General features: G+C 38.0%; 1 protein-coding gene across 1 annotated transcript; it reads left to right on the top strand.

The window, feature by feature from the left end:
* The first annotated feature begins 44,224 nt into the window (after nucleotides 1-44,224).
* Nucleotides 44,225-59,329, top strand: LOC124613685 (paramyosin-like). The gene is made up of 5 exons (XM_047142402.1): nucleotides 44,225-44,235; nucleotides 44,543-44,594; nucleotides 44,833-45,000; nucleotides 45,800-45,905; nucleotides 59,106-59,329. Exons 1-5 carry the CDS (start codon nucleotides 44,225-44,227, stop codon nucleotides 59,327-59,329), a joined length of 561 nt encoding a protein of 186 aa, XP_046998358.1.
* Nucleotides 59,330-72,089: the final 12,760 nt, after the last annotated feature.

The following is a 72,089-nucleotide window of genomic DNA, read 5'->3' as shown; positions in this document are numbered from 1 at the left end:
ATGGCTGGTTTCACAGGTAGCCCTATCTTTGAAGGGATAGGTGATGCTTCTGACGATACTGGAGTAAGTGCTGGTGGGAGGATGTAAGGGACAGGTCTAGCAGCTCGAGCTATTACAGGCATATGAGCCATGAGGGAAGGGGTTGGGAGAGACATTGAGTAGGGACAGACAACGATATTGTGTCGGTTTGGTGGTTGGTGAAATACCACTGTAGAGGGAAGGTAATGCATAGGACATTCCACTCTTCAGAGTGCAGTGAGAGGTAGTTGATGCCTGGTGGAGAATGTGATTCAGTTGCTTCAGTCCTGAGTGGTACTGATTAATGAGGGGCATGCTCCTCTGTGGCCAGAAGGTGAGACTTTGAGAGGTGGTGGGTGACTGGAGAGATAAGGCATGGTAGATCAGTTGCTGTGAAAAGTTGGGATGGTAATTATGGTCTGTGAAATTCCCTGAAAGCAGAGATTCTGTCAGTGGGGCCACAGTAACTGGCCACAATGGATTGTCCTAGGTAGTTGGGTTTAAAACATTAGGAAGCATGTACAAGCTGGGAGCGCACAGAGTTGTAGTGCTGAGGAAAGAGATGTACTCCAGATAGCAGTTCTGTGATGTGACTAAGGACTTGTGGAGAGACTGGAGATCCTGCTGGACTTCTAGAATGGGGACACTGTTGCAGGATTTGTAGAGGTGGACCAATCTGGCAGCTGGTAGAGTCTTTCTGCCAGATAATCCTTCATCTCTTCTGATTGTGCCAGACCTTAGCTCTCATCAACATAGTCCTGAAAAAATCATGTACATCAATCCCAAACATCCTTGCAATCTCTCCTCTCCAACTGTAAAATTCTCCAGTTGTGCAGTCCCAAATTCCTGTATCCATTGGAACTGTTGTTCTCCAGGAACTAGAGAACCATGCACAATGTCACCTCATAAAACTTCCCAACCTGTTCACCTCCTATTTCCACCTTGGTACCTACCACTATCCACCACCTCTACAATAGCGTCCAAACCTACCCCACATCCCCTCCCAGCTGACAAACCCGTTGAGGGAGTAGGCTGAAATGTGGGTTGCAGGTCAAGGGGCAGATGTCTGAAGTAGTGGAATAGCAGTTGTGATTAGAATATATCAGGTTAGTATGTGTGAGAGGAGCAAGACTGTGGGTTGAGGTGGGTTTAGTAAGATGAGGTAGAAGGTCATGTGGCACAGGAAAGTATGGAAAATAACACAAAAATTTGCAGGAGTGATCCAGGAAGAGTGATAAATTTCAAGGATGAATGATGTTGGCAGGAGTAATGGGCATTTGAGATGCTGCACCAGCAATTAGCATGCTCATGTAGCCATGTGTTGTGCATGGACGAGACAGCTGGAACAGTGTGCTTTGCAAGTCACAGCATATGGTGCAGTTTGGAAGGCGAAAGGTAAAACACAGGAAATAAAACAAAGAAAAAAGATGGAAACAGAGTAAAATAATGCATTAGGAAACTGATACAAGTGAAAACAAAACTCGGTCAGGATGGAAGAAAAGATGTTAGCCAAAATTGAACAATGGAAAATCCAGGATGAAATGATGACGATATTATGAAAAGGATAGATGCTACTTACCTTATAGTGAAGGTGCTGAGTTGCAACAGGAACAACAAAAAGACTGCTAGACAAGTAAGCTTTTGATCAAAAGGCCTTCTTCTGAATTAGAGAACACACACACACACACACACACACACACACACACACACAGGATGGGATAGGTGAAGGGGGGGGGGGCGATAGTAGGATATGGGTGGGAACTTACTAGGACAAGTAAGGTGGGGAGATGGTAGGGCAGCTACGTGGAGTCAGGAGGTTAGACAGAGGGGACAGAGGGGAGGGGTGAGTGGGAGGTATTATATCTCTTAAAAAAAATAATGTAACTATTTATTTAGAGGAAACACTCTCCTAGTAAATTTGTTTGTCCTTTGATTTATCGTGATCTGTTACTGATTTTAGGTGGAGCTAGTTTTTACTTTTAGCTTTCAAAAAAATACAAAAGAGATATAATAAGCAAAATAATGAATTTCGTAGGTTGCCAATTACGTATTATATCTGGTTTTATTGAGCGCCAGGCACCCTACAAATTACTGTAAATGCAATAGCGTAGTATTACTCAGCTCCAGTTCACTATCATAGAAAATAGACAAGTTTTAATAAAATTATTTCACTGGATTACTTCCATTAATCTCACTGAATATTTTTACATAATTTCTTCTGCTCCGGCAATCAGACATTGTGCTGTGAAAAAATATTTTTAAATGTACCGCGTAATGGTGGCTAATTGTTAACAATCAGAGATCACTGTTACTCGCTTCGTAGCAGCTGGAAATATGCTAAATAATTTTCATTAAATATTCTTTTCATAAGATAAATGTGACGTAGGTTCTTGAAATAACACACGGAGATCACTTTATACTAATATATTCTTACTAGGACACAGTTTACACCATTAAATATTTGCAATTACGTTACGACAGAAACAAATGCTAGTGCAGCACAATAGCTTGCGTACCTTATTCCAGCTAACACCAGAGTGAACAGAACAAAACAGACTAGACAGAAGAATGAGCATTGCATTGTATTTTATACTCTTACAAAGATAATCACATTATAATCTCATACAATAAAAATAATGTCCTTTCTGCATTTATCGATCTATATTGTATATTTTTACGGTTAGTGTTATTACCTTTCGCAGATAAATCGATGTTTGTAATTCATTTTGAGTCACATACAGTCATTTTTATTTATGTTTCACCTCGATAATGGTGAATATTGCAAAAGGGACACTACACGGCCCCCTGGGCTACAAGGAACAAACTACTTAATGTTTGGTCCTTGTAGACCACGAGTGTCACTTTTCTTTCGTTCCTTGGTCACTTTCAGTTCACTTTACCGTGTATTAGGTCATGGGTACGTTTCACCTCGATAATGGTGAATATTGCGAAAGGGACACTACACGGCCCCCTGGGCTACAAGGAACACACTACTTAATGTTTGGTCCTTGTAGACCACGAGTGTCACTTTTCTTTCGTTCGTTGGTCACTTTCAGTTCACTTTACCGTGTATTAGGTCATGGGTACATATTCATTTTGAGTCTTTTTACATAACATGGCTGGGGACAGTTGTATTATAACAAGCTCTTCCATTTGGACGAGGGCCGCAGGGAAACCCCCGAAAAACCTCGGCAGAGCTGATAGATTTAACGCTTTGTGTTACTTACTTAAGTTGGTTCTACATGTTTTGGTATTACAAGAATTTACATCAAATATAAAATTTTCTGAAAAAGAAACAAACATATAGTTTTTATATGAAAGTGTTCATCAAATTTTTTATATTGTGTTGGTAATATTGTGAGGGTTTTTTTTTTTTTTTGTATTTTGGTCGGCACTTTTCTCGTCGTGTGGTGTGGTTGGCGCTGTATGTCGCTACCGCGATGCCTCGTGCCCGTTGCCATGGAGCGTCTGCTGGAAACTGTTGTCTTCTATCTTGTCCGTAGCCAGCAGTCAGGATGTGGAGTACGGATCGACGTTATTTTGTCTGCGTGGTGCGTCTGCATTGTTGCGCACCGCTCATTAAAGTTTTCAGGACGGGAGAGGATGTTGACTCGTGCAAATCATGAAACAAATGCACATATGTTATAGAACGGATATTGTAAGATGTTATGGCTGTGGGTAAGAACTGATTAGTGAACATTATTGCATCATCAACGCACAAGCTCAGTTACTTGGTATTTTCGTGTTTGTTTGCACATACTGGTGCTGAATGATGCAGGAGATTTGATGCTGAAGTAAGCACTGCACATCTCTGTTGTCATCACTTCGTATGGAATATTTATGTTTCACAGTTTTTGTTTGACAGCGTTCCACCGTAGTTGCTGTTGCAGTAACATCTTACTACGTGGTCCGTGATGTTATATTAATTGTTGGTGCACAGGAGGTAGCGTTCAAACTAAAAATGTTGTCTGTACAGTTTCGAACACACACTGATCACAGTTTTGTGTTTTCGATCACTGCACACAGATATGTTTTGTTAATGTTTGTACCTCGCATTTTTTCAGTTGTACAGCACATAAGTGTTCACTGTCCAAGTTGATCACTAATACAGTTCTCAAAGTTCACCCTTCCTCCGCGAATACCAACACACTCTTATAGTTCCTGTTAGTATTGCTTACAGCATGACTTTGATACAATTGTATTACATGATTACTGTTTTTTTTATATAACACATAGTGACACAGATGTCTGTTCATTTACACAATATGTTACAATGAAATTTCACAGATCAAAAGCACTTTTGTTCTGTTATTGCATACAATTAAGTGTTACATCATACATGCAACGGATTCTGGCCTGACTTGCAATACTTTTATATTTGAGCATTAATAAATTTGTCATAGAGTATATTCATTTGGGGATTAGGACCGCTGCGCATGTGCTTGCTCCATAAGCTGTTAGCGTAATCGCGTATCCTATAAAAGGTTTGCAACTGTCAAAAACAGGCTCTAAAGTGGAGCTCTCATTTAATCTCAAATATTGTGGCTAGATGCTTATACTTTCTCTTTTAAGGTCAAAGCACAGCATCACAGATGTCACAGTGTATGTGCACAGTCTTTTGCATACACCTTTCTGTTCATTTTACATGTGACAGATTAGAATATTTAGTGCATTCTTTAAATAAACATTTATCACACAGCATGATAAAATTTATAGTTACTAACTCTAATAACCACTGAAAAACATCTTACACTTACTGATTATGTTTCTAAACAAATACTATCATTGGACTGATGGTCCTTTAGCTTCTTTTTACTCATTTTTGAAGGCTGATGTATAAATCATTCCTTGACATAAAGACCAAACATCTTACATACTATGCACAAACAAAACATCAAATTCTTACAACTACACAAAATTATATATTGAAGTCTGTGCAAAACCTACATATTACACAAAAATACAGTAAACCATTCATATCCTATTGTCAGGTACCACAAATTTCTTTAAGTCCTTATAGGGATATAATCCTTTGATCTTCCCGCTCATCACATCAGCTATAAGGTAGCTACAACCATGTGGTATTTGTATAATTTTAAAAGGTCCATTATACAGCATTTGCCATTTCTTGTTCTTCTTTGTTATGAGTGACGACTTAGGATGGTTTCTTATCAAAACTAAGTCGTTTATCTGATATGGGACTGTCCGTTTTATTGACTTGTCATATCAGCTCTTTCGTTGACTAGCGCAGCTCGTCATGTTGCTGATGGCGTCCTTTATTTTATCCTCTTGCCTTTTATCTGTGCGCAGCAATTTTGGTAGCGGCGTGATCCATTCATTTAGTTCTGCAGTACTAAATAATAACTCACTGGGAGTGTATCCGGTAGCTGGATGAGGTAGATTGTTGTGTATATTTTCAAAGACGGGTAACAATTCCGGCCACTTTGTATGTTGCTGATGAGTATATGTTCGGATAAATCTGTTGAGTTCCCGAAAAATTCTCTCTACGGGACTTGCTTCTGGGTGGAAATGTGCAACTAATATATGCTTTATGTTTTGGTCACGTAGAAACTCCTTCCACAGTTGACCAGTGAAATATCTAGCATTGTCTGTTAGAACGTTTAGTGGTTTTCCTGTTTTCGGTATGAATTCTTTTGATATGTGTTGTATCATCTGTTTGGCAGTAGTGGTTTTCATTGGAAACAATTTCACATACTTAGTAAAGGTATTGTAAACAGCTAATATATATTTCATTCCACTGCAAGCCGTAGGTAATGGTCCTGTGATGTCCATTGACACAATTTGAAGTGGTTGTATCAGAATAATTGGATGCAGTTCTGTTTTGTTGCTTCTATTGTTGGCTTTAGCTTCCTGACAAACATCACACGTTTGTAATATCTTTTGGACCACACGTTTACTATTCGGGATGTGACAATATCTTTGTATTATTGCTACACACTTCTGTATTCCTACATGTCGCCACGCGTAATGCGTGTACCAGATCAAATTTTGCATGTATTTGTTCTTCTAAATTCACCGGTCTCATCCTAACAGGTACTATAATTTTATTAATGTCCCTGGCGTCTAGGACAAGCCTGATTTTTCCATCTGGCTTGGCTACAACTACCAGCGGACTGCTGTACGGTGAAAGCGATGGTTCTATTATACCCCATTGCAGCATTTTTTGTATTTCTTTGTTAACTGCCTCCCTTTTCGTCCACGGTACTGAATATGATGCTTGGCAGAATATCACGTGGGGAAACACATCTATATTATACATATACCCTTTGATGATTCCAGGTTTTTCAGAGAAAACATCATTGTAGTTATTCAATAACTGTGCGAGCTGCTTTCGTTGGGATTCAGTTAGATAACTTGATTCTTGTCCTTTATTGTTAAGGGTTTCAGTCCAGCGAAGCGTTTTGTTGTGAGCTACATCAGAATAATATTCTCCCTGGCCCCTTAAATCGCTGCTTAATTGAAATATGGGCATCTCTTCACTTTTTACTCGTACGCTCGGGTAATCTTTACCGGCTGTACTTACTGGTCGTGTTAAATCCAGTACAATCTGCTTATTTTCATTCAGTAGGGAGATCTTCCCGCTGCAGAAATCACTTTTTGCTTTCTTCTTGCTCAGGAAACCTCCCCACAGGATGCAGGTTACTCTCAATCCTTTGACTACGAGAAAGATACATTTTACGTTATCTTCCCCTAGGCAAAAATCTACCAGCACCTGATACTGAACGTTTTGTGCTTGTGCTCCCATGGTTCCAATGGCACAGCAGTTTTGTACAGGAAATGTCGGTAAGTTGCGGTTTAGGCTCAAGGTTTTGAATAGATCATAGCTCATAACATTAGTAGTGGCACCTGTATCTATGTATATTTCTACTGGCAATTCATTACTCCTAGCTTTTATGATGGTTTGTACTTCAGTTATTTCTTTTTTGTTACATTGGTTTGATTCCATAAGTAAATCCTGTTGTGTGCTGTTTCCATCTTGGTACCTCAGTAATAATATATTATCTTGCGTATTGTTTATAGGTGTGCCCCCTGTTTTTTCGTCGACCATCAGTTGGGAGCTTATTGTGGCCGTTGTTTGTTTGACGGTCTTGAACTATGGTGGTTTCCATCAGTGGGCATTTCTACTATCCTTACACTGCTATTTGAGTCTGTCCATGTTTGTGGTACTGCATTAGTATTCTGCATAGAATTCCTATTGTCACACTGGTACTGGTTACCGCTAGGAGGCGGTGGTGGTGGCATAGAAGTTTGCATCCACTGCACCGGGTAAGTGTGGTTGTTGGTACTACAGCTTTGTTGCGGCCATTGACCTTCATTTTGATGTTTGTTATTGTAATTATTATTAGTGTTACTGTAGCCGGGATGTCCTCTATCTTCCCACCTACGTTTTTGATTGTAAGATGGTTGACCGTTTCCGTTCTTCCTGTTTTGTTCTGCGGATTGATCTTCCTTTCCATTTTCGTGGCTTCCAAAATTGGAATTGTTGTTGCCATTTTTACACTTGCGTGGTGAACCATTACTGTTCTCCCGGTCTTTATTTATCCTATTTTCTTCCTGGGAGAGATCGATTTCGTCCAGCACAGACAAGTTCCGTTCCAGGTCATTTTCGGGTACATTTATTAATTTGTCTCGTATATAACCGGGCAATCGTAATTTTAAGATTCTGATCACATCACAGGCTGATATAGGGTCATCCCAATATCTAGTTTTGTTGATATATTTTTCAAAATATTTACGGAGTGTACCCTGTTTGTGATTGTACATTTGCGGGCAGTCCTCAGGCGTTCTTGAATAGCCTTAGACTAGTATCTGTCTAGAAAAGATTTTTCAAATTGTGCCAGGCTATGGCAATTTTCTATACTTCATTTGCCCATAAGGCAGCGTCGCCTTGTATATGTGCGATTATGAATTGATTTTTTTGGCGTTCATTCCAGGCACTCGGTAATACATTTCGGAATCCTTTTATGAAGATTACTGGATGCACTGTCTTCTTTTCCGCATTAAATACTTGGAATTGTCTGTGTTTTATTAAGCTTTCATCAATGTTATTGCTTGTGGAAGTAGAAGCTGCCCCCATGGGGTTAAGAATAGGAATGCTTCCTGTAAATTGTGTTTTTTCTCTTTCCGAATTGCTTTTTTGATGGTATGAACTGTACGTAATGTTCTCATTATCGTACACATTCCTAACAGGCATACCACAGTTGTTGTTAAGCATTTGCAAATGTGCAGGCTCGAGTTCAGCAATTCTGTGTGACATTTCTTCCTTCCACAGCAGTACTGGCAATTTGTATCTCGCTTCCCTTTTTTCACCTGCGAGTGGTAGCGTGTCTACTGTGGGTTGTTTACATACAGCTGCTCCGTTAGTTACTTTTTGCAGAGCAGACTGTATTTTGCTTTCTACACGTTCTGTGATCTGGCTTTCTTTTTCAGTGAGCCAGTCATGGAACACTTTTTCTACTTTCTGGGCTTGATCATTTAAATGTGTTTCTATGGTTTCTTTTTGTGTCATTTCTAAATTATCCATTTGGTTCGCAAGCTGTTCTACTTCGTCCCGGATGACTGTGTGTGCCGTCTGAAGCGTTTGCACATCTTGTCCTATGTTGCTTACAATGTTCGGCAGTTCGACTTGGGCTTTCTTTATTTCTGTCATTTCTGAATGTATCTTTTCGAACATTGTACCTATACTTTATATTAAGACCTTTTCTCTTTCTTCATTTCATTCCCTTATCTGATTGACTAGCTGGTGATTCCTCTCTTCCCTCAATCTCTCTCTTTCTTCGTTTTGTTCCTTATCTGATTGACTAGCTGTTGATTCCTCTCTTCCCTCAATCTCTCTCTTTCTTCGTTTTGTTCCCTTTTATGTACATAATTTTTAAATTGTATTCCTGTAGTACTAATGCCCAACGGGTTAGTCTGACATGTAATAGTTTGCAGGTTAATAGGAAGCTTAAGGCTTGGTGATCACAGAACATAATTTCTTCCGCTCCAGCTATCAGACATTGTGCTGTGAAAAAATATTTTTAAATGTACTGTGTAATGGCAGCTAATTGTTAACAGTCAGAGATCACTGTTACTCGCTCCACAGCAGCTGGAAACATGCTAAATAATTTTCATTAAATATTCTTTTCATAAGATAAATGTGACATAGGTTCTTGAAATGACACACAGAGATCACTTTATACTAATATATTCTTACTAGGACACAGTTTACACCATTAAATATTTGCAATTACGTTACGACAGAAACAAATGCTAGCGCAGCACAATAGCTTGCGTACCTTATTCCAGCTAACACCAGAACGAACAGAACAAAACAGACTAGACAGAAGAATGAGCATTGCATTGTATTTTATACTCTTACAAAGATAATCACATTATAATCTCATACAATAAAAATAATGTCTTTTCTGCATTTATCGATCTATATTGTATATTTTTACGGTTAGTGTTATTACCTATCGCAGATAAATCGATGTTTGTAATTCATTTTGAGTCACATACAGTCATTTTTATTTATGTTTCACCTCGATAATGGTGAATATTGCAAAAGGGATACTACACGGCCCCCTGGGCTACAAGGAACAAACTACTTAATGTTTGATCCTTGTAGACCACGAGTGTCACTTTTCTTTCGTTCGTTGGTCACTTTCAGTTCACTTTACTGTGTATTAGGTCATGGGTACGTTTCACCTCGATAATGGTGAATATTGCAAAAGGGACACTACACGGCCCCCTGGGCTACAAGGAACACACTACTTAATGTTTGGTCCTTGTAGACCACGAGTGTCACTTTTCTTTCGTTCGTTGGTCACTTTCAGTTCACTTTACCGTGTATTAGGTCATGTGTACGTTTCACCTCGATAATGGTGAATATTGCAAAAGGGACACTACACGGCCCCCCTGGGCTACAAGGAACACACTACTTAATGTTTACCGAGCGAGGTGGCGCAGTGGTTAGCACACTGGACTCGCATTCGGGAGGACGACGGTTCAATCCCGTCTCCAGCCATCCTGATTTAGGTTTTCCGTGATTTTCCTAAATCGTTTCAGGCAAATGCCGGGATGGTTCCTTTGAAAGGGCACGGCCGATTTCCTTCCCAATCCTTCCCTAACCCGAGCTTGCGCTCCGTCTCTAATGACCTCGTTGTCGACGGGACGTTAAACACTCACCACCACCACCACCACTTAATGTTTGGTCCTTGTAGACCACGAGTGTCACTTTTCTTTCGTTCGTTGGTCACTTTCAGTTCACTTTACCATGTATTAGGTCATGGGTACGTTTCACCTCGATAATGGTGAATATTGCAAAAGGGACACTACAGAGGGCATAAGGAGAGAAGTAAAAACAGTGCGGGGGCACTGGTGGAACAGAAGCTGTATAGTGCTTGTAATCTTACCCTCCCACACATCACCATTTAAGTCCTCATTCTTTGCAAAAATTTTGAAAACTTCAAGCAGAGTAAGATTACAAAAGAAGAACTTCTTTACTTATCTAGATTAACTTGTTGTTGCTGGCTCAAAATATTGTCTAGGGGTACATTTTTACTGCTGAAAATTTTGATTTAACATTGTGGGTTCTTGTTGCACTAAATAACTGATGAAGAATTGCTTTTGCTATAAATATATTTTTATTTTGTCCCATTCTTCTAAATCACACTGACTTTATAATTTCCACATTCAAAAAGCCAATAATTACATTGTAGTTGATAAACTTATGAAAACGTATACTTCCATCTGAGGCATGCCCACTACTACTTACATTCTGCAGTACTCAAATTATTCCAAAGAGTCTACAAAGCAAAAGAGTTCAGAAACATTCTTTATGAAAGAAGAATCTTCACCACATTATATCATTATTTTATAAATAAATGCCAGAATAAATTTAATAAATAGACTTAGATTGTGAAATGAATAATATGAATCATAAGTATTTGTATTTTGTATTTGTATTTATTTATTTATACCAGAAACTTTGAAATTGCAATTATTTTTGAAAGAAGAGTAATTTTAATTGTTAGTACTTATCAATTGTAACTCATTATTTTCTTTTTTATACGTTTTAGCCTGAAATATAATAATTCATATACAAAATCATATGAATTCTTTTAGTGAAACAGCTGAGATAATTTTAACCTACGTAAGAATTGATAGTATATATGATATTGGTTATTTCCATACAAAAAGTTAATGTTAGAGGAGGGTGACTCATTATAATATTGGAAACAGAGTGAATTGTGGTTTATTAGTCTCATCCATCCATCGTCCATCATCATTCAACAGTTTCAGTTTTCCGGGTACTGGTAATGAGCCTCTTCCACTTGTCCTGTCCAGATACACCTGTTCATGGAGAACATCATCCACTGTCCATCCTCCAGTCACTAGATCAGTCTTGATCAAGTCCATCCATCAGGTTCAATGTCTCTCTTGAGGTCTTTTCTCATCCACCTGTCTTTCCAAATTTATTTTGGCTGTTCTAGTTGACTCCATTCTCATCACATGCCCGTACCATCGAAGTCTAGATCTGCCAGTTCAGTCTGATAGTCTCACTAGTCTCATAACATACATAATCAAAAGCATTTGAGTCAGGTACAGGAGACATATCAAAAGTTTGGTAAAATTTATTGTAAACATAGAAAGCTGATCATTAGATGTTGTTGTTGTTGTTGTGGTCTTCAGTCCTGAGACTGGTTTGATGCAGCTCTCCATGCTACTCTAACCTGTGCAAGCTTCGTCATCTCCCAGTACTTACTGCAACCTACATCCTTCTGAATCTGCTTAGTGTATTCATCTCTTGGTCTCCCTCTATGATTTTTACCCTCCACTCTGCCCTCCAATGCTAAATTTGTGATCCCTTGATGCCTCAGAACATGTCCTACCAACTGGTCCCTTCTTCTTGTTAAGTGCCACAAACTCCTCTTCTCCCCAATTCTATTCAATACCTCATCATTAGTTATGTGATCTACCCATCTAATCTTCAGCATTCTTCTGTAGCACCACATTTCGAAAGCTTCTATTCTCTTCTTGTCCAAACTATTTCTCGTCCATGTTTCACTTCCATACATGGCTACACTCCATACAAATACTTTCAGAAATGACGTCCTGACACTTAAATCTATACTCGATGTTAACAAATTTCTCTTCTTTAGAAACGCTTTCCTTGCCATTGCCAGTCTACATTTTATATCCGATCTTTAGATATCACATAATAATAATAATAATAATACAATTTTGTTTTATATGCACAAAAGGCAGAGATAATAATAATAAAAATAATTAAAATAGTATCTAAAAACCTAACACTAAATTATCCTAGCTCAAATTATCATGTCATCCTCTATAAATTCTTCATGATTGAATATAATAGAGGGAAACATTCCACGTGGGAAAAATATATCTAAAAACACAGATGATGTGACTTACCGAACGAAAGTACTGGCAGGTCGATAGACACACAAACAAACACAAAACATACACACGAAATTCAAGCTTTCACAACAAACTGTTGCCTCATCAGGAAAGAGGGAAGGAGAGGGAAAGACGAAAGGATGTGGGTTTTAAGGGAGAGGGTAAGGAGTCATTCCAATCCCGGGAGCGGAAAGACGTACCTTAGGGGGAAAAAAGGACAGGTATACACTCGCACACACACACATATCCATCCGCACATACACAGACACAAGCAGACATTTGTAAAGGCAAAGAGTTTGGGCAGAGATGTCAGTCGGGCGGAAGTAAAGAGGCAAAGATGTTGAAAGACAGGTGAGGTATGAGCAGCGGCAAATTGAAATTAGCGGAGATTGAGGCCTGGCAGATAACGAGAAGAGAGGATATACTGAAGGGCCAGTTCCCATCTCTGGAGTTCTGACAGGTTGGTGTTAGTGGGAAGTATCCAGATAACCCGGACGGTGTAACACTGTGCCAAAATGTGCTGACCGTGCACCAAGGCATGTTTAGCCACAGGGTGTTCCTCATTACCAACAAACACTGTCTGCCTGTGTCCATTCATGCGAATGGACAGTTTGTTGCTGGTCATTCCCACATAGAAAGCTTCACAGTGTAGGCAGGTCAGTTGGTAAATCACGTGGGTGCTTTCACACGTGGCTCTGCCTTTGATCGTGTACACCTTCCGGGTTACAGGACTGGAGTAGGTGGTGGTGGGAGGGTGCGTGGGACAGGTTTTACATCGGGGGCGGTTACAAGGGTAGGAGCCAGAGGGTAGGGAAGGTGGTTTGGGGATTTCACAGGGATGAACTAAGAGGTTACTCAGGTTAGGTGGACGGCGGAAAGACACTCTTGGTGGAATGGGGAGGATTTCATGAAGGATGGATCTCATTTCAGGGCAGGATTTGAGGAAGTTGTATCCCTGCTGGAGAGCCACATTCAGAGTCTGATCCAGTCCCGGAAAGTATCCTGTCACAAGTGGGGCACTTTTGGGGTTCTTCTGTGCGAGGTTCTGGGTTTGGGGAGATGAGGAAGTGGCTCTGGTTATTTGCTTCTGTACCAGGTCGGGAGGGTAGTTGCGGGATGCGAAAGCTGTTTTCAGGTTGTTGGTGTAATGGTTCAGGGATTCCGGACCGGAGCAGATTCGTTTGCCACGAAGACCTAGGCAGTAGGGAAGGGACCGTTTGATGTGGAATGGGTGGCAGCTGTCATAATGGAGGTACTGTTGCTTGTTGGTGGGTTTGATGTGGACAGACGTGTGAAGCTGGCCATTGGACAGGTGGGGGTCAACGTCAAGGAAAGTGGCATGAGATTTTGAGTAGGACCAGGTGAATCTGATGGAACCAAAGGAGTTGAGGTTGGAGAGGAAATTCTGGAGTTCTTCTTCACTGTGAGTCCAGATCATGAAGATGTCATCAATAAATCTGTACCAAACTTTGGGTTGGCAGGCTGGGTAACCAAGAGGGCTTCCTCTAAGTGACCCATGAATAGGTTGGCGTACGAGGGGGCCATCCTGGTGCCCATGGCTGTTCCCTTTAATTGTTGGTATGTCTGGCCTTCGAAAGTGAAGAAGTTGTGGGTCAGGATGAAGCTGGCTAAGGTGATGAGGAAAGAGGTTTTAGGTAGGGTGGCAGGTGATCGGCATGAAAGGAAATGCTCCACTGCAGCGAGGCCCTGGACGTGCGGAATATTTGTGTATAAGGAAGTGGCATCAATGGTTACAAGGATGGTTTCCGGGGGTAAGGCCAGACATACCAACAATTAAAGGGAACAGCCATGGGCACCAGGATGGCCCCCTCGTACGCCAACCTATTCATGGGTCGCTTAGAGGAAGCCTTCTTGGTTACCCAGGCCTGCCAACCCAAAGTTTGGTACAGATTTATTGATGACGTCTTCATGATCTGGACTCACAGTGAAGAAGAACTCCAGAATTTCCTCTCCAACCTCAACTCCTTTGGTTCCATCAGATTCACCTGGTCCTACTCAAAATCCCATGCCACTTTCCTTGACACTGACCCCCACCTGTCCAATGGCCAGCTTCACACGTCCGTCCACATCAAACCCACCAACAAGCAACAGTACCTCCATTATGACAACTGCCACCCAATCCACAGCTAACGGTCCCTTCCCTACAGCCTAGGTCTTCATGACAAATGAATCTGCTCCAGTCCGGAATCCCTGAACCATTACACCAACAACCTGAAAACAGCTTTCGCATCCCGCAACTACCCTCCCGACCTGGTACAGAAGCAAATAACCAGAGCCACTTCCTCACCTCCCCAAACCCAGAACCTCGCACAGAAGAACCCCAAAAGTGCCCCACTTGTGACAGGATACTTTCTGGGACTGGATCAGACTCTGAATGTGGCTCTCCAGCAGGGATACAACTTCCTCAAATCCTGCCCTGAAATGAGATCCATCCTTCATGAAATCCTCCCCACTCCACCAAGAGTGTCTTTCCGCCATCCACCTAACCTGCGTGACCTCTTAGTTCATCCCTGTGAAATCCCCAAACCACCTTCCCTACCCTCTGGCTCCTACCCTCGTAACCGCCCCCGATTAAAACCTGTCCCATGCACCCTCCCACCACCACCTACTCCAGTCCTGTAACCCGGAAGGTGTACACGATCAAAGGCAGAGCCACGTGTGAAAGCACCCACGTGATTTACCAACTGACCTGCCTACACTGTGAAGCTTTCTATGTGGGAATGACCAGCAACAAACTGTCCATATGCATGAATGGACACAGGCAGACAGTGTTTGTTGGAAATGAGGATCACCCTGTGGCTAAACATGCCTTGGTGCACGGCCAGCACATCTTGGCACAGTGTTACACCGTCCGGGTTATCTGGATACTTCCCACTAACACCAACCTGTCAGAACTCCGGAGATGGGAACTGGCCCTTCAGTATATCCTCTCTTCTCATTATCTGACAGGCCTCAATCTCCGCTAATTTCAATTTGCCGCTGCTCATACCTCACCTGTCTTTCAACATATTTGCCTCTTTACTTCCGCCCGACTGACATCTCTGCCCAAACTCTTTGCCTTTACAAATGTCTGCTTGTGTCTGTGTATGTGCGGATGGATATGTGTGTGTGTGTGTGCGAGTGCACACCTGTCCTTTTTTCCCCCTGAGGTACGTCTTTCCGCTCCCGGGATTGGAATGACTCCTTACCCTCTCCCTTAAAACCCACATCCTTTCGTCTTTCGCTCTCCTTCCCTCTTTCCTGATGAGGCAACAGTTTGTTGCGAAAGCTTGAATTTTGTGTGTATGTTTGTGTTTGTTTGTGTGTCTATCGACCTGCCAGCACTTTCGTTCGGTAAGTCACATCATCTGTGGTTTTAGATATATCTATAAATTCTCCTATTGAATAGTAGCATTTCTCCTCCAGAATCTTATTTTTAGGATCTGTGGCTTAACATTAAATATGTTTTTGCCCATTAATTTGTTATATATTGTCTTCCCAATATACTGTGGAGCTCGGTCATATAATTCAATTTGTGTGTGACAAGCATAAAATTATTTTTATTTCTTGTGTTTTATGTGGGGTTAAAATGATTTTCCTCTAATAATTTTTGTCTGCTGTATAGGAAGATAATAATTTCGTAAATGTATGTGAAGGGTATAGTTAGGATTTGCAGTTGTCGAATAATGGGCAACAAGATTCTGTTTTCTGTGTGCTGTACATGTATCTGATAATTTTTTTTCTGAAGTTTCTGTATACCAGATACTCTACTTGAACTTCCCCAGAAAATTATACCATACCTAATGACAGATTAAAAATAACTATGGTATGCTATTTTTATGTGTACATATCAGTAGAATTTGCAAGTATTTGCATTGCAAATGTAAAACTGCTTAGTGTATTTGATAAGGAGTCAATATGTGTGTTTCAGTTCAAGTTCCTGTCCACATTTAGTCATAGGAATCTGACAGAGTCAAATTCTTCTTCTTGATTATTGTGTTGTATTTAAAGCTCTGCACATTTTGTGTGTTTGGTTTGGAAATGTACCACACGATTTTTTTGCAATGTTCAGTTTCAAACCATTTAACTGGAACCAATTTTTTAGGGTATCCAGTGTGCTCACAATGAAGCTCTGAATTTTTTCTGCATCACCACCTTTAATTAAAACAGAAGTATCATCTGCAAACAGGACTGATGGGGAATTGATGTTTGTGGATAAGTTGTTTATATAGAATAGGAACAAGATTGGCCCCAAAATGTAGCCTTAAGACACACCTTTTGATACAGTACTCCACCACCATATTTGAAGTGATAGTTACACTTTGTTTTCTGTTCTGCAGGTATGATGAAAGCCATTTGAGAGTATTGCCCTTAATCCCATATTTATCTAATTTGTGGATAAGCAAGGCATGGTTTACAGAGTCAAAAGCTTTAGTACGATCACAGAAAATACCAGAAACTTTACTCCTATGGTCCAGTGCTTTGCATATCTTTTCAATTAAGTTATTTACTGCATGCAGGGTGTTTTTTCCTGGTTGGAATCCAAATTGATTATTTATAATAATATCATTTTTTACATAAAATTTTGTATCTGGTTTGCAGCTACTTTCTCAAACACTTTCGACGAGATTGGAAGAATAGAAATAGGATGATAGTTTCTCATGTCTTCCCTCGAACTTTTCTTGAACAGAGGTCTGACTTTGGCATACTTCAACACATCAGGAAAGCTTTCCTGTTCAAAAGATTGATTAATTATTTTAGTTAGTTGTGGTGCTATTATGTGATACACTGCTTTAATCACTTTAGTCAGTATCCCACCCCACCCAGCTGAATTTTTATTTTTTAATGATAATATAATAGTTTCCACATACTTTACTGAGACTTTTTTAAAATCTGTGAGATATTCAGCTACCTGCTGAAGTCCAAAGAGGTTTACTTTACTCTGATACTCTACTATATCAACATCTGACTTTGGCACACTAATGAAGAATTCATTTAAACACTCAGATATTTGAGCTAGGTTTACAATAAGGCTCTCATTTACTTTAATCCTAGATATTTCATTTCTATTAATTCTAACACCTAAATCTGATTTGACAACAGACCACACAGCCTTTGTTTTACTTTTATGTTGTGAAATGAACATATTATTTGCCATTTGTTTGGTTGCTTTCACAACTTTTTTGGAGGTAGCATTATAACATTTGACATATTCAGTAATATATGTGTTTTTATTATATTTCAGTTCATTGTGTAGTTGCCTCTTCCTAGCACCAGAAATTTTTATACCCAGACTTATCCATTTCATTTTACCAGTGATTTTGTTACATGTGGTTCTAAGTGGAAAAGTTTCATTAGATACTCCAAGAAAACTGCTTAAAATTTGCCAAAGTTACTACTACTTGAAATACAGCTGTCATAAAGCCATTCAACCTCTCTTAACTTATTTCTAAATACAGTTAAATTTTTTTCATTAAAGTTCCTTTTCATAGAGCTCCTATTACGTGGAATTTCTTTATTAATTTTTGGTAGTTCAACGAATAATGCAGAGTACTCAGAGATTCGTAGATCTAAGCAAAATTTATGGACATTTTCAAATACATAGTTGATTAGGATATTATCAATGCAGGGGGCTGACTGTGCATTTACCCAAGTGGCTTGCTTAAAGTTTACTTTGAAGCCAAAACTTTTTTCTATGTCAGTGAATTTGGACACATCATTGATTTCACCTAGGATATTAATGTTGAAGTCAGCAGCTATTACAACATTTTTTCCTTTTTCTTTGTTCAGATTTTCAAGGAAGTGCTGAAATTTGGCCAGAAAAACTTCAATTGCAGCTTTCTCTGGTACTCTGTAAATAGAAACTACTATGATATTTAGGTCCCTTAACTTGATACAGCAGCTCTCAAATATGCTATCTTCATTCAAATGATTAAAATCATTTCTTATTACATATTTTATAGCAGAATGAGAAAGTATAGAAGAGCCTCCACGTGATTTCTCATGTCTACAAAAGCTGTTTGCTACTTCAAAATTTTCGATTTTGTTAAGAATTTTAATATTATCGCATGTAAGCCAATGTTCATTTGGCAAATAACTGATATTTTTACACTTTGAAAGAATAATTTGTTTTGTCCATTTTGACTTTTGTTTTGAAAGTCAGCAGTTAGACTGTTTATATTCCAGTGCATTATGTAGGAACATTCTTTCTTATGTATGGTTTCAAGCAATATTTTCTTTCTTGGGTACCATTTTGGTCTTGCCATTTTTGCTACCAAACACCGTTTCTCATCCCCATAATTCCTTATAAGTTTCCCCCATTATTAATAATTTTACAAGTATCAGTGAACATTTTACTAAAAATTTTTGATCCTAATCTGTTTTAATGAAGACCATCTCTACCCAAGCATTTATTGCTTAAGAACTTATTTGGATTTACCTACTTGGTAAATCATTACCGCTTTTGTTTATATCATTTTTTATTCTCACTATGTAACTATCACTCATGGATCTTCTGTAGACAATACCACTCACTACAGTTCTAAACATCTTGTAGACATTTCTGGCAGATAAAATTAGATTTTTTGTTTCATTTACGATTTCTTCTTCAGTGTTGCTTCTAAGGAAATTTGTACTTATGTGGATGAAGATCCCCTTGTAATTCTTCCAAGATGCCTATGCTGAACCATCCTGTGAGTTATATATGTTGTTAAAATGTTTCTTCTATTGATGGGTCTCGATACCTAGGCAAATGTCTAATGTGGAATTTGCCACTGCCAAATTTTTGAGCAGAGAATCACCTATAACAAGGAATTCACTGCTTTTGTACTGTTTTATGTTATTGAGGCACTTTGAGTTCTTTTTTCTGTACATTACACTTGCCACTTATATTTATTTGGAGTTTTAGTGATTTCTGCACTAGTTTCTTCTGTAGGTGTTGCAGGTGCATTGTTTTGAACAGATATATCAATCCGCATGTTTTTGATGTTATTTTCGTCAACCACCTTGGCTATTTCACAGAAACATTTTCTTCTGCTTTTCAGATCACAGTTTGTTTGCTTCTTCACTGATAGTTCATCTTTTAAAGTGCGAATGTCACTATATAGAATTTTGATAACAATGTTTACAATATTTTGTGACAGACTATTAGATTTGCCAAATGGTGTACAAAATGATGCCTAGGATAGCAGATAGATGTATAGAAGTATCTATCTATAACATATTACAGAGGACACAAGAAAAATATTTACTATAAAAATCATAATCTATACATATACCAGAATATGGCATTCAGATTTTTAAATCTGTGGAACATACTGTCACAAGACAAATAATACAAGGTCAAAACTACAACATTACACCACCAAACTATTGAAATAATTACAGAGATAATGTAAATTACTAGAATTTATAAATTTTAAGTTAAGATCTACTCAATCAAACCTTCAGAATCTTCTAAAGACAATAGAAAAAAAATTCAGAGCCTTAGCGTACGATGAGTGAGCCACTCAAAAAACTCACATTGACTGGTATAGACCAGAAGAATATACTCCATCACGAGTAGCCACATTGTACAAAATCAATCAACGACATAAACCAGAGTATTTATGGATATGTTGACTCACAAAAGAACAAAATAATGGAAAAATATTAGAGCCTAAGTTTATGATGTAGGGATCGACCCATGAATCCAAATCATCCTGGGTACAAACCAGCAAAATGTGTTCCAACACAACAAAAAGAAAAGTTCATAATCGTATCAGTAAGTTCAATCATATGCAAAGAGTAATTGTGAGAAGCATTTAGCTTCAATCAATGGTTGTACATTTTCCTTGGGTACATACACACACACACACACACACACACACACACACAGTCATGATGACTAGGGGTAGCCAAACCAGAGCTAAGCATGAATCCGTCCACAACTCAAGATCCAGTCAGATACAATATTGCAATATTCAGGATAAATTCAGGTAAACAGTTATAATTAGATTAGAATGATGACACATTCCAGTAGCTTGAAAACCGCATCAGAGTATGAAAGCAAACATGTACATATCTTCTTGTACTGTCTACACTAACAAATGTTTTCCACACTATTTTCTAATTGTCCATGCAACTGATCTATGCACATAAAGACCTAGAAGATTCATTTACAAATGATAAAAAGTAATAATATATACTGATTTAAAGTTACATAATGATTGGAAAGTCAATCCCCCAATAAAAAAAAAAACATGTATTTATGCTGAATAACACTGTCTTTAGCAGTATTGGTTAACAATTCACAAATATCAGACACAACAATTTACATTCCAGTGGACAGATGCTTGAGTACGTTACCCAGCACCCACAATCTCTTGCAAGATGGCTGTTTCAGCAGGTTATAGCCATACAGCAGTGGGGGAGTGGATCTGCCCACATCTTTCAGCTTCCTCCTTAGAGTTATCATCTCATGCTCCAAAGAATAGGTAATGTCCTGTCTAGCATTCACATAAGATAATTAAACATTGTTATGTGTACTAAATATTCTGTTCAATACCTCCTTCACATCACACGAGATATGTTCTCTTTAGTAACTTTCTAAAGTCAATTATATGGGATTTATGTCAGGTGAAATCAAAAAATGTTCACATATTCAGAGTTAAAGCAATTCAGAGTTAAAAGCAATAAAAAAGAAATGAACTCACTAGGTAATACACACAGATATACTAAGATATGATTCCTAATTTTTGCAGAACAAATTATGATTATTGTCCCATTTCAAAACTACAAAAAGATCTACTCATTTAGTCTCCCCCCATGAACCACGGACCTTGCCGTTGGTGGGGAGGCTTGTGTGCCTCAGCGACACAGATAGCCGTACCGTAAGTGCAACCACAATGGAGGGGTATCTGTTGAGAGGCCAGACAAACGTGCAGTTCCTGAAGAGGGGTAGCAGCCTTTTCAGTAGTTGCAGGGGCAACAGTCTGGATGATTGACTGATCTGGCCTTGTAACACCAACCAAAACAGCCTTGCTGTGCTAGTACTGTGAACGGCTGAAAGCAAGGGGAAACTACAGCCGCAATTTTTCCTGGGGGCATGCAGCATTACTGTATGGTTAAACGATGATGGCGTCCTATTGGGTAAAATATTCCGGAGGTAAAATAGCCCTCCATTTGGATCTCTGGGTGGGGACTACTCAAAAGAATGTCATTATCAGGAGAAAGAAAATTGATGTTCTACGGATCGTAGTGTGGAATGTCAGATCCCTTAATCGGGCAGGTAGGTTAGAAAATTTAAAAAGGGAAATGGATAGGTTAAAGTTAGATATAGTGGGAATTAGTGACGTTCAGTGGCAGGAGGATTAAGACTTGTGATCAGGTGAATACCGGGTTATAAATACAAAATCAAATAGGGGTAATGCAGGAGTAGGTTTAATAATGAATAAAAAAATAGGATTGCTACTACAAACAGCATAGTGAATTTAATAGTCTTGGGTGACTAGAATTCGATAGTAGGAAAAGACAGAGAAGGAAATGTAGTAGGTGAATATGGATTGGGAATAAGAAATGAAAGAGGAAGCCACCTGGTAGAATTTTGCACAGAGCATAACTTAATCATAGCTAACACTTGGTTCAAGAATCATGAAAGAAGGTTGTATACATGGAAGAAGCCTGGAGATACTAGAAGGTATCAGATAGATTATATAATGGTAAGACAGAGATTTAGGAACCAGGTTTTAAATAGTAAGACATTTCAGGGGCAGATGTGGACTCTGAACACAATCAATTGCTTATGAACTGTAGATTAAAACTGAAGAAACTGCAAAAAGGTGGGAATTTAAGGAGGTGGGACCTGGATAAACTGACTAAACCAGAGGTTGTACAGAGTTTCAGGGAGAGCATAATGGAACAATTGACAGGAATGGGGGAAAGAAATACAGTAGAAGAAGAATGGATAGCTTTGAGGGATGAAGTAGTGAAGGCAGCAGAGGATCAAGTAGCTAAAAAGACGAGGGCTAGTAGAAATCCTTGTGCAACAGAAGAAATATTGAATTTAATTGATGAAAGAAGAAAATATAAAAATGCAGTAAATGAAGCAGGCAAAAAGTAATACAGGCGTCTCAAGAAAGAGATCGACAGGAAGTGCAAAATGGCTAAGCAGGGATGGCTAGAGGACAAATGTAAGGATGTAGAGGCTTATCTCACTAGGGGTAAGATAGATACTGCCTACAGAAAAATTTAAGAGATCTTTCGAGAGAAGAGAACCACTTGTATGAATATCAAGAGCTCAGATGGAAACCCAGCTCCAAGCAAAGAAGGGAAAGCAGGACGGTGGAAGGAGTATATAGAGGGTCTATACAAGGGCGATGTACCTGAGGACAATATTATGGAAATGGAAGAGGATGTAGATGAATATGAAATGGGAAATACGATACTGCGTGAAGAGTTTGACAGAGCACTGAAAGACCTGAGTTGAAACAAGGCCCCGGGAGCAGACAACATCCCATTAGAACTACTGACAGCCTTGGGAGAGCCAGTCCTGACAAAACTCTTCCATCTGGTGAGCAAGATGTATGAGACAGGCGAAATACCCTCAGACTTCAAGACAAGTATAATAATTCCAATCCCAAAGAAAGCAGGTGTTGAGAGATGTGAAAATTACCAAACCATCAGTTTAATAAGTCACAGCTGCAAAATACTAATGTGAATTCTTTACAGAGAAATGGAAAAACTGGTAGAAGCTGACACTGGCGAAGATCAGTTTGGATTCCATAGAAATATTGGGACACATGGGGCAATGCTGACCATACAACTTATCTTAGAAAATAGTTTAAGGAAAGGCAAACCAACATTTCTAGCATTTGTAGACTTGGAGAAAGCTTTTGACAATGTTGACTGGAATACTCTCTTTCAAATTCTAAAGGTGGCAGGGGTAAAATACAGGGATCGAAAGGCTATTTGCAATGTACAGAAACCAGATGGTAGTTATAAGAGTCGAAGGCATGAAGGGGAAGCAGTGGTTGGGAAGGGAGTGAGACAGGGTTGTAGCCTCTCCCCGATGTTATTCAATCTGTATATTGAGCAAGCAGTAAAGGAAACAAAAGAAAAATTTGGAGTAGGTATTAAAATCCATGGAGAAGAAATAAAAACTTTGAGGTTCGCCAATGACATTGTAATTCTGTCAGAGACAGCACAGGACTTGGAAGAGCAGTCGAATGGAATGGACAGTCTCTTTAAAGGAGGATATAAGATGAACATCAACAAAAGCAAAATGAGGATAATGGAATGTAGTTGAATTAAGTCAGGTGATGCAGAGGGAATTAGATTAGTAAATGAGACTCTTAAAGCAGTAAAGGAGTTTTGCTATCTGGGGAGCAAAATAACTGATTTTGATTGAAGTAGAGAGGATATAAAATGTTGACTGGCAATGGCAAGGAAAACGTTTCTGAAGAGGACAAATTTGTTAACACTGAGTATAGATTTAAGTGACTGGAAGTCGTTTCTGAAAATATTTGTATGGAGTGTAGCCATATATGGAAGTGAAACATGGACGGTAAATGGTTTGGACAAGAAGAGAATAAAAGCTTTCAAAATGTGGTGCTACAGAAGAATGCTGAAGATTAGATGGGTAGATCACATAACTAATGAGGAGGTGCTGAATACATTGGGGAGAAGAGGTGTTTGTGGCACAACTTGCCTAGAAGAAGTGATTGGTTGGTAGGACATGTTCTGAGGCATCAAGGGATCACCAATTTAGTATTGTAGGACAGCATGGAGGGTAAAAAATCATAGAGGGAGACCAAGAGATGAATACACTAAGCAGATTCAGAAGGATGTAGGCTGCAGTAGGTTCTGGGAGATGAAGAAGCTTGCAGAGGACAGAGTAGCATGTAGAGCTTCATCAAACCAGTCTCAGGATATATATGTATAAAACTTACCAAACGAAAGAGGAGAGGGAAAGACGAAAGGATATGGGTTTTAAGGAAGAGGGTAAGGAGTCATTCCAATCCCTGGAGCGGAAAGACTTACCTTAGGGGGAAAAAGGGTCACATATACACTCTCGCACACACACACATATCCATCCGCACATGTACAGACACAAGCAAAAAAATTGTTCAAATGGCTCTGAGCACTATGGGACTCAACTGCTGAGGTCATTAGTCCCCTAGAACTTAGAACTAGTTAAACCTAACTAACCTAAGGACATCACACACATCCATGCCCAAGGCAGGATTCGAACCTGCGACAGTAGCGGTCTCGCGGTTACAGACTGCAGCGCCAGAACCGCGCGGCCACTTCGGCCGGCAGACACAAGCAGACAGTCCCTTCTTCCCCCTAAGGTAAGTCTTTCCGCTCCGGGGATTGGAATGACTCCTTACCCTCTCCCTTAAAACCCATATCCTTTCATCTTTCCCTCTCCTTTCCTCTTTCCTGATGAAGCAATCATGGGTTGTGAAAGCTTGAATTTTGTGTGTGTGTTTGTGTTTGTTAGTGTCTCTATCAACATACTAATGGTTTCATTTGGTAAGTTACATCATATCATGAGTGAACTTTAACTGGCATTAATATCAACAGACCATCAGTATTCAATACATATATTCAGCACTTAAATTTACGTACTTTTTTTTCTTGTTACCGCCGTTGTGTGTAGAGCTTGGTATCACAATACTGGTTCCAGTTTGCTCCTCTTCTTCTTATGTAAATTAATCTTGTCTCCTTTAATCCTCTTGATGCATGATTCTTTGCATGTCACAGAATGATGAACAGTCGGTAATGCTCATTCTATCTCCATCAGTTTCTGTTACACCTTTTAATGTACAATTGGAATACACATTTTTTTGACAATATTAACTCAGTGAAACTCATTATACATCCACCCACTATCACTTATAGAGACAGACAGATTTTTTTAACAATATTAACTCGGCGGAACTTGTAATACGTCAGTCCGCTATCACTTATAGAGACTGATAGATGAATATATAGAGATAAAAAAACTGAAGAGCATATCTCTACTTGTTTTGTTTGTGACCCAACCAGTGAAGGTATCTAACTTCTCTGAAAGCATAGGTTTGTTTTTTGTCATATGTTGTTTTGGAATGTCAGTAGTTTTAGCAACACTGCCACATATCCTTTCCTCTGCGTCCTTTAAATCCGAGTATATTTTAGCTAGGAATTGACTTTTTTTCTCTTTTAGAGCTTCTGCTACAATATCTACATAAATTTTGCATTCTGACACTACCTTTTCAACAAGGGTGCTGCCCTTATCCAGGATCCTTGCTCAGCTTTTTCAGTTATTTCCTTCACATCTGCACATAAGTTATCTCTCTGTTTTTTGGCAAATTCTGTCTCTAAACTTAACTGATCTACTCTTAGACATAATTTGTGTGTTTCTGTAGGTAGGTTTTTGCGTACGTCTTGTAGCTCGCTGACTGCGTTCATCACATTTTTAATGACATATCCACTTGGGATGCATCTCCTTAATTTGAGAATATGCTTCACTGAGGTTTTGCAACTCTCCTGCAAGTTGTTCCTGTTTACAGTCTACAGATGTTACCTTTTCTGTTAACATATTTATATTGTGAGACATGTTGGTAATTATTTCTTGTTTTAGTTGTTTACCAAGCTCTGTCAGCTTCTCAGGTAGTACATCAGATAACTCAGTGCATATAGTTTCGCTCACCTCACTGAACTGTTGACTAATCCTATTTTTGAAATCATTAAATGCCTGAATTTACTGTGTAAGCTGTTGCCCTATATTTTCCTGATGTTTTGTAAACTGCTGTTGAAACTGTTGTCCTATATTTTTGTGATATCTTGTGAACTGCTGTCTTACACTCTTAAGCTGTTGTGTTAACACTTTCTTGAAATTCCTGTTGTTGTGTAAGCTGTTGTGTTGTTAGTTGCATGAGTTGTGTCAAATGGTGGGTGTCATTAGTATTTACATTCCTTTTTCGAACTTTTTCTGCTCTGGCATTCGCAACATAGGGAGCAAATAGTCAGAGGAAGTTTCGCTGTTGCACACTTCAGTTTCATTATTTGGAAAAATGCTTCCCAGTGAGAACTGAGAAACTGTCTCATGAAGCATTGTAAAAGTTACATCATGATTGGTTATGTTACCAGTTTCATCAATTTTTAATAGTGGGATGCCAACGTGGTTGCTTTAGTAGCTGTCAGCCAGTTCATGAGTTGTCACATTACTTTCAACTGTTCCCAAGCTCGAATTTCTGACATCTTGGCATATTGCATTTCAACAATGGTCATTTCCTATGATTCCATTGTGAACAGTGTTTAACAGAATTATGGGGGGGAGAAAAAAAAAAAAAAAAAAATATTGCTTGTATCGGTACTTTTCAATTAAAGCAGATTTATATGCATATTCATTAATGATCCTGATTATTGTCTGATACAGCCTTACAGGATTTGAATGAATTATTTTGCACCCCAATGTTCACTTGATAGAAACGTTCAGCACACACCATAGCAGCTTCCTACCTTAACTGCTGAAATCCACATTCCTACCAGGTCTCATTTGTAGGCAGTATTTAATTTTTAATATGCTTGTTCAAGTTGTTAATAGTTCCAATCTCATGGCCATGTAACAAATGCAACAAAGGCCTCATTGGTTACTTGTAATGATAAAGTGGCTCGTTTATCTCCAAAAAAAAAAAAAAAATCTCGTCAATTGAAAGGTGTGTTCATATTCTGCTTGGCGCCGTCCTTTGAACAGTCACTACTGAATAGTGGTGGGGGGACTAAAATTTTATATATATAATGGAAACTGATTAAAAATTGCTGCTTAAATAATTAAAAGGGAAATTTTGAAACAATAATTGGAAGAAATTGGAAGGTGCACATATGCTGAGTGAACGTTAATTGGCATTAATATCAACAGACCCTCAATATTCAATACATATATTCAGCATTTAAATTTACGTACTTCTTTTTCTTATTGTTGCCATTGTGCATAGAGCTTGGAGTTGCCCCTCTTCTGTTCACATAAATTATTCTTGTCTGCTTCAACCCTCTTCATGCAGGGTTCTCAGCACATTGCAGACTGATGAACAGTTGGGTATGTTCATCATGAATGTACGAATAAACTTTTCTATCTTGATCAGTTTCTATTACACCTTTTAATGTACAGTTAGAATACACATTTTTTTAACAATATTAACTCGGCAGAATGAGGGAGATAAGGGAAAAAATTAATAATAATAATAATAATAATACATTACATTACGAACACAACTATTTACCGTATCATAGATTTTAACTCAGTCAAGAGATAAGACAAATCTTTAAAAATTACAGTGTTGTCATAACTGCCATCTGCTTCACATCTCCTGTGCAGCAAGCTACATAAATTTAAGTATTAACTGTGTTCTTTTTACTTGTCACTTCTTTTTCATGTGCTTTAGCTTTTAGGAAGCTTTAATTTTTGAGTACTAGTAATAGTGTTTCATAGATTTTGTGTTTGTTTTGAATACAGTCCAGAGACTGTTAGTACTTATTTTCATTGTTTCCAACAAGAAGTGTCTAGTAGCCACAGTTTAGTCAGCTATCAGCCACCTTTAGTGAGTTAGCAGTCTAGTTAAAAGATCATTACTTAACTCTCTACAGTAAATTGTTGATTTCTTAGAATGGATAGGATGTGTGACTGCTGTGTACAGACACAGGAGGAGCTGGCCACTGTTCATGAACAGCTGAACATGCTGATGGCCACGGTCAGCCATCTTCAGGCTGCTGCCTCAGACTGTAGCGGCAGTGCGAAATCTGATGCGTCGCATGGTACACCCCAGGTGCTACATGCTTCGCCCGCAGTCCCTGCTGTCAAGACATCTTCGCAAGTACCGGGTGCAGTTGGGCCACCCTCTCCCCAAGGGGAGTGGCGGTTTCAATGGCATTCATGTCGCATGAGGCGGAGGGTCAATGTGGAGGCTGCCTGCGTGGCATCGCCCGCTCTGTCTGTGAGTGGACATCTGGCCGCTCCTTCAGCAAGGTTGGAGCAGGCACATGGGGGGAGGGGTTTATTAATGATTGGGAGCTCCAATGTTAGGCGGATGATGGAGCCCCTTAGGGAAATAGTGGAAAGGTCAGCGAAGAAGGCCAGTGTTCTCTCTGTCTGCTTGTCGGGGGGGTCTCATCCGAGATCTGGAGGAGGCCCTGCCAGCGGGGATTGAGTGCACTGGGTGTACCCGACTGCATTTTGTTGTTCATATCGGCAACAATGACTCCTGCCATCTGGGTTCAGAGGTCATCCTCAGTTCATACAGGTGGTTGGCAGAGTTGGTGAAGATGGAAAGCCTTGCTCGCGGTGTGGAATCTGAGATAACTATTTGTAGTGTCGTTCCCAGAACCGATCGCGGTCCTCTGGTTTGGAGCCGAGTGGAAGTCTTAAACCAGAGGCTCAGACAATTCTGTGGAGATCTGGGGTGCAAATTTCTCAATCTCTGCTATCAGGTGGAGAAATTTAGGGTTCCCCTGAATAGGTCAGGCGTGCACTACGTGCAGGAAACGGATACAAGCGTAGCAGAGCAAGTGTGGAGTGCACATGTGGGTTTTTTAGGTTAGAGAATTCCCTCCCTAGGCCCGACAAGACATCTCCTGAGATGCAACAAGGTAGCAGTAGGCAAAACACAACAGGGAATGACAATATTAATGTGGTAATAGTAAACTGCATGAGCTTCTATGAAAAGGTCCCAGAACTGCTCTCATTAGTAAATGGTCACAATGCCCACTTTGTACTAGGGACAGAAAGTTGGCTGAAACCAGATGCAAACAGTAATGAAATTCTAGTCTCAGACTGGAATGTATACCTCAGAGACAGGCTGGGCAGTGAAGGGGGAGGCATGTTTACAGTGATAAAAAGTGCAATAGATCTGAAGGAAATTGACGGAGCTGCGAAATGCGAAATAATTTGGGTGAAGGTCACAGTTAAAGCAGGCTCAAACATGGTAATTGGATGTCTCTATAGGCCCTCTGGGTCAGCAGCTGTTGTGGCAGAACACCTGAAGGAAAATTTGGAAAATATTTTCAATAGATTTCCTGACCATGTTATAGTTTTGGGTGGAGATTTTAATTTACCAGATATAGACTGGGAGACTCAAACGTTTATAACGGGTGGCAGGGACAAAGAATCCAGGGAAATTTTTTTAAGTCTTTTATCTGAAAACTACCTTGAGCAGTTAAACTTACTAAGAAGGTTTTGAGCTTTTGTTTGAAAGTGAGGGGCGCAGTTATATCTTTAATTTCCTGTGGTAATTAGTTATACAGTTTTATCCCATTATAAAATATACTTTTTTGCATCTTTGCCTTGTTCTTCCTATCTAGATGGAGGTGGTGACAAGATCTTGTTTCATGGTCATGTATTAGGCTGTTTGTCTTATAAAGGTTGAGATTTTTCTTAATGAACATTATGTTCTGAAAGATATACTCACAAGAAACAGTTAGAATGCCTAGCTTTCTAAATAATTCTAGACAGTGGGCCCTGTTGTTGCTGTTTGTTATTATCCTTATGGCTCTTTTTTGTACTTTGAACACAGTTTGTATGTTACTGGCACTTGTTCCCCAAAACGTGATCCCATAGCTGAGGACTGAGTGTAGATATCCGTAATATGTTATTTTAAGACAGGTATTATTGCATACTGGTGCAAGTATTCTAAGAGCATAGCATGCTGTGGATAATTTCTTTGCCAAAATGTTGACATGGTTTGTCCATTTCAGTTGGCTGTCTACATTCATCCCTAAGAATTTGGTACTTGTTACACATTCTAATTCATTATTATTAACTTTTATTCGAGTGGCATTGTGTTTTTTGTTCCTTGGAAGTTAATATAGTTAGTTTTCTTTACATTTAGGGTTACTTTATTTTTTAATGACCAGTTGTGGACATCATTGAGAGCCTCGTTTGCTCTTTCTGACAGTTGTGTTGGATTTTCACCTGTTATTACTATGTTGCTGTCATCAGCAAAAAGTATTTTTTCTCCATGTCTGATATTTTGTGAGAAGTCATTAATGTATATAAGAAACAATATTGGGCCTAATACCCTTCCCTGTGGGACGACTTTATTCACATGTTCTGGGTCAGACAGGTGTTTTACAAGGGAATTGTTTGAAACTTGTGATATCTCAACTTGTTGAACTCTGTTTTCCAAGTATGATTTGAACCACTTCTTATTCCTATTTGCCCTAATTTATGAAGTATGATTTTGTGGTCAACTGTATCAAAGACCTTTGACAAGTCTAAAAAGATTCCACTTACATTTTCACCTTTAACTCTTTAAGACTAGTATTTCTATTATTTTAGAAATGATAGACAGTATAGAAATCGGCCTGTAGTTCTCTACATTTTCCACATCTCCATTTTTAAAGATAGATATAACTTTTGCTTGTTTTAGGTATTCTGGAAAGTATCCAGATTCGAAAGAATAATTAATTATGTCTGTTAATGGGCCCTTTATGGAGTCTATACATTCTTTAATTATGCAGACTGGGATTTCATCAAGTCCTAGTGAAGTTTTATTTTTTAGTTGGTGTACTACTAGTGCCACTTCCCTTTCTGTAGTTGGCAAGAGCACCTTTGAGTTTGATGGCTGGTTCTGAGTAGGTAAATCATATGTATCGGGAATTTATGCTGTAATTTTTTTGCAATACTACTGAAATATGAGTTTACAAAATCAGCTAATTTTTTAGGGTTACCTACTGGTACATCTTTGTTTTTAACATGTGAATTGAGGTCCTTTTTAGCAGAGTTAGATGTTTCCTGTTTTACAATGTTCCAGGCTGCTTTGGTCCTTTTTTCAGCTTGAAGTAATATTTTGTTGTTTGAAAGTTTTTTTGTGGCTGGCAGCACCTTTCTGTATATTTTCCTGTACTTTTTGTAGAATTGCAGAACTTCTGGGTTAGATTGATTATTTTTTATGGAGTTGAGATATCTAAGAGTTTCTGAAGATTTTTTGATACCTGTAGTCACCCATTAATTTCTCTTTGTAGTTTTAATTTGATAAAGAGTTTTGGGAAACATCTCTTCACTAATGAGTGGGAAAATCAATGCGAACCCTTTAGAGTGAGTCCATACTTTTAACAGATATTATATTACTGTAGCAGATAAATTAATAATACAAAATAAAACAAATGCAGTAAGTAAATTGTTAAACCCCCCCACATACAAATCATACTATGGTTTTCATACCTACAACAGATACAGAAGTGACAAACCTAATAAAACAACTTAAAATTAAACATTCATCTGGCTTGGATGGTGTCACATCACATCTCATAAAGGAATGCAGAGAATGTATATTAAAACCATTGACGCATATGCTGAATGCTGTGATAGAAGAAGGTATATTTCCAGATTCACTAAAAGTAAGTAAAGTGAAGCCAGTATTTAAGAAAGGGAACATGGATGAATTAGAAAATTACAGGCCAATATCATTGATCTCAACATTTGCTAAAATCTATGAAATGATAATAAAGAATAGAATTGTAAGTTTTATAACAAAGTACAGTATACTGCATTCATCACAGCATGTTTTCAGAGAAGGGAGGTCAACAAAAACAGCATCAACAGTTATAATTTAGCACATTCTTAATTTACTTGACAAACAACAAAAGACTTGTGGGATTTTTATGGACCTATCTAAGGCATTTGATTGTATGAACCACTCAAAATTAATTATGAAAGTATATCAGTATGGAATTAGAGGAAAATGCTATGACATACTTAAATCATACATTACAAATAGTAAACAATGCATGGAAATCAGACATACTAGTGGGGGAAATATGACAAACTACAGATCAGAATTGCAAACAGTTAAACACAGAATGCCGCAAGGGTCAGTGCTTGGACCAATACTATTTATACTCTACATAAATGACTTCCCTAGCTATATGAATCAGCAATTTATAATGTATGCTGATGACACAACAATCATTTGCAAAGCTGACACAAAGGAGGAGCTTGAGGAGGAAACACTCCTGAATATCAAAAATGCAAATAAATATTTTACATAAACAACCTGTTTATGAATCAGTCTAAAACAATAAATGTAGTATTTCAGACCAAGCATAGCGAAAATTACAATATAAGTGTTAATATAAATGGAAAGACAAAGAAGTAACCATCACAAACTTTCTAGGAACTATAATAGACAAACATTTGGCATGGGACGAACACATAGATGCACTGTGTAAAAAGATAAACAAACAGATCTTCATCATGCATAAAACAGCTAAGACTGTGCATGATGAAGTCCTCAGATCAATGTATTATGGACTTGTCTTCCCACATTTGTCTTATTCAGTTCATATATGGGGAAGTGCAGAAGCTGGCAACTTAAAAAGGATATTCACAATTCAGAAAAGGGCAGTGAGATGCATTGCAAAAATACCACCAAGACACACTATAATATTATGACAATATGTTCACTGTACATATACCAAAGCATAATGGTGGTAAGGTCAAGCAATTAACACCTCCTAAATAAAGATGTACACAAACACATGAAAATTACTACACGATAAACAGAAATCCACAAATGTCTAACTGTCCCTGAAGAAGCAGGCAAAAGGTTTTTTAATAAACTCCCCAAAATCATTAAAAAAGAAACAGACCTAAAATGCTTTAAAAGTCATTTGAAACTATATCTCACAGAGAAACGTATATACAGTTTGAGTGAATACTAAGATGGTGTTTAATTATGTTATATCATTACTGAGATGTACCTTTAAAAATTATCATTTCTGTATGTTGTTTAGATTTGTGTGTATATATAATGTGAAAGATGTAATACCTTTGCATGCTTATTGACCATTTCTGTTTAATTATTTGTTTCATTTATATATAATGAAATAAACTTTGATGTTAATAGCCTATTGTATGACACACCCAATACTCTTAGCTGGATTTCCAGCTGGAGTCCATGGGCAAAGAATAAATAAATAAATAAATCAAATGCTACATCTCCAATATTTTTGGAGTGTTCTTGCCGGTATCATAGCATTACTTTGGTTACTCATGTTGTCAGGTAAAGATTGAACACACTGGAATGGTTCCATAGCACAATTAACATCACTTACTACAGAAGAAACACAAAATACATGACTGTCAAAACTACACATCCTACTTAGATCTTCTTTCACTCCATTCCACAAATTTAGATAGAGATTTTGACTAGCCACAGCTAACTAATTCCAGAATATACATTTGTCTACATTATCAACAATTTGGGCCCAAACAAATTTCAAAAAAATTTCATCTTTATTCTCTAGGCTCACCTTTACTGTTTGGATTATTACTGTGCATGACATTAATGAAAAACTGCTTTGACTGGACTGGTATTCCATGACTCTCACTTACATTGTCACATACATCACTTACCTTTCCTATATCCGACTCTCACTTACATCATCACATACATCACTTACCTTTCCTATATCCGCAAATAACTCTGAAACTTCATTAATCTTGTACTCCACAAATACCTGATACTCATCATCACCATCATCCTCATCATCATCATACTCTTCCAAAATTACTTCAACAACAACATCATTAACAACACAAGTCTCATTACCATCAAAGTCACCACTTCACCTATGTTCATTTGCATTAACCTACCAGTCTCATTCTTGCCAACCTCATTCATTTAACAGCTCTTATTTACATCTACATAAAAAAATACCATCTAATTCAGATCCAGTACAGTCATCACTTGTTTTACATATGTCAATAACACTGTTTTCTGACCAAGAGAAGAAATCATTAGTACACACTACATCAAAATTCTCATTGCTCTTACATTCTGGTTTGTAATTAGTAGCTACATCACTGTAATCAAAATAGTATTCCAAAACTTTTGATCAAAACATAAATTAGAAATCTGGTGATAATAATAATAATAAAATTTTGCTGTCATTCGACTGATTACAGCAATAGACAAAGTCAAGAACATATATTTCTACATAAACTACAATATTGATGTAAATTGGTTTACGATAAAATAGGTACACATTACAATGCAGTATTTTCATCTTCAAAAAATTCATCAGTGGTGTTAAACGGATTGTTCACTAGTAGCTTGTATAATTTAGCTTTAAAAATATTTACAGGCAGTTCTTTAAAGTCATTAAACATCCTTAGTCCAAGAACTAGGTAGGAGTTCTGCAATTTTGATAATCTATGATATGGCACGTCTACAGATGCTCTGTTTCTAGTATTGTGGCTATGAATATCACTTCTCAATGCAAAATTAGAGACATTGTTTCTAATGAAAAACAAAACATTGTAGATGAATAAGTTTACTACTGTAAGACACTGCAATTTAATAAACAGCGGTTTACATTGTACTGTTTTATCAGAATCTGTCATTATTCTTATTACTTTCTTCTGTAAAAGTAAAATGTCATTTACATGACAGCTACTACCCCACAGTAAGATTCCATAAGAAATGGTGCTTTGGAAGAAAGCAAAATATGCTGATCTCACATGGTCACTGGGAACATGTCTTTTTAAATTTCTAATTAGATAAATAACTCTTGAAAGCCTAGTCAATATATTTTTAATGTGTGGTTCCCATGTCAATTTATTGTCAATAGTAACACCTAAAAATATGACAGTTTCTAGTTCTTGGTTATTAGGAATCTCTTTGAGGCTAAAGTAAAGTGTCTGGATTTTGTTTTTTTCATTTAGTAAGAAGCCAGTAGCTTTGAACCATAATTAGGACTGAGCAAGGGTATTTTCGGTCAGTGTTTTCAGTGTACCTAGATCAGAGTTTTTATGTATAAAAGTTATGTCATCAAAATACAATATTGTGTGAGAATTTATGTACAAGGGCAGGTCATTAATCATTAGTATAAACAGTAAAGGTCCAAGCACCGACCCTTGAGACACTCCGTACCTAAAATTAACCAATGCACACAACTTGTTGACTGTTCTCTAGAAAAGACCTGAACATATTTATACTGTTGTCATCAAAACCATAGTAAACTAGCTTATTCAGCACAGTGTCATGCTCTACACAGTCAAAGGCTCTGCTCAAGTCAAAAAATGTAGCCTGGACATAGTCCCTAGCATCGAATACATCTAGTATTGATTTTACGAGAGAGTCCATTGCATCTGTTGTGGATTTACCTTTCCTAAATCTAAACTGTTTATCACTAATTATATTTAGTTTACCCAAGTGGACACTAACTTGCTCATATATGTTCCTTCTGTTCAACTTTAGATACCTGTGCCACATTATTAATACTGTTATTACTGTCTAATTGTAAGTGTAAATTGGGGGTCCTGTACTTGTGTTACCTCGCCCCAAAACTGTTGACCTTAATTGAGGCAGACCACTGTTCCCTGAATAGTTGCCTCTATGATTGTTTTTCCTATTATATTGCCCATAGTTATCTCCATTGTTCCTATTCTGCTTATGTTCAAAATTTCTTTCTCTATTACCATTTTGAGCCTGACTGTAGTTACCACTATCTCTATCTCTATAGTTGTCACCATTGTGATCCCTATCATTGCAATTTTCATTGTACATGCTTCTTTCCACTGCCCTATCGAGGCTACCAACATATCTAAAAACTGTTCAATGCAATCATCAGGTCCATGTACTATGTCCCACTGCAACCTTTCTGGTAATCTTCTTTTGAGTGCATCAGTCAAAGTCATTTTGTCAAATCGTTTGTCAGTATGTGTTAATTTTTTATGCTGATTCTTGCAAAACTCTTGCTGTATACCGTCTGTATTCCTATATCATTAATTTGGACTATTCAAAAATTCACTTTTAATTCTACCCTGTTCAGCTTCTGACCAAAATAAATTTAAAAACTTTTTTCAAAACTTTGATATGTCTTCCACTGACTTAAATTTAGATTTATCCAGGACAGAGCTTTTATTTCAAGACATGTTTTAACAATTTTAATCTTTTGGTCATGGCTCATGCCTGACACAAAACTGTCTCTACAGTGGTGTATAAAATCCACTTGATGGAGATTGTCTGATGGAAATCTTTTGATTGGTCATTGCGCCACACAATACCATTATTTGAATACTGATTGTTGTGAATACAATTTTCCTGAAATTTTTTGATCTAGAACATTTACATTAATTAGCACACTATTTTCAACATTTAAATATTTTTTATCTAGACTACTGAAGTTCTATTCCATTATTTCCTCTATGGCCTTCTGTTGAACTCTGACATCATTAACATTCTTCTTCTGTTGTGAAGATTGTGCAACTAACTTATTTTCCGAAACAATCAATTTATCTTCTAATACATTGAGTTATTCATTCACACTTTTAATCCAATATGACAACCCATTTTTTAGCCCCGAAACCTGATTGCTAAGTTGGTCTATTTGGTATTGTACCCTGTCCATTTTGTCACTGTTTTCAATTTTCAGTTCATTTAATTGTCCTTGTCGGGAAGTAAATTTTTCAGTTAACTGATCATTAACTGCACTAAATTTGCTATTGTTGTCTGTTTTTATTTCTATTAACTGATCATTAATTGCATTCACTTTTGCCAAAATCAACTGCATAATATCAGTTTTCACTGTTTCTTTGCTTTCTACACTTTCACTTAGTTCAAACATGTCTAGGGTACGTCCCATAACTTTAACTTCATCACCACTACCCTTGTCTCTATTCCACTAAAAAAAAATAATTAGTTTCTCAAATGATTTTTACTTATCTTTTCTGATTTTCTTTGTCGTAGTTGTCAAGTCCTCTTTCAATTCATCTGGTCCATCATTGTTGATATTATATGAAATTCTCATCACTGTTGATATGACTTTGTTGGGCAGTCCTCTGGCCTTCTTCCTCTTCTGCAATAGACAAACTTTGCTATCAGTCAACAGATCCTGGACAGACCCCCAATTGGAGTCTCACCTTCCCACATGCCACCATTGAAGTCCTCATTCTTTGCACAAATTTTGGAAACTTGAAGAGGAGTAAGATAACAAAAGAAGAACTTTTTTTACTTATATTGATTATCTTATTGTTGATGTTATTGCTGGATCAAATTCTTGTCTGGGGGTACATTCTTGCTGCTGAAAATTTTGATTTAACATTGGGGTTCTTGTTGCACTAAATAACTGATGAAGAATTGCCTATTGCTATAAATATCTTTTTATTTTATCCCATTCTTCTAGATTACACTGACTTTATAATTTCCATATTCAAAGAACCAGTGATTACATTGTTGGCGATAAACTTATAAAAACATCTACTTCTGTCTGAGGCAGGTCCATTACTACTTACATTCTGTGGTACTCACATTATTCCAAAGAGTTTACAAAGCAATAGAGTTCAGAAACTTTCTTTACAAAAGAAGAATCTTCACCAAATTATATCATTATTTTATAAGTTAATACAGAAATAAATTTAATAATTAGAGTTGGATTGTACAATTAATAATATGAATTTTAAGTATACCAGAAATTTCATAATTTCAATTATTTTTAAAAGAAGAGTAATTTTAACTGTTCATACATATCAATTGTAACAAATTAATTTCTTTTTTTATACATTTTAGCCTGAAATGTAATACACCATATACAAAATCATATGAATTCTTTTAGTGAAACAGCTGAGATGATTTTAACCTATGCACGAATTGATAGTACATACGATATCAGTTATTTCTGTGTTAGAGGAGGGTGACTCATTATATGCTGGAGAGGGAATAGGGAAGGGGTGGGTGGGTGAAGGACAGTGACTAATGAAGGTTGAGGTCAGGAGGTTTCTGGGAACATAGGATACATTGTGGGGAGAGTTCCTACCCGCATAATTCAGAAAAGCTGGTGTTGGTGGGAGGATCCAAATGGTGGAAGTTGTGAAGCCGTCATTGAAATGCAGACATTGTGTTGGACAGCATGCTCAGCAAATGAATGATCCAACTGTTTACCAGTGACCATCCATGTGGAAAGACAGCTTGGTTGTCATATTCACATAAAACACAGCACAATGGATGCACCTTAACTTGTAGATAACGTGACTGGTTTCACAGGTAATGCCACCTCTGATGGGATAGGTGATGCTTGTGACAAGACTGGAATAGGTGGTGATGGGAGGATGTGTGGGACAGGTCTTGCATCTAGTTCTATTACAGGGCATGAGCCATGTGGGAAGGTCTTGGGAGAGGGTTTGAGTAGGGATGGACGAGGATATTGTGATTGTTTGGTGTGTGGCAGAACACCACTATGGGAGCAGTGGGAAGTTTAGAGAGTAGAACATTACTCGTTTCAGGGCACAGCAAGAGGTAGTTGAAACCCTGGGAGAGAATGTGACTGAATTGCTCCAGTACTGAGTGTTACTGAGTCAGAAGAGGAATGTTCCTCTGTGGCTAGTCTGACTTATGGAAGTGGTGGGTGATTGGAGAGATAAGGCATGGGAGATCTGTTTCTGTACAATGTTGGAAGGGTAATTATGATCTGTGGAGGTCTCTGTGAGAACTGTAGTATATTTGAAGAGGGACTGCTCATCACTACAGATGTGACGTCAACGGGTGGCTAGGCTGTATGGAAGAGTGTTCTTGGTATGGACTGGGTGGTATCTGTTGATTTGGCGGTATTGCTGGTGGCTGGTAAGTTTGATAAGGATGGAGTTCTGATTATCCATCTTTGTGGTGGGTTTCAACATCAAGGAAGGTGCTTTGTTGAGGAGGACTAGGTGAAGTGAATGGGAAAGAAGGTGTTGTGTTTCTTGAGAAATACGAATACAGTGTCATCACCCTCAGTCCATATCATGAAGGTGTCATCAGTGAAACTGAACCAAGTGAGAACTTTGCGATTCTGGGTGGTTAGGAAGGATTCAACTAGATGTTGCGTGAACAGGTTGGCATAGGATGGCACAATGAGGGTGCCCATTGACATACCCAAATTTGTTTGTAGGTGATGTCTTGAAAGGAGAAGTAATTGTGGGTGAGGATATAGTTGGTCATGGTGACGAGGAAGGAGGTTGTAGGTTTGGAATTCATTGGAGGCTCAGAAACATAGTTTTCTATAATGGCAAGGCCATGGACTTTAGGGATGTCAGCTTAAATGGAGGTGGCATCAATTATGATGAACAGGGCACTGCTTGGTACTGGAACAGGAACTCAAGAGAGTCAGCGTAATTGGCTGACAGTGTTGGTCTATGTGAGTAGAGATTCTCTCAATGGGGGCACAGTAACTAGCCACAATGGGACATCATAGCTGGTTGGGTTTATGGGCTTCAGGAAGCATGTAGATGATAGGAGTGCAGGGTGAGGTATGGGTCAGGAGAGAGAAGACTTCAGGGAGAGTATCTTTCTGTGATGGGCCTAAGTACTTGACTGGAGATCCTGCTGGATTTCTGGAATGGGGCCACTGTTGCAGGGTTCGTAGGCAAACAAGTCTGACTGCTGGTAGAGTTCTTCCGCAAGGCAATCCTTGTGGTTCAAAACCACAGAGGTGGAACCTTTGTTAGCAGATAGGATTTTTATGTTGGGATCAGTTATTAAGTAGTGGATTGTGGTTCTTTCCGCAGTTGTAGCATTAGTTTGCATAATAAGGGACTAGGGGAATGATGGTGAAACTGGGATTGGGTTTAAGAAATTCTGAAAAGTTATCAGGGGTTGATCTGGAGCATAAAAATGAACATAAGGATTATGGTTGGATTGAGGAGTGAACTGTGTCAAGCAGGGTTCAACACTGGTCTTTGGTTGAGTCTGTTTGGTAGGGTTGGTGACGAGAAAGTTTTTCCACTGCTGGGACTGGAAGAAAAAGAGAAGATCCTTACAAGTCCAGCATGATTGAATTTGGGAGTGTTGCAAAATGTAAGGCCTTTGGAAAGGACTGACACTGATGTGGGACTGAGGCTTTTGGAAGAAAGGTTCAGGTCTATTTTTGAGGTCTTTTTAGGTTCCAGACTGTGTGCAGTGGTGGGAGGAAGTTTTAGAGGGTAGGGTGAATGTAGTAAGGGGGGGGGGGTGAGGTTGTCAGCCATGAGTGGATGTGGGGTAGTTTTGGAGGCTGTTGTATATGTGATGGGTAGTGATAGGCCAAGGTGGGTGTACAAGGTGAATAAGTTGGAGAGTTTTATGAGGTGGTGTTGCACATGCTATTCTAGTTACTACACAGTATGCTCACCCATACCCACGCACTCATTGCTCCTAATCCCTTACCTCACGACTCATATCCCTGTAATAGATCTAGATGCAAGACCTGTCTCATACATCCTCCCACCACCACCTACTCCAACCTAGTCACATGTGTCACTTATACCAGTGAAGGCAGGGCTATCTGTGAAACCAGTCATGTTTTCTATAAGCTAAGCTTTGACCACTGTGCTGCATTTTACATTCTACGTGGGCATGACAACCAACAAGCTGTCTGTCTGCATGAATGGCCACTGCCAAACAGTGGCCAAGAAACAGCTGGATCACCCAGCTGCTCAGCATTCTGTCCAGCACAATGTTCTTCATTTAAGTGACTGTTTGTAGCCTGTGACAACTAGATCCTTTCTACCAACACCAGCTTTTCTGAACTGTGCAGATGGGAACTTCCCCTGCAGTATATCCCACATTTCCATGACCCTACTGGCCTTAAGCTTTCCTGTTCCCACTCCAGCACTACACATCCTTTTATTCCATCAATGCACCCTCAGTCTTTTTTACTTCTTTACTTTCCCACTTCTGCCCCCCCCCCCCTCCCCCACCTCTGCCAATCACCTTAGTCTCATTCCCTAGTGCAGCCCACCCTCCCCCTTACCCCCACCACCCAAATTACTTCTTCTTTCATGCAGTGGTGCTTGCTGTCTGACCTTGGCAACCACAGATGGTGGTCATGTGCCTGTGAGTTTTGTTTGCATGAATGTGTGCACATATGTTATCCAATTCAGAAGAAAGCCTTTGGCCAAAAGCTTACTTGTTTAGCAGTCTTTTTGCTAAGTCGGTCTGCAACTCAACTTCTCCACTATATGGTGAGTGGCAATCTATCCTTTTAATAGTGTTGTGAGAAGCTATATATTGTTTTATAAGATAGTGGCAACAACATTGATGTAGAAAAATAAGCAGTTTACAAATGCGCACTTCACATTCATTGTTGAGGCAAAGTCTCATGTCTCTCTAAATGTTAATACTTTGTGGATCAAGCCTGAGCATAGCTCAGGCCACAAGTTTTTGTTAAAAAGATCATGTCTGAGTATAGATTGGGCCATGATTTTCTCAATGCATGAGCCTTCTGTCACTCAAAAACTGGGCTAATTGCATATGAGAGAAGTATATAGAGATCTCACTGTGTGTTCCTTCATTGCTGCTGCTTTCTGTTGTCAACATTAATGAATGTAGCACCTGCTGCAATGAACGGCCAAGCTAATATGACTGCACTGATATAATTCTGTGGCAAATATGTCATGTTTGCTAAGTGAGACTTAAATTTTAGATGTTTAAGAGGAAGGAACAGCACAATAATGCACCTTGCTCTTTTTATTTCGAATGATAATTATACTTTCTCTCATTATTATTTTAAAATTTGTGTACTATCAAAGAATTAAAGTAAATATCAGAAATAAATCTTGAAGATTTTCGTTTTTTAGTATGCATTACTCTTGAAGATAGGTCAGTTACGTATGTGACAGTAATGTGAAATGTGATTTATTAGTCTCATTATGTACATTGTATAGATCATATGATCTGTTGTACAGGAGACATGTCAAGTTTAGCAAAAATATAATGAATAATGATTTACAGAAATTCGTTTTACACTATTTTTAAGAATAATGCCAATAAATACAACACTAGAATGTTTACTATAAATTAGCAGTTTACCAATTTCTTTTGTTGTACACAGACAACACTGCAATATTAGCTATAGATTTTTATTGTTCAAAGTGTCAGACTATCTTCCATGAATTCTTCAGTGGTGTAGTAATATGTCTCTATTAAAATATTTTGGAGTAAAGTTTTCAGCGAACCAATATCCATTGTTAATAACTTTCTTACTTTTAATTTGTTATATATTTCTAGCCCCGTGTACAGTGGTGTCTGAGCATAAATCTTTAAGTAACGTGAAGGAAATTTGAAGTTTTTCTTGTGATGAGTACCATTGCTGTACTTAAAAATAGAACTTTTCAAGATTATGTTGATTATTATATACTAAAATCAAAATTTTAAAAATGTACAATGAAGTAATTGTTAGTATTTTTAATTTCTTGAACAATGAGCAACATGACTCATTTTTGTGGGCAGCACACATTTCTAATGATTTTCTTCTTGTGCTGCTTCTAGAGTTTCCCCAAAAAATTATGCCATACTGAATAACAGATTCAAAATAACTAGGGTAGACTGTCTTTTTTGTGTCCATTAGAATGGCACCAGATAAAATAAATATTGAAAATGCTATGGAATTTAATTTATTTATCAGGAGTCTATTTGTGTCTTCCAGATTAAGCTTTTATCAAGCATCAATATTTAATGGTAAATCATTTATATACAACAAGAACAGCTAAGGACCCAGTACTGAACCCTGTGGAAGTCCTTTCGAAATAGTTTTCCATTCAGAGTGGTGGTTAACTGAATTTGATGTTAAAATAACTCTTTGTTTCCTTTCTGTCAGGTAAGAGATGAACCACTGTAAAGCAGTACCTTCGATCCCATAGCTCTTCAGTTTGTAAAGTTATAATGAGTGGTTCACTGAGCCAAAGGCTTTCATTAGATCACAGAATATTCCTGAGTGGTCTAGTGATGAGCTTATTTTTTCTGTATATTCTCTGATGTCATTCATGGTGCTTTTCCCTCTTTGAAATCAAACTGATTTTTACAAATAATGTCATTTACTGTAAGGGAATTTTCTAGCTGTTTTGCCACAAGTTTTTCAAATATTTTAGAAAAAACAGGAAGGAGAGAGATAGGCCAGTAGCTTTTCATATCTTCTGGTGATCCCTTTTTAAATAATGGCTTAATCTCTACATATTTTAGGACATCTGGGAAAGACCAATGTTCAAAAGACTGGTTTGCAATAATAGTCAGTGGATATGAAATAATGTGGCATACTCCCTTGATTACCATGGAAGGTATTCCATCCCATCCAGCTGAATTTTTGTTTTTTGATGATAATATTGTATTTTCCACATCCCTCTTAGTGATTTTTCTGAATTTTTTAAAAGAAATGTTTTTTATGTTATCTCTATGCCTGAAAATCATATTGTACTGATGAACTGTCATGTCTACATCAGATTTTTCTATACTGCTTTAAGTAATGGCATAAATACCAGTTTCATGGGATTGATATTCTTCTAAGTGGCTGGTCTCTGAAGTGTTAACTTCCAACCACTGGTTTCTTATCTCAAAATATATAACTTTCATTGTTGAATATATAAGCACCTATTTTTGAATCACTAGAAGATGATTCTCAGGCAGTAATAGGTCCACTTGCCAGATCCTCTTCAGTTTCTACTATTGCTACAAACACCAATAAATTCATGTAAGCCAATCAGAAAAGAAATCCACTGTGGCTGTCTAACAGAAATATACACTGGTTTTTAAATAGAGGCATCAACACTGATTCAGAACAATAAGCAGTTTATGAACACAAGCCTCACATGCATTGTTCAGTCAAGTACTCATGCTGACCAAAATATTAATTTCCAACCATTGATTCCTTATCTCAAAAGATATAGTACGGAAATTTTCTACCAATTGGATAATATCAATTCTGAAGGAATGGGTCATCCTTTATGCCCTCTAGATTCATGTTAATAATGTATAGATTAGGTACATTGTAGGTATATTTTTTGCCAATGTAGTATAATAATCTGTTGTATGAAATGTCAGTGATGTACAGAGAATACAAACATGAGAGCTATTGAAACTTCCTGGCAGATTAAAACTGTGTGCTGGACCGAGGCTCGAACTTGGGACCTTTGCCTTTTGTGGGCAAGTGCTCTACCAACTGAGCTACCCAAGCACGACTCACGCTCCATCCTCACAGCTTTACTTCTGCCAGTACCTTGTCTCCTACCTCCCGAGTTCGAGTCTCGGTCCGGTACACAGTTTTAATCTGCAAGGAAGTTTCATATCAGCACATACTCCTCTGCAGACTGAAATTCTCATTCATGAGAGCTATTGATTGAACATGTTAACAGCTGTCTATCGCGTTTCAATGCATTCCAAACACACTGGTTGGAGATGCTGGTGGTTAGAGTCATGTGTGTGTGAGGTGTGATTTTTTGTGTGACTGCATGTGTGTGTTTTCTTTGCTGCAGAAGGCTTTGGATGAAAGCTATAATGTGTAACAGCCTTTTTTGTTGTGCCTGTCTGGTCAATGTGTCATCTTTACAGTGAGTAGCAATCTGTCCTTATTGATACTTTATGACTCAATAAGCAACTTTATAGTGTAGAATACTCACTGGAATTGTGGAAAATTATATTTCAGGAGCAGACAAAAGAAATCAAAGATAAAGAAATTCCAATTAAAAAAGAAATTGCAGAAGTACGGAAAAGTAATAAAAAACTACTTCTGCCACTCCGTGAAGCAGAAACAACTGCAGCTGATCGCATTCGCCGAATGAATCATTATGAAAAAGAAAAGTTGTCATTAAAGGTAAGCTGTCTGTAAATTCTCCAATAAATTTGCTGAAGGAATTTTTAATGTTCTTACAGAACATAACAGTGACGGCAAACTGATCTCTACAAATGTACCTACAATCAAATAAAAATACAACTACTTTTCCATTACTTAATGATAGTGAAAGATGACAAGTATTCTAGCTATTCGAAACAGATGTGACAGCAACTGGCAGTACAGGGGAAGGGGAGGAGTTAAGATGGAATGATATGTAGGACTTGTGAGATACAAAACAACGGATTGAGGAAAATCATCTTTGTAACATTTTATGTAATTCTTTTAAGTAAAAATCATTTTATCTTTACTTGTTCAGTCCTTAGATTTCTGTATTCTGTTTCTTCCTACATTAATTAATGTACCATATTCCATAGGAAAGATAATAAATAACAATGAGAATTTGAAATAAGTCAAGGCATACACGTGTAGAGATGTTGCCTAGCTTTGGTTAATTTCTTTAGTAAAGATTCCACTGAGAATTGGTCACCCTACATTAGCTACTGACAACTTGTTCTTCACCCTATTTTTCTTAGTTTTGATGTTAAGTTTATGTGACAATAATGGTGAAATGTTGGCTACATAACATGCCAAGAGTTTGAATCATAAAAGTAAATTAATATACAATAGAAGGATAACCAATGGATCTTTCATTGTGTTTTCACTGTACTGAAAGGGATTCCAGGATGCTAATTCACTTTGCATACTTTCAGTTCATCCTATTTTACAGAATTGTCTCATGTGACAGGTTAATTTAAATAATATGTTATGAATTATTTAGGGTTACAGAGATAACTGCAGAAGTGCTGCATCATCAGTGGACATACAAACAAAAGCTAAAGAGCTTCACTTTGCTAGCTTTCAGAATGAAATTCTTTTCTTGAGCTGTAAGAGATGCACACACACACAGACACAGACACACACACACACACACACACACACACACACACTCACTCGCTCACTCACATGCACATACCTGTCTCCCTAAATAGTGCTCATTCGACTGGCCCACAGTGAGTGTACTGAGGTGAGGCATGGTGCAGTGTGGGATGGGGTGAGGGATGGAGAGAGGCAGGAGGCAGGGAGGATGTTGGGGAGAAGAATCGAGTGGCTCATGGGAGAATGGGGATTTGTCTGTGGGCTACCTAGGTGTACAGGTAGAGGGGGCAGGTGGCAAACAGCTGAGCACTCGATTTCACAGACTAGGGCATGAGATAGCAGCACACAACTAGCTGACATGTATCGGGTGGGGCACCCTTCTATGCCAACCTTTCCATGAGCCACCTAGAGGGAACATTCCTAGCTTCCCTAAACCCCAAACCCCTGGTCTGTTTCAGATTTATTGATGACATCTTTATAATCTGGACCCAAGGGTGAGACACTTTATCCTCATTTCTCTCTTAACCACTTCTCCTTGTCCTCCTCTACCAGTCATGCCACCCTCCTAGATATCAATCTCCTCCTCTCAGATGGCACATCTCAATCCACATTGAGCCCCCTAATCACCAATAGTACCTGCACTTTAACAACTGTCAGCCCCTTCACACCAAAAAATCCCTCCCATACATCCTCACCACCTGTGGTGGAAGCATCTGCAGTGATGAGAACTCCCTCAGCCAATATGTTGAAAGCCTCACAAAGGCCTTCACAGACAGGCAGTTCCCCCCAGACCCACTACACAAACAGATCTCCCATGTGCCATATCCCCACACACACCTGATCCTCACATTCACCCCAAGAACCAACTACAAAGAAGTGCCCTCCCCCCCCCCTGCCAACATTCAGTATCACCTGAGACTGGAACGACTGAACCATGTCCTTTGTCAGGGCTTTGATCATCTATGATCATGCCCTGAAATGAGGTACATCCTACCCAAGATGCTTCCACCCCCTCCCAGAGTGGTGTTCCACTGCCCATCCAACTTCCACAACATCCTATCCATCCCTATTTCACTCACACTCGAGTTCCCTGCTGCAGAAATCATACTATTGTGGAAGACCCAGATGCAAGACCTGCCCTATCCATCCACCCAACACCTGATACTAGAGTATCATCACAGGCTTATCCTACCCCATCAGAATCTTGGCCACCTGTCAAAGCAGCCATGTTAAATACCAGCTCTGATGCAACCACTGCACAGTGTTTTACGTCTGTATGACAACTAACCAATTATCAACCAGAATGAATGGCCACTATGAAATTGTTGCCAAAAAGAAGGTGGACCACACAGTGGCATAGCAAGCAGCAGAGCACAACATGCAATATTCCAGTGGCCGCTTCACAGTCCATGCCATCTGGACCCCCCCCCCCCCCCCCCCCCCCCCTTCCAGCTTTTCTCTGCTGCACAGATGGAAGCTATCCTTACAGTACATCCTTTGCTTCCGTAACCTCCCTGATCTAAACCTAAGGTAACTCGCAGTCCCCCCCACCCAACAGTGTGTGTGTGTGTGTGTGTGTGTTCGTGTGTGTGTGTGTGTGTACATTCACAATCCCTTTCCCATTACCCCTGCCCAATATGTGTCAGCTAGTTGTGCGCTGCCATTTCATGTCCTAGTCTGTGAAATCGCATACTCAGCCGTCTGCCACCTGTCCCTTCTACCTGCATCCCTAGCTAGCTCGCTGATGACTACCCACTCTCCCATGAGCCACTAGACACTTTCCCCCAACCTCCTCCTTGCCTCCTGCCTGTCTCTATCCCTCACTCCACCCCAACCTGCAGCCTCACCTCATCCAAGCACACTCACTGTGGGCCAGGAAAGAAATAGCAGTGGAACGAGCACAATGTAGGGAGACAGATGTTTGCATGTGTGTGTGTGTGTGTGTGTGTGTGTGTGTGTGTGTGTGTGTGTGTGTGTGTGTGTGTATGTGTATGTGTGTTGTGTGTGTGTGTGTGTGTGTGTGTGTGTGTGTGTGTGTGTGTGTGTTTGTCTGCATGTTTCTCCTACAGCTTAGAAAAGGAATTTTATTCCAAAAACTAGCAAAATGAAACTCTGTACCTTTCGTTTGAGTGTCTGTTGATAACACAGCGCTTCTGCCTTTCTGTGCGTCAACTCTTTATTCCTAAATGATTCATTAATCTCAACCAGAACATCCTGTGCAATATAAATAAAGTATTATTTTGACAAAACTTAGCAGTAGGAATCCTGAGTAATTAGACACTCATAGAGGCCTCTTCATAAATATCATCTGAATGATCTCTCTAAGAAATTATTGAAAAATTTTTATGTTGCAACTGACAACATTCTTTTCCAAAAATATTTCTAGATTTTATTATGACTTTATAGGCCAGTACTCACATGAAAAAACTACTTTCAACCTAATAAACCACGTCTTAGATGTTTCAGACAGCCACACAGAAATCTATGGATCTAACAAAAGCACTGGATGTAATTGATCATACTGTTCTGAGAAAACGTGAATGATGTGATACAAGAAGCCTGCAAAATGACTAGATTATATCATATTTGAGACATTACAAATAAAGTACATGGAAGGAAATGAATTCCAGTTTTTTTTAATACAAAAATGATTTTTTAAAAGAAAAATACATAAATTACTTTTTCCACTCTCCACAAATCACAGACCTTGCCTTTGGTGGGGTGCCTTGCGTGCCTCATTGATGCAGATAGCCACACCACAAGTGCAACCACAACAGAGGATTATCTGGTGAGAGGCCAGACAAACATATTGCTCCTGAAGAGGGGGAAAAGACTTTTCAGTAGTTGCAGGGACAACAGTCTGGATGACTGACTGATCTGACCTTGTAACATCACTCAAAATGGCTTTGCTGTGCTAGTACTGTGAAGGGCTGAAACGAAGGAGAAGCTACAGCCATAATTTTTCCTGAGGCCATGCAGGTCTACTGTATTGTTAAATGATGATTGCATCCATTTGGGTAAAATATTTCAGAAATAAAATAGTCCCCCATTTGGGTCTCTGGGTGGGGTCTACTCAGGAGGATGTTGTCTTCAGGAGAAACAAAACTGGCATTCTGTGGACTGGAATTCAATAGTGGGAAAAAGGAAGAAGGAAAAACTGTACCTGAATATGAACTGGAAGAAGGGAATGAAAGAGGAAGCTGCCTGGTAGAAGCTCCACAGAGCATTATTCAATTGTAACTAACATTTGGTTTAAGTATCATGAAGGAAGGCTGTATTTGCAGAAGAGACTTGGAGACACTGGAAGTTTTCAGACTGATTATATAAACGTAAGACAGAGATTCCAAGAGCAGATTTCAAATTGTAAAATAATCCCAGGGCAGATATGGACTCTAGCCACAATTTATTGGTTATGAACTGTATATTAAAACTACAGAAATTGCAAAAAGGTAGGAAATTAAGGAGGTGGTACCTGGATTGTTTGAAAGAACCAGAGGGAGGTTGTTGAGAGTTTCAGAGGGAGCTTTAGGCAGTGACTGACTAGAACAGGTGAAAGGAATACAACAGAAGATGAATGGGTAGCTTGGAGAGATGGAATAGTGAAGGCAGCAAAGGATCAAAAGGTAAAAAGCCAAGGCCTAATAGAAATAACACAGGAGATACCAAATTTAAGTGATGAAAGGCAAAAATATAAAAATGCAGCAAATGAAGCAGGGGAAAGGGAATACAAATGCCTAAAAAATGAATTTGACTGAAAGTGCAAAATGGTTAAGCAGGAATGGACAGAGGATAAATGGAAGTATTTACAAACATATTTCACTAGGGTAAAGACAAATACTGCTTACAGGAAAATTAAAGAGGTCTTTAGTGGTAAAAACCAGTCCTAAGCTAAGAAGGGAGGTCTGAAAAGGAAAGCTGTAGTGTCTGTACAAGAGAGATTAACTTGGAGGCAATATTACAGAAATGGAGGAGGATGTAGATGAAGATAGGATGGTAGATACAATTCTGCGAGAACAAGCTGACAGATCACTGAAGGATCTAAATCAAAACAAGGCTCTAGGAGTAGATGACATTCTGTCAGAGATACTGACAGCCTCAGGTGAGTGAGCCATGTCAAAACTCACCTGTCTGGTGCGCAAGATGTATGTTACCGGCAAAATACCATCAGATTTCAAGAAGAATGAAAACAATTCCAGAGAAAACAGGTGCTGCCAGGTGTGAATACTGCTGAACTGTCAGTTTAATTAGTCATGGCTGCAAAATACTAACACAAATTCTTTTTAGAAGAATGGGAAAAGTGGCAGAAGTTGACCTTGGGGAAGATCATTTTAGACTCCAGAAGATTAGATGGGTAGATCACGAAACAAATGAGAAGGTATTGGACAGAATTGGGGAGAAAAGATATTTATGACACAACCTGACTAGAAGGAGGGATCAGTTGACAGGGCACAGTCTGAGACATCAAGGGATCACCAATTTAGTGTTGCACAAAGGAATGGGAGGTAAAAATTATAGAGGGAGACCAAGAGATGAATACAGTAAACAGATTCAGAAGGATGTAAGTTGCAGCAGTTATTTGGAGATGAAGAGGCTTGCACAAGACAGAGTAGCATGGAGAGCTGCATCAAACCAGTCTACAGACTGAAGACCACAATAACAACAAATGACTTTTCCTCATGTCAGGTATTGAGATCCAGTGCTATTTGTGGATGACATGTCTATTGATCAAATAGGAGAGTGATGATGTCCCTGTAACTGCAAAAGATATCATGAAAGAAGTGTATCAGTGGTATACCAGAAACAGGCTAGTAGCAAACCCCTGTATATTGTATCAATGAATTTCCATACACAGCAAAATTAAAGTGCAGCACAAGAAATAATATGTAAGTTAATGATAAAAAATAAATTAAGTCATGGTTATATATTTTACAGCATTACATATTTGTTAGATTAAGCATTTAAGAATACAAATAATTTAAATTTTGGCTTGTGAATAATTCCATATACACTTCTCTGACACATGGAAATATTTACAAATTTGAAATTTTGACCCTCATAGTTTTTGTTCTCTTTAAAAATGAAGAAAACATTTCCTTTTATTTGTGATAAGCAAATTAACATGACAGTTCTGGCAGGTTACTGATGGATTTCCTTTGCAGTTTGCTATCTTTCTTTCACCTCTCTTCCCGATACAATTGACCAGTGCCTAACTTTGTCCTGATGAAGTGGCTTTGATGCATGCCCCACTTTCTTCTTCTTTGTGTATTCAATATCTACACTTTTTGATGGGACTTATTCCTCTAGCATTACCTTTCCTCAACAGCAGTTGTTGATAGCAGCATTATTTTTTGAATTTTGGACAGGTCAGTATTATCTCAGTTACTTTTCTGAAAACTTTCATATAATTTTATACACAGTATGATATATTCCAAGCTAAAATTTATGAAAAGGAATTACTTTACAAAATATTTTAGTTTTGATGTTCAAATTGATAAGTACTAGTTCTGAATGTACAGTTAAAATTATTTTTTTTAGAAACATTTGAAATTACAAAATATTTGAACGCTTAAAATCTCTATTATTAATTAAACAATCCTGTATTGTTTACTATGTTTATTTCTGGATTCATTTATGAAATAATAATTGAAATTAATAATGTAACAGAAACGAGTAGAATTTCACTTGTTAAGAAAAGTTGTAAACCCTTTGGAACATTGTTATTTTCACAGAATGTGGGAGTTGTAAGCATGCCTCTGGCGTGATCGGACATATTTTTGTATTTTTGTGTAAACATTGTAATTTTGGCTTCGTTAATGTGAAAAATCAAAATACAGTATGTATAATAAAACGTAAGAAAGTATATTTATGTAAAAAAAAAAAAAAAAAAAGCTGCAGCAGCAATCTTCAGATTTATTTAGTTCAAACCAACAATGAGGAACTGATGTGACACTTTTCAGCTTCAAGAATCAGACCCCTAGAGAAGAAGAACTGGAGCCAACTCAGCATGACCAGCTTAAGTAAACTAGAAATTTAATTGTAATTTTTGCTGCTCTCAAATCTTCATAAAAGACATTGTGTAATGTGGACTATAGATGGAAGAAGGAAGGAGGGGTTGGATTACAAGTGTGGACATTGTCTGTATTTAATTGACTAATAATTAAGTTTTGTCTGTTGCAGAAATTGTTTTATTTTGTTGATTTTGTAAATTTATGAATGAATAAATTTTCCATCACATGGAGCAATACTGAAAGCTGCCCAACAAAAGATCTTTATACCAACAGTGACAATGCCCTACCAATAATGATGAACCGGATTGAATGAAAGTGAAGAGAGCTTCACAACTACAACTAGGGACATCAAAAAGCAAAGTTAAGTACAGATTATTTGTGAAGTTAATTTGTGTGTGGATTTGTGTGGCAATTAATAATCAGTTAACAGAAATATAAACAGATAATGATAGCAAATTTGTTTCACTACAAACATAATTAAATGACTCGAAATCTGGAAACAATACTCAAATGGACAGGGTACAAGATCAGATAAGTCAACTTAGTAATAAAGTTTCAGAGTTAAAAAATGAGTTGTCAGAGAGGTTAAGAAGAAAAAGTTGATGATTTAGAAAATAAATTTATTGTTTTAAAAAATGAGTTTGTAATTTAGTCAGCAAAACAATCAAAGAATGTTGATGACTTCAGAGTTGAACAGAAGACCATAGCAGAAAAACTATGTTAGTTGGGAGCTACCACCCAACAAACTGTCACCAGTTTAAAGCAAAAAATTTAAAATATATAAAACAATATGCAAACTAATGTAATTGTTTTAGATCAAAAAATTTCAGCAGTTCAGGAAAGTTGTATTAACAAAAATCTGTATGTAAACAATGGTATTGCATGGTCCAACACTCCTATCAAAAGTTTTCCATCAGATAATTTACATCCAGTGGATTTTCTGCACCACTGCAGAGATAGTTTTGTGTCATGCATGAATATAAATCAAAAAATTAAATTTCTTAAAACATTTTTTGAAGGTGAAGCTCTGTTAAGGGTAAACTTAAATTTAAGTCAGTGGGAAACACATCAGAGTTTCAAGAAAAGTTTTTTAAATAAATTTTGGTCAGAAGCAGAACAGGGGAGAATCAAAAATGAATATTTGAATGGTCCTAATTATTGGGATAGGGATGGCACTTTTAAAGAGTTTTGTTAGAACCAACTTAAAAAATTAGCACATCTTGGCAAAACATTTGACAAAATGACCTTGACTGATGCACTTAAAAGGAGAGTACCAGAAAGATTGCAGGGGGATTTGGTACATGGACCAAATGATTGTCTTGAACAATTTTTACGATATGTTGAATGTCTGGACAGGGCAGTAGAAATAAATATATACTATAATAATCAGCATGATAAAAATCACAATGGGAGTAATCACAGAAACAGAGATAACAGTAACTTCTATCAGGATCAAAGTGTCAATAAACAGAGAAATTTTGAACATCAGCAGGACAAGAATAATGGGGATGGCTATAGGCATTGTAATAGAAGATGCAGTCATGGAAGTAACTACTCAGGAAACAACAGTTCTCCTTAATGGAGGTCCACATTTTTGGGGAGAGGAAATACAATAGGAACATGACCCCTAAGTTACACTTACAATTAAACAATAATAACACTGTTAATGATATGGCACATGTATCTGAAACTGAACAGAAGGAATATCAGATTTTTTGTTTACATTTTTATCAAAAGTTTTGGGATACTATGTTTAATTATGGTGATGCAGGTGCTAATTTCAAACCTGAATGTGAGAGTAGTGGGAATTTTGATGTAGTATGTATTAATGGTTTCTTCTCTTTGTTGGAAAACAGTGTTGTTGATGTATGTAAATCAGGTGATGAATGCATTGGATCAGAACTAGTCTGAGACTGGTTGCTTATTGCAAATGAATGTAGGTGAGGTAACTGACTTTTATGGAGATGAGACTTGTATTGTTAGTGATGTTGTTGAGGAAGTAATTTTGCAGGCCCATGATGATGATGAATATCAGGTATTTGTGGAGTTTAAGAATAATGAAGTTTCCAAGTTATCTGTGAATGATGGTGACAATACAGGTAAGGTAAGTGATGTATGTGATACTGAAAGTGAGGGTCATGAAATATGAGTCCAGTCAAAACAGTTTTTCAAATGTCCTACAGAATAATGATCCAAAGAGTAAACTTAAGGTATCAGTGAGCTTAGAGAATAAAGGTAAAAACTTTTTGGAGTTTGTTTGGGACCAGATTGATGATAACATACATAAAGGTGCATTCTGGAATAAGTTAGCTGTGGTTAATCAGAATTTGTATCCCAAATGGTGGACTGAAGTGAAAGAGGATCTAAGCAGGAAGTGTAATTTTGACAGTAATGTGTTTTGTATCCCTTTTGTAATAAGTGATGTTAGTTGTGCCATGGAATCTATTCATTGTGTTCAATCCTTACCTGACAACACAAGTAATCAAAGTAATGTTACGATACCTGTGAAATTGATAAAACCTTGTGAAGACAGTTTGGATGGAGCATTTCATGAAACTGAAAGTGATCTTTTGCATGAAATGTCTGACAACAGAGAGGCTGATTCAGATTTTGGGTGTCCTTACATTAAAATTAAGATTTATCAGTGGGAAGGAAACTGTTTCATTGATACAGATAGGTCAATTTGTGGTATATCTGAACAGTTCAGAGACAAGATCAAGTATAGTAAAAATTTTGCGGAAATATCTATTGCAGGTGTAAGGATAAGAGGAACTAAAGGTAAGCAAAGCAAATTGGTAAAACCCCAGGTACTTTTTACTTTTAGTATAGAAGACAAGACCTTTAGACATGGATGCTTAGTGATTCCTAGTCTGGAAGAAAATATAATTCTCAGTATGGATTGGACAGTGAAAGTTGAGGCTTGTTTTGGATGGGGTGCTAAAGAATTGTTTGCTTTGGAACCTAGAGGTAATATTTATGTGAAATCTAATTTCTATATTTTAAACTGTGGGAAAAGTTGTAACTATTTGCAAACCATTGTGAACCAAGATGAGTACCAGACATTTAATGATGATATAAATTTTGATGAGACTGAGGTTCAGGATTTTGAAAGTGTAGAAGATTCTAAACTGATGGAAGCTAAAACTCTTAATGACCAACAAAAGGAACAACTTAGGAATTTGTTATTTGAGTTAAGAAATGTGTTCAGTGAAAGAACAGGGAAGTAAAAGGCTATCAGAGCATGCTTCACCATATGGATCATCAACCTTTCTTTCTCAGGCCATATAGTGTACCATTTTCAAAAAGGAAAGATTTAGAGAAAGAAATTCAGAAAATGGAAATATGGGGAGTAATTGAGAGAAGCAGGAGTGCTTACAATAATCCTTTCGTTGTGTTAAGTAAGAGAAATGGTCATGTGAGAATTGTTTTGGACTCTAGACATCTTAAGAAGTTTCTTATCAGAGAGAATGATCATCCTGAGAACATGGACGAGCTGTTACAAAAATTTGATTGTGTAAAATCCATGAGTAGTTTGGACTTGACCTCTGGATTTCACAAAATCCCACTTGAAATTAATTCTTGAAAGTATACTGCATTTTTGTATGGAGGCGTTTTCAATACTGTGTGGTGCCATTTGGGCTAAATGTATCTGTAACTGAATTCATAAGAGCTCTGGATTCTGTCTTGGGAAGTAAAGTGAGTTCAAAATTAATTGTGTATGTCAATGACATTAAAGGTCACTGAAAAGACTTGGGAAAAACATTTGGATCTGTTAAGAGATGTTTTTTCAAAATTGGACTCATCAGATATGACACTGAAAGCAGGTAAGGGTATATTTGGTGTGGAAGAAGTAAAATTTTTAGGGCATGTTATGACCGAGAAAGGAATTGCATCTGATAGAGAGATACTTGGTGCTATTTATAGTTTTTCTGCTCCTTACGGTAAGAAACAGTTTATATCATATTAATGGAAAATCTCATATAAAGATTTGAAACAAATACTAACAAAGAGATAGAGGGGCTGGCCAGTACTTACCTCAGCTCAGTACAGCCAATAGATACACAAAATACAACAGAAAATTTACGTTCCTAGCTTTCGGAACTTAGTTCCTTCATCAGGGAGGAGAGAGGGAAAAGAAAGGGAAGAAGGGAAAGTGGATTTAGTTACTCACAACCCAGCTTATGAAGCAACAGGGAAAGGAGAAGGAAAACAGGGAGGGTAGCAAGGATGGAGGCATGGTTGTCAGAGGGAAGCAAAAGATATTCTACTGTAAGTACTGTGCCAGCTTCAAACCAAAGAGGATGCATACAGAAGTAAAGAGGTATAAGGTATAAAGATAAACACAACTATGTAGGATGAAAAGATGCGTGAATGGCTAAAGAGGAAAGGGAAAGAGGAGAAGACTGAAGATAAATGGGAGTGAGGTTGTTTAATGTAGGTTCAGTCCAGGGGGACAGCGGGATGAAAGGATGTGTTGGAGTGCAAGTTCTCATCTCCGCAGTTCTGAGGAACTGGTGTTGGGTGGGAGAAGCCAAATGGCACATACGGTGTAACAGGTTCCTAGGTCCCTAGAATTATGCTGGAGGGCATGCTCTGCTACTGGGTATTGGACATCTCCTAGGCGGACAGTTCGTCTGTGTCCGTTCATGCGCTCAGCCAGTTTAGTTGTTGTCATACCGATGTAAAAGGCTGTGCAGTGCAGGCATGTGAGCTGATAAATGGCATGTGATGTTTCACATGTGCCCCTGCCTTGAATTGTATATGTTTTACCAGTAGCGGGGCTGGAGTAGGTGGTTGTGGGGGGATGCATGGGGCAGGTTTTGCAGCAGGGTCAGTTACAGGGGTAGGAACCGCTGGGTAGAGAAGGTAATCTGGGAATATCCCGACAACCCCCAGCATCACCCCAGCTGAATCTCGTGCCCTTAAGAAGCTGAAAACAGACTGCTCTATTGTCATCCTCTCGGCGGATAAAGGCTCCACAACTGTGGTACTTGACCATGTGGAGTATGTGGCAGAAGGACTGCGTCAACTCTCCGATACCTTAACCTACAAAGCTGTTATCCAGGATCTCATTCCCTCCATCCAGGCTGAGCTACAGAAAATCCTAAAAATCCAAGGTCCCTCACAAGGCCTCACAACGGCTTCCATAGGCCTACTCACTCCACCTGAGTCACGTACCCCTACCTTCTACCTATTACCCAAGATATACAAAGATAACCATCCTGGCCGTCCTATTGTAGCAGGCTTCAAAGCCCCAACAGAACGTATCTCAGCTCTGGTAGACCAACACCTCCAACCTATCACCCGAGACTCCCATCCTACATCAAAGACACAAACCACTTCCTAGAACGCCTCAAATCCATTCCCACTCCTCTCCCACCTGAAACCTTTCTTGTCACAATAGAGGCTACATCCCTTTACACAAACATCTCACATATCCATGGTCTCTCTGCCCTTGAGCACTACCTCTCCCAATGCCCAGCCGAAGATCTTCCAAAAACCTCATTCCTTATCACACTTACCAACTTCATCCTCACCCATAATTACTTCACTTTTGAAGGCCAGACCTACAAACAAATCAGGGGAACAGCCATGGGAACCAGGATGGCTCTGTCCTATGCCAACCTCTTTATGGGCCGCATGGAGGAGGCTTTCCTGAAGACCCAACAGCTGCTTCCCCTGGCCTGGTATAGGTTTATGGATAACATCTTTGTGGTCTGGACTCATGGTGAAGAAACACTTCTTAATTTTCTCCATAACCTCAACTCCTTTTCGAATCTGAATTCCACCTGGTCCTTCTCCAAAACCCAAGCCACCTTCCTGGATGTTGACCTTCATCTTCTTGAAGCTCACATCCACACATCTATTCATATCAAACCCACAAACAAACAGCAGTACCTTCACTTTGATAGCTGCCATCCATTCCACATCAAACACTCCCTTCCCTACAGGCTAGGTATTTGTGGCAAATGTAAGTGCTCCAGTGACGAATCCCTCAACAATTACACCAATAACCTGACCAGTGCTTTCCTCTCCCGCAACTATCCTGCAGACCTTGTCCACAAACAGATCTCATGAGAAATACATTCCTCCCCGTCCAACAACAATGTTCCTACCCCAGACCACACAGAAGCATCCCCCTTGTCACCCAATATTATCCTGGCCTCGAATACATCAACAAATTACTCTGCCAGAGATATGACTTTCTCAAGTCAACCCCTGAAATGAGATCATCCCTTGACAAAATTCTCCCCACACCACCCAGAGTTGCTTTTCGTTGCTCCCCTAACCTCCGTAACATCCTTGTCAAACCCTACAATATTCCCAGACTACCTTCTCTACCCAGTGGTTCCTACCCCTGTAACCGACCCCGCTGCAAAACCTGCCCCATGCATCCCCCCACAACCACCTACTCCAGTCCCGCTACTGGTAAAACATGTACAATTCAAGGCAGGGTCACATGTGAAACATCACATGTCATTTATCAGCTCACATGCCTGCACTGCACAGCCTTTTACATCGGTATGACAACAACTAAACTGACTGAGCGCATGAACGGACACAGACGAACTGTCCGCCTAGGAGATGTCCAATACCCAGTAGCAGAGCATGCCCCCCAGCATAATTCTAGGGACCTAGGAACCTTTTACACCGTATGTGCCATTTGGCTTCTTCCACCCAACACCAGTCCCTCGGAACTGCGGAGATGGGAACTTGCACTCCAACACATCCTTTCATCCCGCTGTCCCCCTGGACTGAACCTACATTAAACAACCTCACTCCCATTTACTCTTCAGTCTTCTCCTCTTTCCCTTTCCTCTTTAGCCATTCACGCATCTTTTCATCCTACATAGTTGTGCTTATCTTTATATCTTATACCTCTTTACTTCTGTATGCATCCTCTTTGGTTTGAAGCTGGCACAGTACTTACAGTAGAATATCTTTTGCTTCCCTCTGACAACCATGCCTCCATCCTTGCTACCCTCCCTGTTTTCCTTTTCCTTTCCCTGTTGCTTCGTAAGCTGGGTTGTGAGTAACTAAATCCACTTTCCCTTCTTCCCTTTCTTTTCCCTCTCTCCTCCCTGATGAAGGAACTAAGTTCCGAAAGCTAGGAACATAAATTTTCTGTTGTATTTTGTGTATCTATCGGCTGTACTGAGCTGAGGTAAGTACTGGCCAGCCCCTCTATCTCCTTGTTAGACTTTAGAATTATGCACTTGAGAGGTATGAAAGAGCAAAAAGACATCTTGAAAATTTTCAGAGACATCTACAGGTATCAAAATGATGATCAAAATTTGAAATTGGTTAAGAGCATGTTCAGTAAGAAAGGTGGAGAAAAGACTCAACAGTATTATAAGGTACACAAGGGCATTTTATTCAGGCGACATAACACTGAACCAGATGGTTGGAGTTGGCTGGAATAATGTATCAACCAAATGTACACAAAAGATTCAGAAAAAAACACAGGAAGGAGAGTCAAGAAGAAGAATGCCAGGTGTGACAGATGTCAAAGTGTGAAGGTAAGTAACCAAATAAGTAGAGGTCAAATGCAAAACATGCTGCTTAATAGTTTCCTAGACCTCACGTCTGTGGACATCTATGGACCTTTGCCAAAATCTAAGAATGGATTTTGTTACATTTTTGAGGTGGTTTATGTTTTTTTAAAGTTTATAAGGATGATCCCTCAATAGAAAGCTACCAGTAAGTAAATCATTTCTAAGTTTGAAAACACATATTTTCATCAGGTGGGCTTTCCTAAAACAATTTTATCTGACAATGGTTCTCAGCTTACATCACAAGCTTGGAAAGATTTTGTTGGTCATGCACAAAGTAATCATATTATAACCTCTGTGTAACATCTGTCAAGTAATCCTACAGAATAATATATGAGAGAAACTGGAAGACTGTTTAGAACATATCACAGTAAGAATCGTACCATGTGGATAGATTATGTCAGTGATTTTGATGATATTATGAACAGGTGACAACATTCTTCAACATATTTTTCAGCATTTGAAGTCATGTTTAATCGCAGACCAGCTAACTTTATTTCTGAGGACATTGAGTTTCACCCATGTAAATATCTGTCATTGCAAGAGGCAGAAGAGTGTGACAGGGAGAAGACAAAAAAGCAGGATGATAAGAGAAAGCAGAGACATGATGCTAAAGACAGATATGCTAAGTTTGATGTAGGAGATCTTGTGTTGGTGAAAGCCAAAGAGAAATCTAAAGTTTTGACATGTGAGATACAGAAATTCTTCAATATTTGTATAGGATCATTCAATATTCTTGAAAATCCACATCCTAATATGTACAGACTTGTGTACTATAAATCTTAGAAGTTGTCTGGATTATGCAAAATCACTGAACTGAAAGCTTATAGACATGATCCGTAAATATCTAATCTTTTTTTTTCTTTCTCCTTTGTCAAGAATGTAGTATGTAAGATGATGTGATTTCTAAAGTTCTGCCTTATCTATTGACTAAGTTTAAGTCTGTGCCACACTATTTTTGCAAGTTCATACAATTATATAATTCTGATATGTAATAGATTTGTGCTTTAGATTTTGATCATATATGCCAAGTGACTAAATGGGTAGATTCTTTGAAATGTGACAATCCCATTGAATATCTGGTGATAAATTTCATATTTTAGGATGCTATTAGTGTTAAATATTATTATTATTATTATTATTATGTACTTCGCAGAAAGTGATTTAATTTAACTGCCAGGAAAACTTTTGGGTAAAGTCATGGGTGCTGTGGTAAGCTGAATGAAGACATGTGTTATTCGTATGTACTTTAGTATTAGGAATAGCATCTTGAAAGTTTATATGTGCAAACCAAACACATGTGTATGCTAAGCACAGAATTCTTATTTCAGTACATTGTGGACCATGGTCCTAACCTCATTTTGTAGGCATTTGTCAGATGCTCTGCCAGTGCAGTCCAACTTTTCTTGCTTGTGTACATAATTTCTTTTAAACTGATAATTGCTAAGTGAATGTTACTTTGAGATATCTTTAGTATATATGTGTATATTACCTTACAAGTTTGAATATTTTTTTCTTTGCATTTAGCTCTTCTTCTCCATAAGTGTGAACATTTTTTAATCCATTCTGACATGTACTGTGAATAATTATTTTTTTCAATAGAGGTAGGCAAATCATATGCTATGTGATGTGAGGGATGTATTGAACAGCATACTTAGTACACAAAATAATGTTTCAGGATTTCATGTGAAAGTTAGACAGGAAGTTATCTATCCATTGGAGTGTTTGATGAGGAATCTAGGGAGGAAACTGAAAGATGTGGGTGAATCCACTCCCACATTCTTGTATGGCTGTATTGTTGATAGTCCACTCAATTTTCAAGAGATCATAGGTGCTGGGTAATGCACTCAAGAATCTGTCAACTACATCAGTGTTGTGACTGAAGTTTGTAACTTGTTAGCCAAGAAATTATCCTATATGCAAAATACTTGTATTTATAGAAATTTCAGGGAACTATTTGTTTAGAAAAGAAGTCAGTGCTATTGACAGGTTTGTTCAATATAAATGTATGTTTTTTCATGTAGGGGATTAACTTTCCAATACATTATGCAACTGTAAATAATGCTGTGAAAGGTTGATGTTCTATGACTGATGATCTGTTCTGTTCAACACAGAAATGTGAAAACTTAAAATGTTCAGGAGTTGTTCTATGCACCATGTTGTAAATAATTAGCAGAATCTGACAAAATTAGGCACTGTTAGTATAGTAGTCATAAATTTCAATGAATTTTCTGATCTCAACAATCAGTACGTATTTTCTTCAATTGTAAATGAATCTTCTAGGTTTCTATGTACTAGGTTAGTTTTTATGAACAATCAGCAAATGGTGTGGAAGATATTTACATTTTTGATCAAAAATTGCATATAGACTGTATAACAAGATGTATACATTTCTGATTTCACACACTGATTTTGGTCCTACTGCTAGTCGATTGTCATTATTCCAAGCTATTACTGACTCTGTTTACCCATATTTATCATGGGAACTGCATTATTGTATCTCATTGGAGCTTGATTTTTGTGGAAATTCATGCGTAAATCTTTCTGGGAACCCCAGGTCATTGAGACTCTGTGTGTGTGTGTGTGTGTGTGTGTGTGTGTGTGTGTGTGTGTGTACTCAAGGACAGTGTGCAACTGTTGACTGAGGCTAGATGCTTCCTCTAATTATTCTTCACATATGATTGAACTTATTGATATATGATTATGAACTTTATTCATTTTGTTGTGTCAAAATATTTCTGCTGGTGTGTACCCAGTGTGGTTTGAACTCATGTGTTGGTCCCCACATCATAAGCATAGCCCCTAATATTTTTCTCATTATTTTCTCTTTTCATGAGTCAACATACCCTTACATAATCTGGTTTATGTGGCTGATTGATTTTGGGCTATACTCTTCCTTTGATTGAGTATACTCTTCTGGTCAGTGCCTGTCATTGTAAGTTTATCAAGTCAGCTCCCTTGTCACACACTTAGGCTCCAAATTTTTTTTCTTCTCTTTTATTTTGAAGCTGCAACTTTATAGGTGTAAACTTGCAATTTATAATTCTAGTACTTTACATTCCCTCTGTACTTATTTCTATAATTTAGTGTTGTAATGATGTACCTTTGACTTTATATCACTTGTCTTGGGACAAAATGTTTCACAGATCTTGTGAACACATTCCTAATTATGCATTTAAAATTGTTGCCATGATTTTCTTTCGTTTTCTATTTTTTTCTTTTGTTCCTACCAGCATATGTAATTATGATGATGTAACATACTACTGCAGTTTTTAAATGGAAAGATGTAATTGTGATTATTTCATTTGCCAATGGATAAATATGTTTCTTGCTTTGCAACTGTGGAAAAGTTTGTAAATTTCTTTTTTCGTATACTATTAATTTTGAAAAATGTAGCCAAGAACATTTATAAAGGTTTATGTAATTTACAGTAATGATATAACATCTGTAGGCAAGGGACAGTGATAGCGATTTCAATAGTGGAATGAAGGAAGTGTAGTAGAGGGTATGGTGGATGATGCATCTGTGAAGCATGCACGGGCAAATGATACTATGATTTTATGAAAAAGACCTGACGTTGTATGGACAGTGATACCAAACTACGAGAATGTCAGTTCGCTTTACCACCATGGTACGTAATGCCATCACCAGCGAACTTTAGGAGCAAAAATCCAGACTGTGAAATTGCCGCCTGCAGGACTTCATTATGACTGACACAAACAGTGATTTTATGCAATTGAACTTTGCTGGCATCAATATTCGGTTGGTGGAACTGTTGTCTTTCATGTTCTATCAAGCCGTGAAAATGGAGACTTTAATGAACTGTGCAGTATATCTGACTTTCTATGACATTACAGAAGTTTGATCTGTGAGAACAGAGTAAATGTTATTTACAGTGTGCATCACATAAAAGAACAGTTCTATGAACTGTGTATTTGTGGCTACTGCTATATGAATGTGATGAACTATGAAGTTATGGATGAAAGTATCACAGACAATGCACAAAGTGTATAATTGAAAGCTGTCTTTGTCATGTGCTGTGCAAGAGGGGACATGTCAACAATGGTCACATAGCAGTGTCTTGTGGTTTGTTAATCATCACTGGGTTACTGATACAGTTGTTCAGAAAATTTTTTCACATTTCTCTGCAGAAGATTATCAAGTGCAACTGCCTGTATCCTGCTCACAACATCGTAACCTGCTGACATTGTGTTGCCCAGTGCAATGTGTTGTATGCAATGACAAGTTAAGATATTTTGCCGAATGCTATCCCCTGATCTAAAAACTGTATTTCTCTATTAAAAGTAGTAGCATTATAGACTCTATTCAAATCAGTTCTTTGCTTGTTTATTTTTACTGTCTGCTGTTGAAAATAAAAGTACCATTAGTGAACTAATAGTTGCATGGTCATCATTTTTGAAAAACTAGTAAATATAAACTACTTCCTCTCATTACAACTTTCTTGCATGTCAAAATTATTGCAGCAACATTATTTTAGGTGACTTTATGTATTGTATAATAGTAATAGTAGAGTAATAGTAGAGAATAGAAGCTTTCGAAATGTGGTGCTACAGAAGAATGCTGAAGATTAAATGGGTAGATCACATAACTAATGAGGAGGTATTGAATAGAATTGGTGAGAAGAGGAGTTTGTGGCACAACTTGACTAGAAGAAGGGATTGGTTGGTAGGACATATTCTGAGGCATCAAGGAATCACCAACTTAGTACTGGAGGGCAGCGTGGAGGGTAAAAATCGTAGAGGGAGACCAAGAGATGAATACACTAAGCAGATTCAGAAGGATGTAGGCTGCAGTAGGTACTGGGAGATGAAGAAGCTTGCACAGGATAGAGTAGCATGGAGAGCTGCATCAAACCAGTCTCAGGACTAAAGACCACAACAGCAACAACATGTATTGTTATGAGTACAGCAATGTGATAATGACTAATAAGAATTTCTTGTTGTGAAGTATGGCTGCTTGTGTAAATTACAGTGTCTGCCATAATTTCCTGAGAGCCAACCAATGACATAAAAGCTTCTGTTTCAGCATTGGTGCATTTCCTGCCATGAGCACAAGTCATATATGTCAGTTGTCAAAACACATGGGGAGTGTTTACACAGCACTAAAAGCTTTGATTTTGTATTGCCATGAGTTTTAATATTGAGAGATGCAGGTTATACTCAAAAGTGGGTAGATAAATTGTGAATCCCTCCAGTTTTCATCTAATTATTAACAGTGTTGTATGTGATTCACATAATTATGTCACATTTTCTAAATTCTGTCAGATATTTTCTTTGATGTTTTCGAAGTTTCAGAGGGTATATATACAATTTTATTGACTCACATTATTTTCTGAGTAGATTCTCGTAAACATTCAGTTTTTCAGTTCATAAATAATGTGGGTTTGTGACAAATCAAGAAGTATAACAAATAGTTTGGTTTTTCAACTAGAATTTTGGTTGACTTCACTGTTCAAACTTTGATAATTATTTTTCCCATGGGGCGAGGTCATCACATATGGCGTCTGTGATAGGGCAGTGTTTTAGTAACACGGTCTTTTTGAACCTGTCAACCTTAGGATGCGAGTTTGAAATGTGGAAGGGTGAAAACTGTATTGTTTTGTTTCATGTGGGTTTCCTTTCATAGACAAAATGACAGTCAAAGAGGATGGGTGTGTAGCTAGTTTCAAGGTGTATGAAAGTGAGTAAGGAGATAATAAAGAGGAAGAGTTTGTTATGGAAAAGGTAGATAAAGGATTATACATTAAAGTGGAACCAGGTGTCAAAAGAAAAGTAGAGGAGGAAGGAGGAGTAAGTAGAAAGTATGCTGTCATTACTGCTAGCAGAGGTGAAAGGAGTGAAAGAAAGAGTAAATAAAGGGCAGAAAGAAATGAGTGATGAGGTGAAAGAAATAAAAGAAGGGATGGAAAAGCAGCAACAAGAGGTGAAAGAAATGAAAGAAGGTTTACAGAAAGAAATCAAAGAATGGGTGGAAAAAAGTGCAGAAAGAAATAAAGAAAATAAAAAAAGTGCAGGAGGAAATGAAAGAGGGACTGAAACAGTTGGATGAAAAATTCACTCAAAGATTAAAAGACTTTGAAGAGGGGTCAGAATGTAAGGTGTCTGAGGTCAAGTTAGATCTGGGTAAAGATTCTGCAAAGTTCAACGATGATGTTAAAGAGATGTTTAAAGAGACTGAATTTGACTTACAGGAGAAACAAAAAAATATGGGGAGGAGGTAAAGGTAAAGGTAAAATGCTTGGATAAACATGTTGAATCCCAAGATAATGAATTTAAACAATGGAGAACTAAAGTGAAAGGGTATTGTGACAAAAATTTGAAAGAATATAGCCAAAAGACTGAGCAGAAGTGGAACAAATTAAAGAGACCACTACTGTGATTGAAAATGGAGTGGGGACTCTAGAAAGGACAGTCCAAGATAGGAATTATACAGCTTCATCTGTAGTAGTGCATGTGGGATGTGGTAGTAGTTTTAATTATATAATGCTTGACACTAGGAGTGATGCACATCTTACGTCTTTTATAAACAGTCTAAAAGGTCAGTTTACTGTAGAGTGGATAGAGAAAAATAAATTGAGGAGGGCTAGTGCTTGTCTAAAAGTTGAAAGTTTGGATTGGGGAGCTGATGCACCTGATAAATATGAAACTTCTGAGAAATTTGAGTAAGTTTTTCTGGGAGAGTACTTGTTCAAAGAGAAACAAAGTGATGTTATTGAAGCCTTTAAGAAGGCTTGATGGTATGATAGGAGAAATAGAGAAAGTATGCGAAAGTACTGTGAGAGGGTAATCAATAAATTGAAACATTTCGATGGTAGGCTACTTGGGCTGATCTCTATAGATTTTAATGGGGAAGCTACCCCCAACAAAAAGTGTGGATTGATAGGGCATAATAACACAGGGTGTCCCACTCAAACCTCCCTGATTTCAAAGACCCAGGGAAAAAAAACCCACAGTAGGTACGACAATGAAAAATGCACAACATTGTAGAGCATCTCAAAGAATTTATTTATTTATCATCAATATACCACACATGTGAACCATTTGTAGCATGAAGAATATCGAGTCTATATTCAATTTCTTGCCCAGTTCTTTGTAACATTGTAACATTTCCTCTGTTAATGTTGCAATCGCATTAGTGATACAATGTTGCAACGTAGGAATATTGTCCACTTGGGTCGCATACACGTGGTCTTTCATGAATCCCCACATCAAGAAATCAAGCAATGTAATGTTGAGTGAACATGGTGGCCATGCAATGGGTCCTCTGCGTCTGATCCAATGATTGGGAAAGTTCTTATCCAGGAACTTGCAAGCAGCCATTGACCAATGGGCCAGAGCTCCATCTTGTTGAAAAATAATGCTGGGTTGCAGGTCTTGTATCTGAGGGTACACAAACTGCTCCAACATGTCCAGATACACTGACCCATTCACTGTTTGTTCCACAAAGAAGAATGATCCTGTCATGCATTAGCCCACACCAGAAATTTAGTTTAGGGCTATCATGACATGTTCAATGACAATGTGCGGATTTTGTGAACTCCAAATCCAAACATTACACAAATTAACACTTCCTAATAGATGAAGGGTTGCCTCATCTGAGAATAAAAATCTTTCCAGGAAGCTGGCATCACCGTTTTCACTTCATGTGACCATGTTGCACTCTAGCGATACTTGGCACTTCTGACATGGGAATATAAAATCTTTGAGATGCTCTACAGTGTGGTGCATTTTTCACTGTCATATCTACTGTGGTTTTTCTCTCCTGGGTCCTTAAAATCAGGGTTTGACTGGGACACTCTGTAATGTGAAAGATTTTCTGAATCGAGTGAGGGATGTAGATAGATGGCAGACAAATTGTTCATTTCATGAAAACAGAGATTATGAGTGGTACCAGGAAAATGGAGAACAGGCTAACAGAGTGAATCAAATAAATGTGTGAGGTAGAGAAGAAAGAGATACAGGAAGTTTTAGGGGTAACAGTAGAGGTCAGGAAAGAAGAGGAGAATTTCATCAGGGAATTGGTATCTTGAAACAGTGTGGGCTCATGTTGGGTTGAGTCATGCATCGGGGCCCACTAGTATGACAAGTTGCCACAATTAGACAAGGTGGTTAGTTGTTTGTAATGATAGTTTGTAATGATACTAGTAATGTTAGTGGAGGTGATAGAAAGTGTAAAAGTCAGAACTTGGTGATTGACGAGATAGTGCCAGAAGTTGGTTATAGGAGAACAAAGAGTCAGTAGGTTTTTGTATGGAGATGTTTTCCCATGTGTATGATAGTATAAGAGAATATGAAGAGATGCAGGGAGGTAAAAGAGAATATAATATAATATGAATTGAAGTGTTGGGAGTGAAGAAGAATTGTGAGAATACTTGTAGTGATGAAGAAGGAGAGGAGGTGCAAAGGGATACATTTCTTTTACACAGTAGTTTGCAGGAAAATGGTAATGAAGGAGGGCAAATTTCATATGTTACTGGGGGGAGGAACTTCTACAAATTCGTTGAATCATAATGTCAATGAAAATACAGAGGAGAAAGTTAGTCTGTTCATCATTGGTAAGGATAAAGGGGTGACAACTTGCAATATTGAAGAAAGAGGTTTCAGTGTGATTCGGAAGGAGTTGGGAAAGGTGGAAAATCTAGAAGTAGGTTGTGGAGATTGGGAACATAGCAATATTGAGGAAGAATTATTGCATGAGGAAGAGGATGTTGATAATATTAAAGCTGGGCAAACTTTTGTAAAAATAATGATCTGTAGTAGGAAAGAGAAAGACCCTGGCAGTGAAATTAGTGAAGTGGCTAAAGAATTTTATAATTGTATAAAGGATGATAATGATGTATTGGATGTGATAGTATTAGGATTGAAAATAATTGGTGCTACAGGTAAACTGAGTATAGTTGTTAAACATCAGATTATTTTAGAATTCGAATTTGGGGCATAAGTTTGGAACACAGTTTTTTTTGTGGTACCTGCCTTGAGTGTTAGTATTATCCTGGACAAGGAGTAGTTAACAGATTGTAAAGCAGAGGTTACTTGTCATGAAGTTTCACCAATTTTGAGAGTGAAGGATCAGAAACAAAAGTGAATCTTGATGATATGGTAATCTAGTAGTAGATGAAAATAATCTAGGCAGTAGAAGATGAGAGTGATACCAATAGGAGTTGTTGGGATTTAGAACTGAACTTAGATTATGGTAATAGTGAAGAAGAAAAATGAATACTTGAAGAATTGACGGTCCAAATGGACAAACTAGAAGTGTTAAGTGAGCAACAGAAACAGGAGTTAAGGGAAGTTTTGTGGATTAAGTATTTTCAGATAAGCCAGGTAAAGCTAAGAGTTTCGAGTGTAAATTAGATGTGAAACCGCATGAGTCTTTTGCAAGAAAACCTTTTTCTATACTGTTTGCATTGAGGAAAGCAGTGTATAAGGAAACTAAGAGGATGGTAGAGTGTGGTGTCATAGAGAGGAGTAAGAGTAGTGGGTAAAAAGGATGGTAGTGTGAGGATGGTCCTAGATGCTAGAATGTTGAATACTATAATGAATAGAGAAACTGATCACCCAGAGATTATCAGTGGAATATTGCATAAATATTACAATATGAATTGCATGACCAGTCTGGATCTGATACTGGGCTACCGGAAAATTCCACTTGCAAAGGAGTATAGGAAGTATGCTGCATTCTAGGTGAATGGGAAGTGTTACCAATATACTGTGGTTCCCTTTGGCTTGAAAATTAGTGTCTTTTCCACTTATGGAAGAATTAAGTTGGGATGGAAAAAGAAAGTAATGAGGGGATTAGTGGAAAAATGGTTAGAGGAGAGGAAGAAAAGATGGGATGAGAGGATAAATAGGGTAGATATCAAAGCAGGAGACCTGGTGTTGGTTAAGACCTATCAGAAATCCAAGGAGATAAATAGTGAGATATCAAAATTTTTTGATGTGTACAAAGAATCTGTTTTAGTGGCTAATATTCCACATTCAAATGCATTCTATCTGACTTATCCCAAGTCAAAGAAGAAATTTGCTCTTAAGAATGTGGTCAATTTAAAACCGTATAAGGCAAGAACAACATTGGCAAAAACTGTGGCTGTAATGAAGGAAAGGTTCTTTGTGAGATTTGGGACCGAGGAGGAAATACAGAGGGATGACTGGGTGTGAAGAGTGAACCTCGTGTGTTTCACTACTCTTTAGTGCAGTGGTGTGCATAGGGCCCCAAGCTGTGACAGTGCTGTTTCATTTTTAAGTTTTCTGCACTGCTTCCCACTCTTCTACTATTCTTTATATCTGTTAAAGCAATGCTTCAACTATCAAACTATCCAGAGCAAGGACTAAGTATATGCTACCTAATGTGACTGTATTCTTGTTTGTTCATTTTTCCTGAGGATGATCAGATAACGAATTAGTGGTGGAAGATTTGTTGAAAGATCAACAATATTAAGATAATTTTTTGGGAACAGTTTTGTGTAGTAAGGTTGAAAGTACTAACAAAAGCAAAGAATAGTATGATAGTGTGGCAATGAATCTGGTTTATAAGTAGCTTGAACAATAATAACAAGGTAGCTGAGATTCAGTTACTGTACATTGATAGTCATTAAAAATAAAAAAATAAAAAAATTGATGATGTGTAATGTGCATGTAAAGTAGAGAAGCTGTGGATAGGATTTGGTTGTGGATGTGTGTGGAGGAAAGGATTAGAAGTGACTGCTGGATGAACTCATAACATTTGATGGGAAATGTTAAGATAATGTAATAGGTAACTACTGAAGTGTAGAAGGAATAGGTCAGAATAATAGTGAAGAAATATTTATAATGAGTGATACTTATAGGAATGTTATGAGATGGAGAGAAATCATGAAGTGCAGAAGGGATAGATGATGTTTGTTAATGAGGAAAGAGATAAAATAAGATGAGCAGTAGTTCGGAGAGGATTATAATACAAAGTAAAATGGGGAAAAAAAAGTTAAAAAGAAAGTTAGAGGATATTATATATGGAAGATGTTAGAGACCTTACCATTTTGTAATCAGAAGGATTAATTAGAGTTCAGTAAAGGTTGAAAGGGGAGCACTACGAGTGAAGGTGTTGAGGAATTAGAAAGCAATGTGGAAAGTGTTGGTCAGTATGGTATGGCACATCATAAAACCTTGAAGGAATTGAGTTAATGGGAAACGTGATAACTTTACACAGCAATAACAAATTCCAAAAGGGTAACAGATAATATACTTAAATCTATCAGAGTTGTTAAATTACCCACTAATACATACATTTGCACCCTTGCTGTTCCCAGAGGGAATAAATTGCAGTGTAAATGGTGTAAAGATTTGATTATGAACTGTAAATGAGAAGTGTTTGAAGAATAAATTTGTATACTAGTATATAAAATTTTGTTTGAAACCACATAGTTATTTTGTAATGGAAGAGTAAGCTGACTGGAAATACAACATGTTCGATGATGTGGTGAGTCGAGTAGTTACCAGCTTTAAGCAATAGGATGTGAGTTGTCATAATAGACTGTCTTAACTTCTTAAGGATATAAGACAAAAGGAAAAAAATTACATGAAGTGACAAATAATAAAGAAAGCTATTAATTGAGTACATATAAGTATGTGTGGCTGCAAGAACTGGTTCTCAGTATTGTAGAGCCAGAAATTCTTCCGAAGACACTCCAAAGTGTGTGATGATAATCAGTGTATACTATAGTTAAGGATCTAGCAAGGTTAGTCAGCAGAGTATTCTATAAGTTTATTGTAATTATTTGTTATCTTAGAATTTTTTGTTTTTGTGCTGTAACTCACATGTCTTGGTGTTAATTTTTACTATTTGAAATATTCATTTGTCAAATTGATTTGCTTGATTGATGTTAGTACTCTGTAAGAATTGTGTAAAATACTTATACTTCTATAGTTGTTTATTTCTAAGAGTAAATGAACAAAATGACGCCTTATCATCGGCTTCGTCGATATAAAGCATAACACCTCAATATGCCCAATCTTACCTGTTCTTATAGGATCGGCTACCATACTCATTAATTTACTACATATTATTTCCAATAACACTAAACAGGTATCGCCATTATATTTTAATTGTTTTCAAAAGCATGTTATTATTAATATGACCGACGAAATCATAACAAATCATGCAGTATGCATTTTTAACGATAGCTTTACACTTGCCCAGCCTTTATTCATGCAATATTATATGCATCTAAAAACAAAGATGATGTAACTTACCAAATGAAAGTGTTGGTATGTTGATAGACACACAAACAAACACAAACACACACACAAAATTCAAGCTTTCGCAACCCACAGTTGCTTCATCAGGAAAGAGGGAAGGAGAAGGAAAGACGAAATGATATGGGTTTTAAGGGAGAGGGTAAGGAGCCTTGCTGCGATGGAGCACTTCCTTTCACGCCGATCACCTGCCACCCTACCTAAAACCTTTTTCCTCATTACCTTAGCCAGCTTGATCCTGAACCACAACTTCCTCACTTTCGAAGGCCAGACATACCAACAATTAAAGGGAACAACCATGGGTACCAGGATGGCCCCCTTGTACGCCAACCTATTTATGGGTCACTTAGAGGAAGCCTTCTTGGTTACCCAGGCCTGCC

The sequence above is a fragment of the Schistocerca americana genome, chromosome 4 (genome assembly GCF_021461395.2).
Source record: "Schistocerca americana isolate TAMUIC-IGC-003095 chromosome 4, iqSchAmer2.1, whole genome shotgun sequence".
NCBI classification, from domain to species: Eukaryota; Metazoa; Arthropoda; class Insecta; order Orthoptera; family Acrididae; genus Schistocerca; species Schistocerca americana.
Note: the sequence above shows the minus strand (reverse complement) of the source record. Positions and strands in the feature narration are given on the sequence as shown.

Excerpts from the sequence above, each read along its gene's own strand:
- LOC124613685 (XM_047142402.1), top strand. Across the intron at positions 44,595-44,832 it reads ACTGGTTGGAGATGCTGGTG|GAGCAGACAAAAGAAATCAA; the intron begins GTTAGAGTCATG and ends ATTATATTTCAG. Across the intron at positions 45,001-45,799 it reads AAGAAAAGTTGTCATTAAAG|GGTTACAGAGATAACTGCAG; the intron begins GTAAGCTGTCTG and ends TGAATTATTTAG.